Consider the following 70390-nt stretch of genomic DNA (forward strand, 5'->3'; position numbering starts at 1 on the left):
CGATCGTTGTTTCAACAAAGCTTATGAAGGGTCCCTGAAAAAATGGGACATGTCCTATTTTTTTGCACTTTACGCATCCCTCCATAGACTCTAGTCTATGCAGCACGGATGCACCTCGGACGTGAAAAACTGCAGGTTTGCTACGTTCATCTGAACGTAGCCTTAGGGTATGTTCACACACACTAATTACGGACGGAATTCGGGCGTTTTTGCCCCGAATTACGTCCGAAAAATGCGGCTTGAAAGCGTTGACAAACATCTGCCCATTGAAAGCAATGGGCTGACGTTTGTCTGTTCACACGAGGCGTATATTTACGCGCCGCTGTCAAATGACGGCGCGTAAATGGACGCCCGCGTCAAAGAAGTGACCTGTCACTTCTTGGGGCATAATTGGAGCCGTTATTCATTGACTCCAATGAAAAGCAGCGCCAATTATGGACGCGGCGTTCAAGCGCCTGCACATGCCGTTACGGCTAAAATTACGGGGATGTTTTCTCCTGAAAACATCCCCGTAATTTTGAGCCGTTGCGGACGCTGTCGTGTGAACATACCCTTAGACTATCAGAAGAGGAGAGAGATTTCTGCTGTTGATATTTAGCTCACAGAGAAAGGAAGCAAGCTTTGGGAAAGGATTTCCTGATCTAACAGGACTGGATATGATCCTGTCCCGGATTCTAAATATACAGTTCCTGAACAAAGCCCTGCTCTGAATTATATTGTTGCTATATAAATAACACAAAATAAATTCAAGATAAAGCAAATAAATTATTTTAATAAATAAAAACAGTTCAAATCTACAAATGTGTTCGCCAAAATCATGTCATAGATACAGTATATACCTTTTTGCCTACGTTTCTATTTATCTTCTTTTAATTAAAAACTGTTTGAACATTTTCGCCATATAATGATTGTCATTTAATATGTAAATGTCGCCTACTCTTAAAGAGACAAAGATCAGAGAGTTTTACTTTCCACAGTCATGCATATCAGTCCTTCTACTACAACATGTTGAGGAACAATGGAAGGAACCATTTAGTCAGCGTTGCATTGTCCAATGAATTATGACATGCGTCGTCAGGAAGCCTTATCTGTAGCCTGCTGGAACAAGTTAGATAGTCACTACTTCTACAGTCCTTAGTAGGTTTAAAAAAAACTCAACAAACAGGTAGCTGGATGGGGGTAGGGCAACATTTGGCTGGAAGATCACAAAACTCAGTTCATTAGTAACAAGGAGATTGCAGAAGTATGAGGAAGTCCTGCAGATCGGGAGAGATCATGTGGATACATAGTGAAACCAAGTGACAAGTATAAAAGCAATACAGTCATCTGATTTGTATATCAACAAGACGCAAGACCTTGCAACACACAAGTCGAAGCTTTCAACAAGGGAAGTCTACTGATATTCCTTCAGTGATGCTCAATCCTGAAGTAAGGAGAGGAGTGAGGACTGTTGGACAACTGAAAAGTAGAGTAGAAGAACTTAAAAACCCTTGGAGACAAAGTTCTCCTTTGGTGCTGAATTACAATGAGTCTGCCCGCTTGGCTACAGATACTTTGGTGGAACAAGGAGAGAAGGCTTATCTACAGTCACTCAATGAGGAAAAAGAGTTGCCCTTTTTATCCACTTTGGACATTGACTATATCTGCAGTAGTACAAATATCAACAATAAATCTGAAGACGTCTTGTTGGACAAGGATGGAGATGGAAACAGCTCTGGATTCACTGACAGCTGTCCTTCAGAGCTGACATCCGGCACCTACTTTCCTATGATGTCTGATATTGATGCACCTAATTTGGAGCTAGGATGGCCTGAGATTCCGCCTCTTACCCGCAGTAAAGGAACCGAAGTGCAAGTTATCTTCCAAAGGCACCGCAACAACAGCATCAAAGATCTGATCAGATCGCTCATCAATAAAGCAAAATCGGTAAGTGGCGCCCCCCTGATAATAATTATAATACATTTGCAGAGACAAGTATTTCCCGTATTTATTTCTTAACTTAAAAACTGAAAATTTAGATGTGACTTAACTCCGATATCTCATCCTTCGATATGTCATATTCACAGGGGTCCAGGAAACTGAGATATGGGAATTTTATACGCTGGAGAGCTGGTAGTCACTGCTGATTTTCTTTCATAAACAAAAGATATAAGTTTCATTTAGTTTATTTTTTTAACCACTATTTAATGGAAAGAATCTTGCCAGTGGCTAGTAGCTTTTTGAGATTCCAGAACCCTCTGTCAGTGTAACCTGAGAGGACGGAGGGGGAGGTTGGATACTGTCACAACTGAATTCAATTTAGTATTTTAATGGAATTGACCTTTCATGATAAGAAGGAGATAATATTGCATAACTGCCAAATGAGTGAAGTGAGTTCTATCAAAGCAAATCAAGTAATAAAATGGTTTACAAATAAAGTGTGTGACACAATGTCTGCACTTTATTTCATTTAGATGTACACTGTAAAATGACAATTAGGCTTAGTTCATACAGTGCAGATTTGATGCAGATTTTGCATGCACTTTTAAAGCCAAAATCAGAATTGGATCCAAGAGAAGAGACACTTTAAGCCCTTACTAATATATATTTTTTTTTTTAGGTTCCGTTCCTAGTTTTGGCTTAAAAAAAAATATATGCAGCATATCTGTACTGTGTGAACAAGGTTGAAGTACAACACAGACACCTGTTGGGTTGGGACCGCTTTGTTGGCTCTTTTGTTTAATATTTTTTTACACTAAATTTCTGTAAAACTACAAAGCTCCCAAATGGTAACATTAACCATCCTCTACCCCACCCTGCCCCTATCCCTAAACTGCTTCCCTGCAAAACACAGAGAACCGTTAAAACCCAATAGGGGGTGGGGTGAGTTTGTTTTGGGCACAGTCCGAATAGCACATATACAGTAAACCTTTTTTCCTGTCCCTTTCTGTGCCTCCATGGCAGTGTATGGGTTGGATACTGTCATGAATATACATACGGCATATCCGACAACACTGATAATGAATGCATTGTGTTTAGAATCAAGCGTTGCTTAGATCCAACAGTCCTTAAACAAACACAGATTCAGATTAAAATGCAGGTGGGGCTAATGACAGGATTTGTAAAGACGTTGGATCAGAATATCAATATTCTGACCCCATGCTAAGTGTAACTAGACTCAATTCTGTTAAAGGGATTGTCTAAGAATGTGGTAATAACCCTCAGCATGGACAGTACACAAACTTTCTAATGCACTTTCTGTGCCATTGTCTCCAAGCCACATGGTACCACACTTGTATGCACTGAATCACGGTATGAATATGTATGTGAAACAATCACATACAGAACAATACAGAGCAACAATTTAAAATACATTTCAGTTTAGAAAACTTCCAAAAACATATTTTAGTTCATTGATTTTCTATGAAATTAAGGTTTATGATGAAGAAATTAAATTGTCACCTCCATTGGGGACAAAGACTGACATGAGGGATTACATTCTATAAAGCGCTGCAGAATATTCTCATCCTATATAGGTAATGGATAATAAATATTAAATGAGTGGGCAGTATTTTTGGGTATTTGAATGCAGAAATGGTTTATTTGTTAGAAATGCATCATAGATATCCACCTTTACATACAGTTGCCCACAATAACGTAGGATAAAAAAAAACAGGTGCTCAAACAAGTTGTACTTAAAGAAAATCTTTCACCTGCACATATATTATTTAAATATCGGGTGCCAAATATAAGGGCACCGATATCTAAATAACGGAGGAGGGTACAAAAAAAGTGTAACGTTCCCCAGGCTTTGTGCAGTCCTGCCTATTACATGCTGCACTCAGCTGCACATGTATGGGGAGGTGAAGGGTTCTCTTTAATGCAGATTGAGTAGTTTGCAGTTGTACATGTTAAATATGTTTTTACTATTCTCTTGTTTGACCCAATGAAATCCCCTTCCGCTAGCCGCTCACTTGCAGTGTTGTTGTTCCTCCTTCTAACGTCATTCAACCTTCTTCTCCTTCTGTCTACAAGGACAACAAAGAAAGGTTATACTGAATGGAAATGGGTTAACAATACCGGTGTTCTGGCCATAGACAGATTTGTCTGCGATCTGACCAGCATTCTGATTCTTGTATGGACATATAGTATAACATATCTTACCAGATTGGTCATACTTTGGCCGAAATTGGTTGAACCAGAGAAATGTCTTCTTAAGGCCACATTGTGCATGAAAAAGAGTTTATATATAAAGTAAACATATTTTTTTCAGCTTATATAGTTTTACCTATTAAGAGGCAATTGTCCCTGTATGGCATAACCAAATCCAATGACTTTTTAAACATAAACAGACATACAAAAATGTGAATAGTCAAAATTGTATACACCACTGTATCCAAAATGATGCTGACAGGAAGGGCATGGGTTGTGCCACGGGTAATTTGGTTGTGGGCACAAGCTATTAACAAGTATGTCACTTGAGTTATCGTTAATCATACATGCTGCCACCCTTTATACCTGGGTGAGGCTACATCCAATTAGCACATAAATTATAGTTATTTAAATCAATAGTTCTTCCAGTAATTTCTAAAAGTAATAACTGATACAAACACTCCAATATTAACAACAGAGATTGCGCACAATATATAAAATATAGTGCAAGTGCTACAAAAAAGTGCACAATAAGTGTACTCGACAAGTATTGGGCCACATTCAAAACTAATGGAGAACCGATAACAATAATGAGTGTCAAGGCAGCCTTAAATTATGAGAGTATAATCTATATTAATTGAAACCATTAAAAACCAACAATGAGTCCCACAAGAAAAGTGTCCAAGATCATAGGGCTAGTCAAATACAAAATATTATTTTCAGTTCATTAAGAGTTAAGGATAATATTCCGCATACATGAGCATAATTAAATGATCCTTAGATATAAATAACAATTAGTGCTGAGGTCTGAAAATTTTGTTTGAATTTTAGCAACAATATGTGTATGTTACATGGCTCAAAGAGGGCCCTAATTCCAGCTCTGTTTTTACTTTTTTTTTCTGGACCCACCCGTTCCAGAGATATGGCCCACTGTTGTGTTGGCTCCCTGTATGCTAATTTACTGTACTTAACCAATGGGATGGCACTAGCTTGCCTGCCTCTGATGCTGACAAATCAGTGCGAGGCAACTTGAGGGTAGTTCACGCCCTGTTGGCTAACTACAGCAAATTAGCATAGAGGGAGCCAACACAACAGTGGCCCATATCTGTGGAATGGGGGGGTCCAGAAAAAGAAAAACAGTGCTGGAATCAGGGAGACAGCGCTATTCTGGTCAGTAAACATTTCGACTTCTATAACCTAGTGACAGGTCATCTTTAAGCTGACCATGCACATAGAACAATTGTTGGTTCTTTTAGATGACAAAATAAATGGAAGAATCCTTATTAGGCCTCATGCACACGACCGTAGCCATGTGCACGGCCGTGATTTTCGGGTTGGCCGGCCACAGAGTGGAAACCACGGTCGTGTGCATGGCCCCATAGGAATGAATGGGGCCGCAATTCTCCCATGGATTTTCGGGGGAATTGCGGCCGCAAAAGCACGTTCGTGTGCATGGGGCCTAAATATTTAACATTTTAACATCTGTATTATGGCTGCAAGACCTGGACCCGGTTGTATACAGAAGATAAAAGGCAGCCATATTATGGCATTCTGAAAGTTTAGACCAATCCCAAATTCCAAAACTTTAAATTTGGAGTTGACCGGTTCCCTTGTCCTGGATAAATGACAGGAAATGATTACATGAAGCAGTTGCACTTACTATCTCTCCGTCTGATGTCATATAAAGAAACATGACTCAGACACCTACTGGGAAATTCACTAGTTTCAGCATAAATAATAAAACACAAATGAGTCACAGAAGCACCATGTCATTATAATAAGTTCACGTGATATTATTTTGCCTTTTCTCCAAACAACGGTTATGTTTGTTTCTCAATGTAGTTTTATACTGCATAACAGACACTTATTTATATTCTGTTTGGATCATTTTCAAGACATTTCTGGGATGATCAGTGAGGTCCTGAAAAACAAGTTGTCAGCCGGCAGCGCTATCTAATGTCTGTGGTCGGTTTAAGACGTTATTCTGTAGCTGCATTTTATGAAAAGGACAGTAAAGAATCTTGACTAAACAAGATTGTAGCCATATAACTCCTATTTACGGCTCAGTTCACACAATTTATAACGGAGCCGTGACATGGATCCAACAAGACACTGACAGATCCCACTGACATGAACAGGTATTTTTCCGGTATTTGTGACAGCAGAACTTTTACTGTAGACTGTGATATTCTTGCTTTCATAAATACCGGAAATCCTGATGGAACCCTTGAACGGTAGTGTGAACAGAGCCTAACTCATACAAACTGTAATATTAGATCAATTGCTAAAAGCTAGTTCCAATACCACAATATGTAAGGGTACACTTTTCATGTGTTACATTGTACCCTTTATATCAATGTTTTAGTAAAGGCAAAATAAGGTTACATTTATCTCTGAGTTGTTCAAGTTGCATCCTGCTCGATGAGTTCTGGGTGAGCGGACATAATAACGCTGCCCATACACATCAGACAACAGTCGGCCGAACCTGCCAATTTTAATGTTTATTGGGGTATCCTGACCGTCCTCCAACAGGAAAAGAAGGTTCGGGTATGTTGGATTTCAACATGCTCCATACTTTGCTCCTACAGGAGATAAGCCACTGCCAGAGTCTCTAGCGGCAGCTTGTACCATTCCCACCGAGCGTGCATGTGGGTCAGGAAGAGTAGCTCTTAGCCGAACTAACTTTCAGACAACACCTATCTTTAGTGTATGAGCAGCTCAATTAAAGCCTCGTTCACATCTGCATCGGAGGCTCCATTAGGGGTCTCCGTCGCAGATCCAGACAAAATTACCGGAAACAATATCGCAGAAATGGAAACCCAACCCAACCAAGTCAATGGATTCCATCAGCCGCCGGTGGTGTCCATGGTGCAACGGAACCGGTATTTTCGTTGCTCTACGACGGAGCACAGCAACGGAAATACTGACCGCAGATGTGAACATAGCCTAAGTGTGTAACATTTTTAACCATTGCAAAATGTAGTATTGGTATTGGCAGCGTAATTAGCCTCTTATTCTCCATATAGAGACACCTGACCAGTATGGGTGGTGAATCACATATGATTGCACATGACCTAGTATATCATATGTTGATGCTATAAATTCCACATTATCTACTAGGTGCTTTTTTTCTTTCCTTTTTTAAAAAATAAATACAAATATAATCAATATTTCAGTAGCGCAGAAGGAGATCAGCGGTTTTGTTTTTTACCATCCTGTTTCCCCTAACAGCATCTTGTTCCTGGTGTAAGTGATTTGAGAAAAGAACAGAAGTCATGGGACTTCTGAATTCCCTAATAACTCATCAATGACGTGTACTGTATGTGCTATCTGGAAATACATGGCTATCGTGGTGGCCAGTTCATATTAGTCCACCTTCTAAAAATGTGGGTTTTCCATGCTATAATTTTGAAAAGATCTGACTTGCAATTGAATTATTATTATTATTATTATGAATGTAAATATCATTGTATAAAGTGTTCCCAAAGTAGTTGATCTATAGAATGTGAAGTATTTCTTTGGAATTCTAAACGGAATCTGTCAGCTGACAGTGCTATATAGGGGAGGGCATTGGAAACATACCTTTTGTCTCGGTCGTGCAAGTTGCATGTCCGAGATATCTATATGTCATTCCCCCGGCACCATGGTCGCTTCTTGGTTCTCCCACTGCACGCTTCCAACCACTACTCTCTTCTCTGAGTGATGGCCTGATTGGCTGCTAGAGCCGTCATTAAGCGCAGAGAGTGGCACTTGCGACCCATGGTGCCAGAGAAATTAAACGTCAGAAAACAAAAGTTATGATTATAAAGCCCTCCCTCTGCCATATATCGCGCCTCAAAACTGCTGACAGATTCCCTTCAAGGTTATGTTCACAAAGTGCAATTTTGGATGGCATTGATGGCATATCCTAGTGATACCAGAGCATATTAAAGATACTTTTAGATATTCTTAGCATAACAAATTGTGTGGAAATTTTGAACATTGCTCACCTGTCAGAGGAAAATATATATTTGTTTTTCAGAAAAACATTCTCAGTATGTTAAACTGTGAACATACAACATTTACTTGCTTTCAATTCGAATAATCTATCAGAATTACCTTGGCAGCAACATCTTACTTTAGGTATTTCCTTTAGGCACAATCTAGAATGCCCTGGGGGACAAACCAAAACCAAAATTGCTGAAAAACAACTAACGTCTCTGCAACATAAACTAAAATATGACTAAACTGTAAATAGAAGGAATTTGTCATCTGTCACTGCTCTCCGCTCCTACATATTACCCTTTTACCCCTGGTTTTGACTGGTTTTATATGACTGTATCTGAAATGAATCTGCAAGCTGTAGGTAAATTTGCCTATCCATAAAAACAATGTTGAAATATTGGTTGTTCTTTGATAGAAAGATTTAAAAAGGACGTTAAAGGGAAATTTCACAATCATAACCATATTCTAGTAAGAATAATAAGACGCAGCATATTACATCATTTGGATAGACTTTGAACACTGTTTTGTCTACACCTATTAGGCCTCATGCCCACTTCAGTTATTTTGGTCAGGGTGCTATCCGTTTTTTTTAACTGAGCGCACCCTCACACATTCATTTCAATGGGGCCATGCACACTTCCGTTGTTTTAACGGAACCGTGCGACCGTTCTCTCAAAAATCTGACAGGTCCTACTCCTGTCCGTTTTTGACGGAACAGTCTCGGCCTTTTCATTCATTTGGTCCGTGAAACAACGGACTGCACACAGAACCCCGGACGGTTTTACGGATCCGTCATTAGCGGCCGTACGACGGCCAACGGAAGTGTGCATGAGGCCTTAGGCTGAATATTTGGATGTATTTGTCATATTTCTTATGATTGTTGTTATTTATTTAGGTCATTGCATTGGTCATGGATCTTTTCACAGATGTGGACCTGTTATGTGATATGATTGAATCCGCAAGTAAAAGAAGAGTTCCTGTTTACCTGTTACTTGATGAGAAGAACCTCATATACTTCATAGAGATGTTTGAGAAGCTGGGATTTAATAAGATTCAGATACCAGTAAGTTCTATTATAATTAATGTATTTTGCACTGTATACGTACAAAAAAGGACAACTAGACCAACTAGAACTTCACAACAATGATCTCCTCAATTGAAGCCCCGGACAATTAGAGCACCCCATTGTCCACCCATGGTAGCGGTGTCATGAGCCCGGACCTTCCATTCCTGGCTGCAGCTACCAAGGTGTGTTATAACAAGGTTTAAGCCATCAATAAGAAAGCATAATGAAATGGGTATTTATGGACACCTGTCCATGGGCTGTGCCTGGCATTGCAGCTCTGCCCCATTTACTTGAATGGGGTTGAGCTCCATTACCAGACACAACCCATGGACAGGAGTGGCGCTGTTTTTGGAAGAAACAACAGACCCTTTTCCTAATCATAGATAATTTCTTTAAAGGGGAATTCCCAGAATTGACAATTATCACCTATCCACAGAATAGATGATAATTGTCTGATTACTGGGGGCCCCACAAATCGTGAGATTGGGGGTCCGTCCTGAACTTCCTGTTTCTCCTCACTGCTTGACCCCAGGGAGGCAGACATTGAATGGAGCAGCATTCAAGAATGAATGCTGCCGCTCCTTTCAAAGATTATGGGAATGATAGAAACAGCCGAGTACAGCTCTCGGCTGTTTCCGTCAGTCCCATAGAGCTTGAGCGATCTGTCTGCTATTGCTACCTCACATTTTGGCTACTGTATATATGAGTAATCATTATGACAACGTTTGGTCAGATGTGTATTTGAGCAGGGCATAATGAGAATAACGATACTACTTGGCCTATGGGTGGTATATAAGTGTTTAGATATAGTATCACCTATATCATATTTAACAAAATGTGTCCAAAAGAAGCTATATCTGCATCAGAGTAGGACCCCGAGATTGTAAAAACCTAATTACAGATATGTGTACAAAATAATTTTTTTATGACCCATGTTTCTGCATGTATTTCCATAATTTCAGACGGACGTATGTACTTTCATGTTGGAATCTTGTTGTTTTTTTGTTTTTTTTACCTTACTGTACGTGAGGTTCATGCTAAAGAAAATGTCATTATTTCACACGTCAGTTTTCTTGAAGACATGCTGACTTGTAGGTTACTGTATTACTCAGAACAATAACTGGCTGTACACGTTCAGACAGAGGGTGGAACGCTGCAAGATATACTTTCATTGACAGAAAATTAAATAGTAAACAAATTATAAGTCACTCTCAAATAGGAGTGCTCACCCATATACAGTATATGTATGTAAAATTCAAATGGAGAATATAAGAACAAAGCGGATTGTTAAGAGTGGCACTGTTTGACCTAAATGGCTTTTTCATATTTATTTTAAAAGTAATTTATGCTAGACAATACTAGGGCATGACATTTTATTGCTTTTGGGCTGCATGAATAGGGACCGTAACTTGAAGCTCCTATGCCCAATGCAGAACCAATACCAAGGGTCCCAACATCGGCTGCTATATCTTATGTCTTCCTATATGGCAAATGGGCTGTTAGATCCCCTCAGAAAAAATTGGGCCCGATGCAATGTACCCTCCTCTGCACCGTCTATATTTACACCCCTGATAGGGACAAATTGAACAGGTTAACGGTGGTATTACACGGCCCGAAATGGGCCATGTAAACGAGCGCCGATCAAGGAGACCGCTCATTGATCGGCGCTCGTTTGCTCCTTTCACAAGGAGCTATGGGGACGAGCGCTCGTTACTCCGATCAATCGTCCTCATACATTTCTATTTTCTCGGCAGCGTGTCTCCCTGTCTACACAGGGAGATGCGCTGCCAACAACGATAATAGTTTCGGCATTTAAAACTATACAATCAGCCGATGAATGAGCGTTTGCTCGTTCATCGACTGATCATTGCCCTTATTACACAGGGCAATTATCGGGAACAAGTGTTCTGCGAACGCTCGTTTGCCCAATAGTTGGCCGGTGTAAAAGGGCCTTTATTTGGGAATCACCCATGAGGGGGTCCAAGCACACACATGTAAAAGTGTACTTTCCACAGTATAAAACAGAGAACACAAGCTGGTATTTATATGGGCAAAAAAATACCATAGAATGACTATGTATATAACAAACATATATTTTTATTCAAAGTATATACACTACATGATTGATTAAAAGCATTTAAAATAGCATAGAAATGCTAAACAACATCTCTAGGGGGGGGGGAGCCACCCTGATAAGTGGCAAGCAATGAAAACCCCCACTCTCCCACCTAAACCCCTCAATATGCGTTCCTAGTATGTAGGCATCAAAAAAGCATCTAAAACAAATTTTGCATCAAACCAGCATGTCAACGTCCTGAACCAAGAGGGGAAGAGGGGACTGAAAGCCCCATGTGTATCGCCATAATGTGGCTTCCTCAGGGGTTATCCTTCGCCAGGCGGCTGGTATACATCGGTACACTTTTTTTAGGCATTTAATAACATAGTAGACTACCCTATTCCATTCAACGGTTCCCACAAAACAAAATATACCTGCACAGTATACTGCTTTAACATTGGAGCCTATGGGTGTTGTATATCCATCAAGCTTTACAATAGCTTTTCATTACGTATCCGTTAAATAGATCCCATAATGGATGACAGATGCCTAATGCCTAGTGGCATCCGTCACCCAGTCTCCAATAGCAACCACGGATGGCATGCAGATGGTACTTCCGAAGAAAGGTACCAGATTCAATAAACAGAAGCATGGTCAGATTCGAAGGTCAGGGCTGGCAGAGTTCAAATGAATCAGGAAACAGTCAAGATCAAATTCAAAATGGCATACAAGAAATAATTTTAGAACTGGACAGGATCTAAAAAAAGCTTGTTGCTCAAGCAAGATGTGGAAGTTCTGAGCAGTTTAAATAATCAGGGGTGATCAGCCCAAGGCTGAACACCGACCTTGTGACATAGGCCTGCCCCTTTAAGATGTAGCAGAGCTCTTGTGCATGCAGCTATGGAGAGGTTGATAGAGGTGAGACAATGAGAGGGATGTTAGTCATACAGGTATATGCAGTGGTTGGCATCCCGTTATAGCTGTTATATACTGAGAGAATGTATAGCAAATGGAGTTGACCTTTAATGTAAAGCAGTCACACAAACGCTAATCCTGCCCCTCTATGTGACCAAAACAGACCTAGTTATGTATCCAAAGGCCAGGGCTACACTGAGACTTTTTGTTTTACTACTGATTGATTTTAACTGTTCAGCTACAGCTGCAGTCCAAATGAATACAAGTTGCATGTGCTCTTGTGGACTGCAGCTGTCATTCAAGAGTTAAAATCAATCAGTAGCACTACAAAAAATCTCAGTGTAGCCCTGGCCTAATTCCAGGGTATTTGGGATCTTGAAGAACACACGGAGACTTTTTTAGTCCTATTGATTGATTGATTGATTGATTGATTGATTGATTGATTGATTTTAACTCTTGAGTGACAGCTGCAGTCCACAAAACTACATGCAACTCAATGTATTTATTTGTACTGCAGCTGTATCTCAATATTTAAAATCAATCATTAGCACTACAAAAAGTTTAGGTGTAGCCCTGTAGATCATGATAGCGCGCTCACAATCTGATAGTATTCATTTTTATCTTTAGTTAGGTTTACAATCGGGTCTATTTATAAATCAAGACGTATGTTCTTGAGCTATTATTCCTCAGTCTTGCAGATGTTTCCTTTACTATACTAGGATTGTCTTTCTCCTTTAGTAAACTTTTGCAAGAGCGCTTTCTCTTGTGACATTCAAAATTGAATGACGTTCGAGAATACAACTGAAGAAGCAGGTGCATGTTCTATTCATGTAGTGTCCATTATCTTATGAAGTCTGACGCCATCATTATAAAGTGCTGGCATTAATATTTTGAGGACTTAATGCAAGCTACACTCGGTTGACTAGTCATAAGAAATGTATGGCCTCTCCTCAGGATAGGCCATCAATATCTGATCGGTGGGGGTCTGACTTCCAGCATCCCCGCCGATCGGCTGTTTTGAAGAAGCTGCAGCGTTCTTACGAGTCCTGCTACCCCTTCATTCCTTATCTGCTCGTATTGTGAATCGCCAACACACTTGTAGCATTGGTTCACAGTAATACAGCCTTCTCCCATTCACTGTAAGCCGCCACTACAAGTGTGTTGGTGATTTGCAGTATGAACAGTGACAGTAATAAAGGGGAAGCTGCACTCGTACGCGCACCGTGGCCCCTTCAAAACAGCTGATCGGTGGGCGTGCCTGGAGCCTGACCCCCACCGTTACACAACTGATCCGTTATTGATGGCCTATCCTGAGGATGGGCCATCAATTTCTTATGACTAGACAATCCCTTTTACATACTTTCTTTATTATAAGTGAATTAAAATAAAACTACTGTAATGTTTCACAATTTTCTTCATGTATCTGTTTTATTGTAGAATATGAAGATCCGCACTATAAGTGGAGACACATACTGTACAAAGTCTGGGAAGAAATTTACTGGACAGTCACTAGAAAAGTTTCTTTTTATTGACTGTGAACATGTCATTGCTGGTTCCTACAGGTAATCTTACATTACATTTATATATTGCAGTGGCAAACTCGTATACGATATTCTTACTCCAAAACGTTTACAGTGAACTATAGCAAAAATGTCCAAAAATCCGGGCCTTTTCAGCTGGTCCTTTGTATCGTTGCTCACATTTCGGACAATATTTACATAGAGTAAAGCCGTGTGCATGTAGCATGTATGGCAGCAAATGCAGTCCCTACAGATCTGTACTACAGACTTGTAGTCTCTCAGTGTACCACCATATTGTGCAACTGCCAGGCACTGTATTATCCACTAGAAGCATTGGTTCTAGGGGAGAATACCTCTTGAAAAGAGAATGGGATGGGGCAAGTCATTATTTTTTTCTCACAGACTACTTGAGAAAAAAACTTTGTGTGCCTTTGCATGAAGTCACAGCCATATTAAAGCACAATATTAGCCCACAGCATGCTACGAGCGATGTATTACAGACTCGCACAAAGTAAATCCATAATATGGTGGTGTATATAAGCCCTTAAAGGGGTTCTCCACTTTTGACAATCCCTACTTGTTAGAGGAATCCCTTGACAATAAGCTGATCACTAAATGTCCCCGTTCTCGGACCCAAAGTGATCAGCTGTAATATGTGGGGAGACCTGCCAGTAAGTGTTCAATTTCCCTGCAGCACCACCACAGGGGAAATTAAGCATTACACAGTATCCATTCATATCAATGGGTTGTTTGTGTAAGGAAAGGACAGGACAGGTCCTCCAGAGTGAGAAAAGCTCTTTGTAACCATTCTTTACTCTGACCAAGAGATGAAGATCCTGAACAGAGGACCCCCCCATTACTAGAATTCCTTAAAGGGGTAAATGAAAATGGGTTTTCTAAACTGGACAACCACTTTAAGGTATTAATGCTGATCTATAATACTTTATGTAGGTTACACTTTGGAAGGTCCATTTGTTAGACTGACTTGTTAGATCAAACCAAACTAATGGGTAATAAGAGGTCTATTAATAAGCTTGGGTGGTAAAGAACCACTTTTAAGCGTGAGATTTTTTTGCGCCATGTCTTTCTTCTTGGTGTTTTGTAAAAAAAATTATATATTTTTTTTCTTTACTTTGCTTTTCCTATGAAAATCTATTCTGACACTTATTATCTTTCAGTTTCAGCTGGCTTTCAGGTCATGTCCACAGCAATATGGCAACCTACTTCAAGGGGAATATAGTGGAAGAGTTTGACAGAGAATTCCGATGTTTGTACGCAGATTCCGTAGAAACTGACTACTTTTCTAATCTGGAAAATGAAAACAGCAAACCATTTGTGTCTAAACCCACCAGGAACCGATGGCAAGCCGTAAAAGTTACTCATCAACCTCCTCCAGTTCTTGAACGTTCGATCCAATCTGATAGTAACTCTAGTTCGGACAGCCAAAATAGTATAAAGACTCCACCCTTTGTAAGCAACCAGGCAATCACTGTGATTCGTGAAGAAAAACCAGTGGTGTCAAGGTATTACCGCAGAAACTCAAATGATAAACACGAAGAGAGAAGTAAACCAAAAGTAGAATCGCCCAAAGACCAGAGGCGACCGTCAGTTCCTCACACCGACCAAAATAACCTAATGGCCATGCAAAAACAGGCGTTATCAAAATCTACGTCTGATCTGATCGACACACCTTCTGCTATCATAGCCAAGTTGGAACATTCCCAGAACAAACTTCTACAGCCACAAAACAAGATATCCCCAAGAATGAAAAGTGATGCCGCAATAAATAAAGTTACAAATTATGACAGCACTCCCATAAATAAGAGTACTTTTATGGATATGAAAAGGGAGGACACTAGCAAAGATTTTAAAAGAATGACCCTTGGACATAGTAAATTAGAACTCATCACAAAAGTTAATAACAAATTACTGGAGAATAAAGTGTACAGTCGCTTTCAGGGTCTGCCCCAACCCCAGTGATGTAACGCACAGAACTTTTTACTAACAACGATGGCAAAATGTTACTCCAGCTTGGGAATTCCCATGTGTAGTAAAGGTGGTATTAGTCCAGATGTCCCGTTCTAAGAAGTATGAATTATTACATCCATCTCATAGTCATCTCTTTTTTTGACTCTAAATGTATTCTCTATTGTGCAATATGTTTTGTAAAGGATTAATTTAAATAATTAATGAGCTTTAGAGCCAACCTTACCTGTCTACCCTGCTAGTGATGGTTTTGAAATGCCATGCCTGGAAAACCTTTTACACCCAGTCTGTGTTTGGCATAAGTGATAATTAAAGCTATGGAAATTGTTATCCTAAAATTGGCCATAGACATGAGAAAAGTGCTGCATGCAAAAAAATGATAATCGACAATCTGTCACAATAGTCATCTGCTGTTGGATTTTTTTTGACCAGTAGTTGCCCATAATTTATGATACAATTGGCTGATCAGATCTTATAATAGGGAGATTGTTGGCGTTTCTTCTTTTTTCTTCCCCACTTCATCCGGTCATTTTAGACTATGCATGTTTGTAAATGATTGGAATGATGTAGTTGTGTCTGACAGGCGGGATTAAAAGTGAAGCCTGTGGCCAGGTGGCCATGCACATGAAATAACTGTTGGCCCAATGCTCTATTTCAATAAGAGCGGAAAAAACCTGCTATGGGAAGAAAGAATTGGGCATGTAGAAAGAGAGAGTCGGGATGCCTCATACATGTTGAGAGAGTCGGGAGGCCCCCATACACGTTAGTCAATCCAGCCAAAATGAGCAGGTTCTGTGTCATGAAGCCCAAGGAATGGGCTATAATTGTCCCCAAGGGATTTGACTTGAAGCTTCTTTGGGGAGTGGAGACTAAGGGAACCCCCGGTCTTCAACCTTTAACCCCTGTACAGGGATGTAGACTTGTCTGTGGGGGCACCCCAGGTCGCTACCACCAGAGTAGTCTCCCTTGGTGACGGCAGACATAAATAAAAGCAGAGTGGTCTGAAGAGCTAAAGGTCAGGGTAGGCTGTGGAGGTTCCTTACGGTGAAGGCAGGCGTAGAGATTTGCCATGGTAAACGTAGGTGAAGGTTAGGGCAGGTGGCAGGCATGGATCATCAAAAACAGGCAAGGGTCGGTACACAAGAATTCATAACTAGACAGAACCAAAATTGCTCTGGCAAGGAGTGAAGTGAGAGGAGGTCCCATTATACTCATACATTATAATATACATTATTTTGGTACACGCTGGCCCTTTAAGAAAATAAGGGTGCAGCGTGTCAGCGGCTAGAGTGGACGCAAACAGAGAGGAGGTGGCGAGGACGCCGGCAGGTGGTGTTGGGCGTGGAGAACACAACATGCGGCCGAGTTTTGTCTAATGTGTATGGGCGTCATAACTTAGATGTGATCGATTACAGGTGGATCCTGCGTGGATCCAGGTCCCCGGGACTGATGGAGTCCATGTAAAATTAGCGATACAGAGTACAGAACAGCTGTATCTCGAAAAGTAAAACGATTGTTTTAGTAAAGACAAATTACAATGTTGCACTAATCCCACTGACTAATCTATTTATTAAAAAAATAATAATAATAATGCCCTCAAAGGTGATCATAACCTTTAAGATTTTATAGTAGTTAATGTATTAAAGATACAATAAACACTGTAGCAAAATATATAGGACATAACACACAAGTAAAATGAAACAATCATTTACATATGAGCTCTATAATTGCAGATTGGAATTAGAAAGTTTCCAACAGTGTCATTACTATTTCCCCAATGTGTGGTTGACACCTACATGTGTGTCCTGGACTTAAACAATTATAAGTCTTATTCTTAGGGTATGTGCACACACACTAATTACGTCCGTAATTGACGGACGTATTTCGGCCGCAAGTACCGGACCGAACACAGTGCAGGGAGCCGGGCTCCTAGCATCATACTTATGTACGATGCTAGGAGTCCCTGCCTCGCTGCAGGACCACTGTCACGTACTGAAAACATGATTACAGTACGGGACAGTTGTCCTGCAGCGAGGCAGAGACTCCTAGTATCGTACATAAGTATGATGCTAGGAGCCCGGCTCCCTGCACTGTGTTCGGTCCGGGACTTGCGGCCGAAATACGTCCGTCAATTACGGACGTAATTAGTGTGTGTGCACATACCCTTACATATTAACAACCACACCACCAAGGGTGTGTAATCCAGCCGCATAATATTACTAGTCTGCTTGTCAAGTATTTGAAATACAAATTGGGTGCGTCCAATGGATGAGTCACTGTCATAAATAATATTTTAATACCAGATTTCAACACAATTGCCTGTTTTGGATTGGACTACTGATAACTAATGACTGTTTTATGTATTCTGTTATTATTCCATGTGTGTTACACTTTTTAGGTCAAGTTCACACTTGGCATTTTGCTATGTTTTTTTTTTGCATCGAGAAGCTATATAAATGTCATTGAGATTTGTAATAAAAACTGTGGTATCGTATTACTGGCCCATGTTTAGTAAGACTTTTTTTATGCCAGTCTCAAGATGGTCATATATAAGCGATTTCAGACAGCCGCTTTCCAAACGACTTGTCGTTCACGGTTGTGAAGTTGTAAGTCATGAGTTAAAAGGACAAATTCTTGATTGATCTCTGCCTTGACGGGCAGGCATAGCTTTGCACCAAAAATTGTGCCCTTTCCACGTATCTTACATTATAAATCTGACCTAAACTATGTTTCCTTTGGTAAGGGTATGTTCACACTTGGCAGATTTGTTGCAGAAATTTCTGAGACTGAAATGTAGTTCTTTCTGCAGCATGTGCATGTATTTCTGCCCCATGCAAATCTGCTGTGTGTGAATTTACCTATTGCTGTTTTTCTCGTGAGGGAAGACGAATACGACTTCTTTTCCACCCTATGTAAATAGATATTACATTTATAGGTAATATGCAGGGATGAGGACCGTTTATTCTTTATCCGTTATATAATGGTATCATGTTGCTTTTATTTCAGTCTGAGATTTGTGCAGACTTGGTTATTGAATACGTTTACTTTACTGGAAATTTCTTTGTACAGTTTGGCCCATAATAAATATATTTATACTATGTGTATTTCAGTTTTTCCCATTTTTAAGTTATTTTTTAAATTCTTACGCCCAAAAAAAAATCTAAAAATCAGAAGGCAACAGAGGAAAGGGGGCTTTTATCTAGACATATAAAAACAAATATTTTTCTAAATTCCTCATTTGAATGATGTAACATTTTGTGGTCCAAAGTTCAGCGTCCACGTGCGGTAAGAACACAAAAAGTGAGCGGTTATTAAAGATTACATCTGAATTACTAGATTTCCCTTTTCTGAGGTATGGACAGAGGCTTCATGTACACACGTATGCTTCTACGCAAGTCTGGATTAAAGTTGGCGGAGGCCCTTGGGGAAAAAAATGTGGTTCCCAATTGGTTCACCATCCCACCTCTGGGACCCTGACCATATCTTATCCTCTATTACAGCCACATTGAGGGTAGGAACACACACAGCGTAAACACTGCGGACTTTCCACAACGGATTCATTGTGGAAAATCTGCAGCGTATTACAGTAGCAGCAGTGTGGGTGACATTGCAACGAATCTCATCCCCACACAGCAGAAAAATGCAGCCGAAAAAAAACGCACATAAATTGACCCGCGGTACGGTTTCCTCAACCTCAGCATGTCAATTAATGCTGCGGCATCGCAGCTCTTGTTGCGGGTTTTCTCCATTGAATTTAATGGGGTGCTAAAACCCGCAACAAAGTGGTGTGTGTTGCGACATTTGCGGCGGAATCGCAGCGATTCCGCCGCAAAAATCGCAAGTAAGAAAAAAAAAAGTTATACTTACCCAGAGTTCCCTGCTTCTTCTCCAGTCCGGCCTCCTGGGATGACGTTTCATCCCATGTGACCGCTGCAGCCAATCACAGGCTGCAGCGGTCACATGGCCTGCAACGTCACTCCCACGAGGCCGGACTATGCGAAGAGAAGAGGGAGGGTGTAATTATAAACGGTTTGTTTGTTTTTCCGGCGGTGCTTTATGCAGCGGAAATTCCGCAGGAAAGACGCACACCAGTGTGGTGTGATTTTTAGTACGGCATTCCCTGCAGTGTACAGGGCGGATACACTGCGCAGCCTGACGCAGCGTATCCGACCTTACTGAACATGCTGTGTTCGTACCCTTAGGCTGGTTTCACACGAGCATGTTACGTCCGAAATGGACAGAACGTATTTCGGCCGCAAGTCCCGGACCGAACACACTGCAGGGAGCTGGGCTCCTAGCATCATAGTTATGTATGACGTTAGGAGTCCCTGCCTCTCCGTGGAACTACTGTCCCGTACTGAAAACATGATTACAGTACGGGACAGTTGTCCTGCAGCGAGGCAGGGACTCCTAGCGTCGTACATAACTATGATGCTAGGAGCCCAACTCCCTACACTGTGTTCGGTCCGGGATGTGCAGCCGAAATATGTTCCCTCCATTACGGACGTAATGTGCTCGTGTGAATCCAGCCTTAGAAATCAGTGGACGTGCCTGTGCGTGGTTATCTCCACTGACGTTATAAGGACAGCTGAGCCGGTGACTCCTTCAAAAGAGACAGCCACACACATGCAGGGCCACCTCTTCTAGGCTCAATAGATTACTAAACAGCCATCAGGGAGGGTGGGTGGTGGAGGCCCCTATGTCCCCAAGTTGGTGGAAGCCCCAGGGCACAATCTATATACCAGCCTTGTGGGCTCGCGTACCTCCATTGGTTCATATTGTGCCCCTCTCATTTATTATTCTGCATTAAAAAAAAAAATCTCCCCATGCTCATCAAATTGCCAATATCAGATTGTACTTTTCCCCAGAAGCAATGTTTTTAGTGCTGTATGAGGGAAGGAATACCCTGCGATATACAGCACTCGCTAAGGGACAGTATTATGGCTCCATAATGTGGTCCTTACTATGGGCATGAAGCCTTAGGATGCATCCAGATGGCCATAATACGACTCTGGTAGTCAAATATTTAAAGCCAAATACAGGATTGGATCCCCTCAAATGTAATCAGGGAAGCCTTCCCATCCCAATTTTTTCATAATTAAACATGGCTACGGCTACCAACTGCTGGTTACTGCCCGGTAATTAATACCAGGAGGCTGATGCTGGTATTCAATTTTCTTCTTGTATTAACCCAATCCCTGCTCTAGACAATTAGAGATGCTGGCATTAAAGGGATTGCCCAAGATTGAAACTTATCACCTATCCACAGGAGTGCCTGATTAGAAGGGGTTCGACTTCAGGGACCCCCAGCACCAATCATGAGAACGTGAATCCCTGTATGTGGTGGTCGAGCATGCGCACTGATAGGGGCGCTGTACTCGGCTAAGGTAATAAACCTTTCACTACAGTAGACCCCATGGATATTAGATAATCTAAATCTCATTTTATCTGGCTGGTGTTTTTTGGTTGTAAAGGTGGCAACCAATAGATTCAGCTGTGAGTTAGGATTTTGCTGCCGGTGTTTAATACTATTCACATTTATTGCCATAAAACAACACATACATAAAGTGCTGGCAGATAAAGGCTAGAAATACCGGAAATAGCCACAGTAAAAATGGCGTCATCAACCTCACGCCTCATTCTCAAGGCTGCTTTCTATTGGTTACGATCGTGACACTACCTGACAACCCTGCGTAACCCGGCAGTGCAACCATCGTGCAGCCACGTGTTTGGTAGAAGGCGGAAAGTTGGCGGAGTGATCTCTTGCGGAGCGAGGTAAGCGCGGGGCGACTGTAGCTGTGTCGGGAAGGCCTGTGGCTAGTAAGAAGGCCGTATATCTGGTCACTGTGTCTTCTGTGTGTTTTTAGTGAAAATAATCCCTGTTGAGCAGCCATGGCAGTCCGCGCCTCCTTTGAGAACAACAATGAGATCGGCTGCTTCGCGAAGCTGACTAACACGTATTGCTTAGTGGCCATTGGAGGCTCGGAGAACTTTTACAGGTGAGTGACGCATCACAGCGCATACTGTATGGAGGGGATTCATGCGAACCTGCAGATGTCACGTGTTAATGACTTGTTAATTATATTACCATTTTTAGTAATCGTGTCTTCTAAACACAGCAATGGGGTGTGCTGGGACATTTTGTGTATATATATATATATTTGCAGCCAGGTGACATGTCCTCCTAAGTGACATCACATCCAGTGGTCACGTGACATTCGCTAATAGTGATGATGATGATGATGTGCAGCAGTCTGGCAGGACTGTATATACCTAGTAAAGGAAATCTGCAAGTGATGATGATGAAACGTAGCTAAATATAGCTACTAGACGGAATATTCTAAAACAAAGCCAAGCAAGTCTGGGAGGAATCGGCGTCCCTTTATTTAGGCGCACGGTTGCGTCATCAATGAGTTGATTTTTAACCCCTTCCCGACATTTGCCGTAAGTATACGACATGGAAAGCCAGTGCTTCCTACAAAATGTCGTATACTTCCACCAAATGTTTGGCACCGGCTAAGAAGCTGAGTCGGTGCCATCATCGCCGGATCTCAGCTGTATCTTACAGCTGACATCCGGCTGTAACGGTGTGTACCGAAATTAGCTTCGATCCCCCGCCGTTAATCCCTTCAATGCAGCGTTCAAACGTGATCGCTACATTTAAGGTGTTTGCAGCTCATCGGAACCCCAGCAATGAAATTGCCGGGGTTCCGGTGGCTGCAATGGCAACCAGAGGCCTAATACTGGCCTCCCGGTCTGCCTAGCACGGAAGCAGGTCAAGATCAGCTTCCGTAGCCGTCGGCAAGATGGCTCAGGAGCTGATCCGGCGTCATCAGCGGCGTATGTTACAGCTGACATCAACCTGTAACTGCAGGAACCGGAGCTAGCTCCGATTCCTGCCATTAACCCCTTCGATGCAGCAATGGAAAGCCATTGCTGCATCGTAGCGGTTACTAGCAGATCGCCAGCCCTGACAGGCAATCAGGACTGGCGACTGCTGCTATGGCAAGAGGAGACACAATGGCCTCCTGCTCTGCCATTACGGAAGCCGATTAGGCCCTGCCGGGAGGCGAAGCCTAATCGGCTTGCTGTCAGTGAATAACTGACAGATCGAATACATTGCACTACTTAGGTAGTGCAGTGTATTAGAAAAAATTAATCTGACAGTTGGACCGTCAAGTCCCCTAGTGGGACATGACAAAATGTGTAAAAAAAGTATAGAAAAGTGTAAAAAAAAAATAAAAGTTTGAAAACAATAAAAGTAAAAAACTTTACCAGGGTTTCTGTTTTTTGGTCACTTTGATCTACAAATATTGGAATAAAAAGTGATCAAAAAGTAGCACGTATCCAAAAATGGTACCTATAAAAACTATAGCTCGTCCCGCAAAAAACAAGCCGTCACACAGCTCCGTCGACAAAAAATTAAAAAAGTTATGGTTCTCACAATTTGGCGACAGAAAAAATACATTCTTTTTACAAAAGTAATTTTATTGTGCAAAAAGTTGTAAAACATAAAAAAGTTCTATAAATTAGGTATCGCCGGAATCCGACTGACCCGCAGAATAAAGTTAACATGTCATTTATAACGCTTGGTGAACGCTGTATAAATAAACCTAAAAAAAACGATGCCAGAATTGCGTTTTTTTGATTACCTGGCCTCCCAAAAAATAGGATAAAAGGTGATCAAAAAGTTGCATGTACCCCAAAATGGTACCAATAATAACTACAGCTCGTCCCGCAAAAAACAGCCCTCATACCGCTACGTCTATGAAAATATAAAACTCGTTAATGCTCCAATAAGTCAGGAAATAAAAAATATGCCGTTGCGCAGGCCCGAGGGGAACATTTCTTCTGTTTCAAGAGGTGATTTATCAAGGCCCTAAAATTAGGGAACCGGGGGGCGTGGCCTAGCGGTGAATGTGAGAGGACGTGTGTGACCGGAGCTCCTGCTGTATTCATCCTATAAGGTCCATATATCCCGTAAAATTCGGGGAAAACAGCTTCCCCAGGGTCCTACCAGAGTCTAGAGGTGGAGGAGCACGAGTTCCCGTCCATAATGACGCGCTCAAAGAAGCAGAAGTCGCCGCCAGCGAGTCCCGGGTCCCGCGCTCAAGATGGCGCCGAGGAGAAGGAGGGCCGCAATAGAGGCCTCCGGCAGGAAGTAGTGGAGAAGCTGGAGAGGTTCGCCCGCACGCCGAGAGCAGGGGGGGGCGGCTGCACAGCAGCGAAAGTCGGCTGGAGAACAGGCAGCTGGAGGCTCATCTTATGGATCCAGGTACTCTCCTTTGGCGGGGGACATGAGAAGTGAGGAGGAGGAGGAGATGAGCGGCGCCATGCAGGATCAGCCAGGTGCTGGAGGAAAAAGTGGAGCAAGGAAAGAGGAACCCTCCTTAAAGGACATTTTGGCAGCGGTGAAGCAAAATTCTATGGTCCTTAATACCTTAGCAAGCCAGATGGGTGGATTGAAGGAGGACATTTTGCTGCTCAGGAACGATCTGCAAAAAGTAGCGGAACGCACCACTGCCGTGGAGGGGAGAGTCTCAGAAATGGAGGATGCGATTCCTCACATAAAGCAGGATGTACAAGCACACTCGCAGGCAGTGGCGACATTGTTGGCTAAGACAGACGACATGGAAAATCGGCTGAGACGGAATAACGTTCGCCTAGTGGGGGTTCCAGAAAGAGTGGAGGGAGCGAATCCGGATGATTTCTTTGAAAAGTGGCTGATAGACACATTTGGCAGAGAGGAATTGACCCCTTTATTTGCGGTGGAGAGAGCGCACAGGGTGCCGACCAGACCCGGCCCTCCGGGAAGGCCGCCGAGACCGGTGCTGATAAAGATTTTACATTACAAAGATAGAGACAAGATCCTGAGGAAAGCTAGAGAACGTCAAGACATCTCCTTTAATGGGGTGAAAGTGTCCTTCTTCCCGGATTTCTCTATGGAAGTACAGCGGAAAAGATCACAGTTTATGGATATAAAGAGACGCCTAAGGGCGTTACAAGTGCAATATTCAATGATGTATCCTGCCCGCCTGAGAGTGGTGGCGTTGGGCACAACTTCCTTTTTCGAGACACCGAGAGAAGCGGTTAGATGGTTGGATAGCCATGAAAGTCAGCTGAGACCGGCGGAGGCAGAGGGACGGCGTTGATCCGGAACAGACCGGCTGACAAAAGGAGGCTGGGGATGCGGGACTGAACCAGGTGTCGTAGAAAATTGCAAGTTATGGCATTGAGGGTTCCTGGTCATGTTTGGACTTGGAGTTGGAGGGCATGGTTGCGGTGAACGCGGAAGACCGGAAGAGGAGGAATGTGATTATGGACATTGAGGGGTACCGATATGTTGAAGGGATGGTTGTTTATTTGCAAGAAAAAAGCAGCGGGAGGGATGGTCAGTTACGCGGGAAACGGGAATAACGAGTTATGGTATTGTTGAATGTACGGTGGGCGGAGTTGACCTGCCGACGCTTGTTATGGGTAATAGCAGATACGTTCTGTCGCCCCAACCCTTGGAAAGGGGTAGGTTTACGGGGGAGGTTACAGGGGGGGAGGGGAGGGAGGGAAAGAGGACCCAGCCGGTCGGATATGTAAAATTACGAGAACAAGATAGGATGTGTTGGGATATGTTGAGGGATGATGGGATCACTTAATTGTTTGTCCTGGAATGTACGGGGCTTGCGGGAAGCCAGAAAACGGCAGGCGGTATTTGATTTTATTAGGAAGCAGGAGTCGAGGGTGATAGGACTACAGGAGACACATATGACTAGGGATTCAGTCTCCATGATGCATAGGGCCTGGGTAGGCCATAGTTTTCATTCTTACCATACTACATATTCAAGGGGGGTGAGTCTTCTCATACATAGGGCGGTGCCATTTATATGTCACGACTCCTTCCAGGATGGGGAGGGGCGGTATGTGGGGGTACACTGTACGATGTATCATTGGAATTGTGTGTTGGTGGTGTTGTATGTCCCCCCTCCATTTTCTAGCGGATGTATCAAGAAAGTGGTGGAGGAACTGGCTAGATTCCCGGAGGTGCCGTTACTAGTGATGGGGGATTTTAACGCGGTATTGAATACTAATATGGATAAATTCGGCATGACAGGGGGAGGTTTAACAGCGTTTGGCCATCTTGTTGCTGAAATGGGTTGGCGGGACATATGGAGGGATAAACATCCAAATAGCTTTCAGTATTCTTGTGTGTCTTCCACGTATCAGTCTTTATCCAGGATAGACCTAATCTTGTGCTCACCGGCAGCGGTACCCTTTATAGCCCAGATAGAATACTTGCAAAGAGCGTTATCGGATCATTCTCCTTTGTTAATGAAGATAGAGACGGAGGGGAGGACAGGGCGGGGGCAAGGGTGCTGGAAACTCAATGCCTTTTGGCTGAAGTTGATAGACCATAAACAAATTTTAGACCTCATAAAGGAATACTTTCAATTCAACTCGGGAACGGTACCGCAAGAGATACTGTGGGATGCGATGAAGGCGTGGCTGAGAGGGGTGTTCATCCAGCACATTTCGGCAGTAAAAACAAGGTCTAGACAATTAGGGGAAGCGCTGTTGGAAAGGGTAACAGACAGGCTACATATAGCAGATAACACACCAGACACACTGAAGCATTGGGTGGAGGCGCAGCGGTTGTTAAAACAGCATCAGTTGGAGAGGGCAGATAACAAAAGGATGTTTTTAAAACGCCAATATTATGAGGAGGGGGAAACCACTGGACGGCTGCTGGCAAGGATGGCGCAGGCTCAGAGGGAGAATAATTACATACACACTATTAAGGGGGAGGGGGGGAAGTTGGAGACGGATACAGGACAGATTTTGAAAGTTTTTCAGCAGTTTTACTCAGATTTGTATGCCTCTAGGGCAGAGCACACGCCTCAGCAGTTGGAAGAGTATATAGGGGAGATAGACCTTCCCAGGTTGGGAGGGGAGGAGAAAGGGACATTGGAGGAGCCCATATCTCTGGAAGAGCTACAGGCAGCCATAGGGATACTAGCCAGTGAAAAGGCGCCGGGGCCGGATGGTCTTCCGGTGGAAGTTTTTAAGGAATATGGGGAGGAGCTCGCACCGCAGTTATTGGCCACTCTTTTGGATAGTTTTGATAGGGGGCGGCTTCCGGAAACAATGTACGAAGCAACTATAGTAGTTCTGCCTAAAGAGGGGAAAGATCCCCAGCTCCCGGGCTCCTATAGACCAGTTTCTCTGACGGCGGATATTAAAATCATAGCAAAAGTATTGGCGCTTCGACTAGCTAAGGTAGTGGCTGGGGTGGTACATGGAGATCAGGCCGGCTTTATGCCATCCAAATCGACGGCGGTGAATCTGAGACGACTGTTCTTGAATTTACAAGTTCTGCCGGATAATCATGGGGGGAGAGCCATTCTGTCCTTAGACGCGGCTAAAGCATTCGATTGCGTGGAATGGAAATATTTGTGGTCAGTTCTGGAGAAAATGGGATTTGGCCCTAATTACATAAAATGGGTAAAGTTGTTATACGTAGCCCCGACAGCAAAGATAAGGGTGAATGGGGTGCTATCGGATCGGTTCGCGCTGGAGCGGGGAACGCGTCAGGGATGTCCATTATCTCCATTGTTGTTGGCGGTGGAACCCTTGGCGTGCGCAGTGAGACAACATGACCATATTCAGGGGTTGAGATATGGGGGGGTGGAGGAACGAATTGCATTATACGCAGACGATATGCTGCTATTCATGGCGGATACCGAGCGCACATTACCGTTAGTGATGGCCCTAATTAAGCGTTTTGGCAAATATTCGGGATTGCTCATTAATTGGTCAAAATCGGCTCTAATGCTTATGGACCCGGGGGTTATCCAGACTGGGGAGGAGGAGGTGGAGATACCGGTGGTCACGGAGTTTAAGTATTTGGGGGTTAGGGTGACGGCGAAAGCACAGGATTATATGTCCCTTAATGTAATGCCACTGTTAACAACGATAAAAGCCAAAGTAGAGGCGTGGAATAAGTTACCGCTATCGGCTCTGGGTAGGATGAATCTGATTAAAATGATCCTTATGCCCCAGGTGCTGTATGTCCTACATAACTCCCCGGTATGGATCCCCAAATATTGGTTCAGGAGGTTGCACAACCTTTTTAGGGACCTAGTATGGAAGAAGGGGGTACCTAGGATTAGACTGGAGAAATTACAACTGCCTAAAGAGGAGGGGGGCCTGGCTGTGCCCAATGCTTGGGTGTATTATTTAGCTGCCCAATGTCAGCATTTCTGGGGGTGGGAGCAGGAAGAGACATGGGGGTCCAGTGCGCGCATCCTATCATATCTAGGGGGGGGGGGGGGAGAACCCGTTGGTAGGACTGGAAGCGCACAGCTATGAACGGATGGCGAGTACCAGACCCACTCTGCTTCTCATACACAAGGTGTGGTGGCAGTGCAAGCAATTGCTGGGGATAGGAGAGTGCACTAAATATACACCACTCTGGAGGAATGCTTATCTGGGGGAATTGGGTAAATTGGAAGGGATGCAGGGGTGGGAGCAGCAAGGCATAATACGATTGAGTCAGTTGTACGAGGGAGGCATACTCAAATCCTTTCAGCAAATAAGGGAGGGGTTTCAGCTGGACTCCCGCATGTTCTATCAGTACCTGCAGATTCGGCACGCTGTGCAGACACAAGCGGCCAGTGTAGACATGACAATACATGCCGCGGGGGTGTTGGAACATATTGCAAAAGCAGTAACGTCAAAAGGATTAATTTCATTAGTTTATCGCAGGTTATTGGTGGAACATCTGGGGGATCCTATGGCACCAGTGAGAGCTATATGGGAGAGGGATGTGGGTCCTATTCCGACAGACCACTGGGAGGCGGTATTGGCAGCAACATGTACTTTGTCCATTAATGTAGCACAACGAAGATTGCAGTTGTTTCTGATACATAGGGTGTATAGGACCCCGTGGGTGCTGAAACAAATGGGATTAAGAGCAGATGCCAAGTGCCCTAGGTGCCCGGAGGAAAAAGCAGACATCCTCCATATGTTCTGGACATGCGGGAGGTTGGGGATTCTGTGGACGGAAATATTGGAGCTAGTGGGGAGAGTGTTTGAGGTACAGATTCCATGGGATCCTGTGGTAATGCTGCTAGGGTATGTTGGAGATTTGGAGGGGGATAGGATGTCAGGGTTGGCAATCGCTAAAATACTATATCAAGTTAGGAAAGGAATAGCAAAGCACTGGCTGGATGCGGAGCCACCCTCAAAACAAGAAATCATAGGGGCACTTAACTCACAGGTTCTGATGGAATATAGGATATACTCCAAGAGGGGGTCCAAGGTCAAGTTTGAAAAACAATGGGCTAGGTGGATTGATCAATCTGGGTATGCTTCTGTGGAGCTAATGACACTACGGTCACACGTTCAGGTATAGGGCTACTGGCGGTGGGGTACATACGGAGAGCAGGTGTAAGATGGGGAATGGAAAAGGGGAAGAGAAGGAGATAGGATTGGAAAAGTGGTATCGAGAAGACCGGCTGGGGGGATACAAGGGGGAGTTGGGGGGGAAGGGAATGTTTGGTTGGATATAAATAATTGGGTCTGTGGAAATTTGCTTATATACTGTATAAGAAAGTACAATGACCTGTAAAAATGTGAAGTTTGTTGAATAAAATTGAACTGATTAAAAAAAAAAAAAATTAGGGAACCAGGAAGGGGAGGGCCCAAACATATCCGCTGGAAGCGACGATGCCCGTATTATACCAGGACAACACTTCCTAGCAAAATTTCCCAAACTGCAAAGGTGCGGAGTGTGGACAAAAGGGGCATAAGAAAGAACGCCATTTATCAGTGCGACACCGGCCTGTGCAGAAAGGATTGCTTCACAGCGTAACACACATCTATGGATTATTTTATTGTTTTTTTTTTTACCCAATCATTATACCACCTGACTATGTCCCGGATATACTCTGCCCAGCTTCCATGTACCCCCACATTATTAATGGAAACGCCAGCAATACTCAAACAAATCTACTACCAAGCAAAATCCGCTCTCCAAATGCCAAATGGTGCTCCTGCCGCTCTGAACCCTACAGCGTGCCCAAACAGCAGTTTACTTCCACATATATGGCATCGCCATACCCGGGAGAACCCTTTTAAAATTTTTTAGGGTGTGTCTCCAGTGGCATAAGCTGGGCTTGACATATTTGCCACGGAAATGGTTGCTATGGCTGCCTGGGGGCTTAATGAACGCCCCTAGGTCCGCCATCTTTGTACACCTATTAAGCCTTGCCTCTGGCAGGGCTTAATAGTTGCCTGTCAGAATCACGATGTACTGCAATACATTAGTATTGCAGTATATCGTACAAGTGATCTAACGATCGCTGGTTGAAGTCCCCTAGGGGGGCTAATAAAAAAAAAAAAAGTAAAAATGAGTTAAATTAAAGTTTGTTTTTTTTGGTGTAAAAAAAATAAAAATTAAAAGCTCAAAAAACCCCGCTTTTCCCATTTTCCCCCTAGAGCATATTAAAAAATAAATAAATAAACCTAATTGGTCACCTCATCTCCCACAAAAAATGAAATAAAAAGTGATTAAACCGTCGCATGTACACCAAAATGGTGGTATTAAAAACTGTAGCTTATGCCGCAAATAAGCCCTCATACCACTTAATTGACGGAAAAAGAAAAGTTATGGCTCTCGGAATTTGGCGACGCAGAATAAATGTTTATTTTTTACACTTAGGTTTTTACATGTAAAAGTAGTAAAATATAGAAAAAACTAATATATATTTGGTATCGCCGTAGTCGTATTGACCCACAGAATAAAGTTAACATGTTCTATTAATTGCACAGTGAATTCCGTAAAAACAATGCGCAAAAAAACATGGCGGAATTGCTGTTTTTTTTCATTTTATACCCCATAAATAATTTATTTCCCGTGTCCTAGTACATTATACGGCAAAATAAATGGTGCTACGAAAAACTACAACTCGTCCTGCAAAAATCAAGCTCTCATAGTACTTTATCGACTGAAAAATAAAGACGTTATGGCTTCTGGAATGTGGGGAGGAAAAAACGAAAATGAAAATCTGAAAGTTGTTTACGACGGGAAGGGGTTAAATTGAGTAGAATGCTAATTTTTGAAATTTTTCGCTAAATTGTGGTGTTTTTCACAATTAAATACTGAACATACCGAGCAAATTTTGCCAGTAACTTAAAGTCCAATGTGTCACGAGAAAACAATCTCAGAATCTCTTGGATGGGTAAAAGCATTCCGAAGTTATTACCACATAAAGTGAAATGTTAAATACTTGTGTCAAAAAAGACAAAAGTATAATAAGTATGATACCTTTATTGGCTAACCATAAAAGTTCTATATGCGGCTTTCAGAGCGCAGAGGCCCCTTTTTCAGGCAGTTTACAAATGAATGACTTAGAAAAAAGCTCTGAAAGCCGCATATAGAACTTTTATGGTTAGCCAATAAAGGTATCATACCTATTATACTTGTGTCTTTTTTGACACACAAGTATTTAACATTTTCATATTGTCTCTGGCTAACACGGTACTACACAATTTTTTACTGTACTTCGTGAAAATACCACAAAGTGAAATATGTCAGATTTGAAAAATGAGGCTCTTTCAGGAAGGTCAAAAGTGGCCAAAGAGGGAAGGGGTTAAAGTGAATCTGTCAGTGGTTTTGACCACGCTATATAGAGGACGGGGAGAGCAGTGTAGTCAGACCTGGGGGGATGGTCACACCGGTTACATGACTGAGAAATCCACCCTTTAATGTCCTCGGCGTTGTGATAGCAAGTGACATGGAGGCAGCCCCTTCATGATCAGTTCTCTGGGATCTACGCACTAAACGCTCCCCAGCCCCTCCCCTCTAAGTGGCAGCTCTAGCGGTGTCCTGTTTTGGCGCTAGCGTTATTGCTCAGTGGAGAGGGGCTGTCGAGCGTTTAGTGGTGTGAATGAGCTGCCTCCGTGTCACTTGTGATTTCAGTGCCCGGGGACATTAAATCCTGAGTTTCTCCGTCATGTGCCCTGCATGACCATCACCCCGGGTAGGACTAGACTGTGCTCCTCCTCCTCTTTATAGCACTGTCAGCAGTTTTGAGGGGTCAAAACTGTTGACCGGTTCCCTTTTTATATATAGTAAATAGCTAGACATTAATACCGTCCTGTAGGTATTGAGTTGTTGAGCACAACCCTTTATTAATCTAGCTAATAAAAGGAACAATGTGCGCCGCATGTGTAGGAGCATGGTGCTATTTTTTTGGCTAATTTGTGTTAATACCTTTTTAATAAAGCAGATGGATTGTCCGCCATGTAATACTACAAGCCTGGGTAATGCCTCGCTGGCTGTGGCTTCTCTCTACAAAGTCCACCGTGGGGACTCCAAACAGGAAGGCTTTGCCTTTGATCAGTCACCACTTTAATAACCAGTTTCTATAAAGTGCTTGTCAGATGGCATGTTCCATGCAACTAGTTTCTGAGTGCTGCAGAGAAGGGGCATGGGCCGCACCTAGACCAATCCCACTCAGATTTAAGAGCCAACCTGACAAAGTTAGGAGCCATCAATAAGATTCTCTGGGGACAAAAGTACTACGTTATTATTGAAATACTGTATTCGGGTGCATGCACACTGCAGACTTTTGTCAATGTAAGCAATAGATATATAGTCCGTGTTTAATTAGCGTCCCCTAGTGGCAGCAGCAGATGGCCAAAATGTTACCCTCTAAGGCCTCAATACGGATCCGGCAGGTGCGGATACACATCCGACTTCTATGGACGGCACGGACACACCTGTAAATATACGGAATTGTGTCCGTGGCCTATAGAGATTAATGGGTCCGCAATTTCATACATAATTACGGATGAAAACTACCGTCGTGTGTGTGGCGCCTGAGGCCACTTTCACATGTCAGTATTTGGAAGCCAAAACCAGAAGTGGAACCTGCAGAGAAAGTATAATGGGAAGGTGTGTGCCTTTTTCCCTGTTATGGACTCACTCCTAGTGTTCTCTGACAAATACCGACCAAAATACTGGTGTGTAAAAACCTTCAAGGGGTTTGATGCAGCAGCGAGGGTCTCATTTTTCTGTCCAGTAAAATGTAGTTGCTGGGAATTGTGTATACGTGAGCTTCTCTGCCCATTGGACTGTTATGTATCCTATATAGCGCACCTTATCTTGGGTAGGTGTTTGATCTCATCTTACATCTTCACAGTCTAAATAGGAACACGATGTTAAATCCTGAGCATATGTCTATATCCCAAGTGTACAGTTTATTAGGTATTAAGTCTTCGTTGATTGAGTTTTTGTCTTCATTGATTGAACTCTTTTATGTAAGTTAAGAAAAGTGTTCTCCGTTTCACCCAGTCTTAATGGCTTCAGTGACTGCTGCATCATGTGCTCAAGTAAAAAAAATTAATTCCTACACCCTGTACAAATGTTCAACACCATGAAACAAGACCTTTAATTCTGAATATTTCTCTTGCAGTGTATTTGAAGGAGAACTTTCTGAGACCATCCCAGTTGTGCATGCGTCAATAGCTGGATGCAGAATTATTGGAAGAATGTGTGTAGGTGCGTACTGATTGTTACTTTGACATAACCTACAGCTGTGTATATATGTATGTGTGTGCATATCAGAAAGGGAGTCTTTAGTTTTAAAATGATCCCTCTATGCTGCTCTCTTGTTCACGCTGCCACAAAATACCATATGCTATTGTATTAGAATGGGTTGACCTCAGTTTTGCAATCCTTAGGCCGTCCTCTTTAGAGCCGTGATTTCCAACCTGTAGCTCCCCAGCTGTTACAAGACAACTCCTGGCATCTGAGAGTTGCACATCTGGAGAGCCACAGGTTGGGGATTACCACTTTAGATAGATAGATAGAGATATATATATATATATATATATATATATATATATATATATATATATATATATATATATATATATATAGCGCAGTAACGGCACCAGGACTTCAAGATAGATGAAAGCAAAAAGTGGATTTATTCACCTCAACACAGCAACGTTTCGGTTCAACAGGAACCTTTCTCAAGCCATAATAAACTGAATAAAGTGTCAAGTATTTATAGGAGGAGCATACATCAATCGACAATAAAACAATTATATGTATAAATCCATCAGAACATATGGAAAAATATATACTGGTATTACAAAAAAAAACATTCATAAAGTGCACATAGTTTCTCCACTGTGAAATATATATATATATATATAAACAATACAATATGCATATAAAGTGTAGTGATAATTGTAAAAAACACTGTAGATAAAGGCAATTTAGGATAATTTGAAGCAGGCAGAAGCTGATTATAATTAAGCACCAATGTACTCACTGTAAATCGTTCAATATGTGGAGAGATGGAAAAATGCGCCCGACACACACGTGTGTCTACTGCGCATGTCCCAAGATGGCGCCCGCACCGGATATTGAGTCCGGTGGAACGCATCAGACAGCAGGTCACCACTGCGCACGCGCCACGACGGAGCTTGCGTTCCACCGCTCATGCGTCAGCCGGGATTTAGCTATGTAGAACATGTAAATTTCTGAGAATGGCATCATATCAAAAATAGACCATAGTCCACACAGTATATTGGACTCAATTGTCCATCCACCAGGGATTAGATAGATTTTGGACCGCCTATACAAATTGGAAGGCTAGATCAAAAAAATACAAATACCATGCTGTTAGTGTACTATGAGGCCCCCTAATGGTAGAAAAATAAATCTATGTGTCGTGGTGTCTCAATATGATGTGACTATAGTCACCAATGGGACAACTACGGATATTATATTAGAGGGAACATTTACACTCCAATCAAGGATATCAGATATTCCCAATAAATATCCTGGCAGAGAAAAACACATCCGCCAAAATAAGGCAACATGAGTCAATATCAATGCTAAGCCCATATTTAAATAGAGACACACATAAACATTCATTGAAAATACCAGGGAGGAAATACAGACATCAACAGCATTAGAACTATACGGTCCAAGTGAACAATTCTTTTAGATTATAATTGAATTAGCTATCTCATTTAAGCTCTGCTAATATACATTCCAAGTGTGACGTTAGCGTTTTTTTTTTAAAAATAAGAAAGACCTCTGCCGCTTTCCAATGTCTCTCAGAATTGCTTAACATGCAGTCATGTGTCTAAAAAGTGGAAGAAAAAGAAAAAAAATGCATTAATATACAGTATATGTGAATTTAAAAACAAATATATAAAAAATGTATATTCAAAAAAGGTCGAAATAAGACCTCAGTTGAACTATACATTACAGACACAAATTATACCTTCGAGAACGTCAACCTATCATATCTCTATAGATCCACGGGAGAGAACAAGTGAACTGTCACTATCTCAAATATGTGGGCCACAAGGATATTCTATGTTCAGCCCCTTGGGAGACATGGTTTCCAATCTAAAGATCCACTCAAGCTCTTTTCTTTTAAGTATCAAACCCCTATCACCGCCACGTCTCAGCTGAGGTACAGAATCAATGACTCTGAATCTCAACTGGGATAAACTATGTTTCTTCTCAACAAAATGTCTTGACACTGGTAGATCTTGTCTCTTAGTGTTGATGTTTTGATTTGTGATTTCTCATCCTGAGACATACCTCTGTAGTGGTCTCACCAACATAGTGAAGACCACATGGGCAACTCAACAGATAAATCACATAGGATGATTGGCACGTAAAAAAAGCCTTTGATGTTTATTGACTGGCCAGTTTGTGGGTGATTAAAAGTGCCACCCTTGATCATCATGTCACAGATGTTACAACCAAGACTTGGGAAACACCCATGTTTCGGGGGGGGGGGGGGGGCCAGAAACATCTGATTTTTCCGATGCGACCCAATATCAGCCTTAACCACACTATTTTTGATTGTTTTACCCCTCCTATATGCCATCATGGGCCTCTCCTGGAATTCAGTAACCTTCGGAAAGGCTCTCTCTAACATCTTCCAATCCTTCCTCAAAATCCCACTGATCTGTGGGCTTAGTGAGGAGAAAGTGGAGATAAATGGTAACCGAACATTCTTGTTTCCAACAGTCTGACCACTGAGAAGGTCCTGTCTATCCAACAAATCCACCTTCCGTCTATTGAAATCGAACACATAATCTGGATACCCCCGATCTGAGAATTTTTTTGCACATTTGGTTGAGTCTTGAGGACACTTTATCCTCCTGGCTCACCACCCTTTTAACTCTAATCAGCTGACTATAAGGCAATGACTTCAACAGCATACTTGGATGACCGCTAGTAAAGTGTAAAAGATTGTTTCTGTCTTTTTTTGGAAAACAGATCAGAAACCAATCTATTAACAATAGAAATTTGAGTATCCAAAAATTCAATGGAACTTGTAGAGAAGGACATGGTAAATATAATTGTGGAATTCAAATCGTTAAGAAATGTGACAAACTCCTGTAGTTGACTCATTGAACCGGTCCAGATGAGGAAGACATCGTCTATGTATCTCCACCACCGAAGTACTTGACTGAAGTGGTGGGACACATAGACAAGGCCCTCCTCAATCCGCAGCATAAAAATATTGGCATATGTAGGGGCCATATTGGACCCCATTGCCGTTCCTCTCTTCTTTAGATAAAATGTATCTCCTACCAAAAAATAATTTTTCTCAAGAATAAATTCCAATAATGATCGAATAAACCCAATTTTATCCTCAGAGAAGCCAGACCTCTCTAGATAGAAAAGCGAGGCATCAATACCCTCCTGATGGGTAATTGAGGTATACAGACTACCCACATCAAGGGTAACCAGAACCGATCGGTCAGGGATCACAAGATCCTGAATCCTGACCAGGAAGTCCGAGGTGTCCCTGACTTGGGAGTCCGCACCAATGGCAAACTGCCTAAGAATTTTATCCAAAAATGTTGCCGCTGGGACAAATAGGGAATCACTCCCTGAGACAATAGGGCGTCCAGGGGGCCGAATGGAATCCTTGTAAATTTTAGGCTGTAGATAAAGAACAGGGGTCACAGGGAATTTCACCTGTAAAAAATCATGTAAATTTCTGTCAATAATTTTACTCTTGAATGCATTGCTGATCAGGGTATCCAACTCACGTAAATACGTGAACTTAGGGTATGTTACAGCTTGGCACCCTAAGGTAACGGCTAGAGCCGGAGCTAGCATGCGATCCGGCCGATTAACCTCTCAGATGCTGCATTCAATAGAGATCGCAGCATGTGGGAAATTTTTAGCCACCGGCACCCCAGCAACATGATTGCTGGGTTGCCGGTGGCTGCAATGGCAACCGGAGGCCTAATACTTATCTCCCGGTCTGCCAGCAACTGAAGCCTCCTATGTCCCACTCGCCGGCAGGGCCTATAAGGCTTCCGCTACCATCAGCAAGATGGCGCCAGCTCTACTTCCGGCTCAGAAGCTGAGCCGGCGCCTTCAGCAGTGGGTGTACGCTGTATGTTACTAGCTAGCTCCGATTCCTGCCATTAAAGGGAATGTGTCGCTAGAATTTTTATTTTTTTTTTATTTTTTTTTAGTTACACAATTATTATTTAAGTGATTACACATTGTTTTAATTTTTTTCACAAGTCAGGAAATATTATAAATTAGATCCTAATTTATAACATTTCCATGTGCTGGTCACCCAGAGGGAGCAGTTCCCAAAATTGCAGCATGGTCAATGTGGTAAAGCAACCTCATTGCTTTATGCTGCAAATTTGGGGTAGACACACTCGCTCTAGCGTCCTCACACAATCCCCCTCCCTTATTCTGGCTAGTGCCAGGAGAAGGAGGGGTTTGAATCTTCAAACCTCCTACACTGTGTGCCGCCGTTTTCTGAGCGTTTTCTGCACAGTGTAGGAGGATTAGATACAGGGCTCAGCAGACAGTAAAACACGAACATAATACACAAACATAACTTACCTGCTCCTGCCGCCTCCGCTCCTATGCCTTGCGCCTTCGCTTCCTTGAACATATGGCCAGAAGCCGCGGCCGGAAGTCGTTATCTTATGTCCGGCCGCGGCTTCCGGTCCACATGAAAATGGCGCCGGATTTCGCTCTGCTAACGAGCTTCATTTTGGTCTGTCTGGGAGCGGCGCATGCGCTGTTCCCACACAGACGGCGTACGCTGCAGAGAATGGAACGGCTCCCGTTCGCGTTCTCTATGGGGATGTATGTGCCGTATTCCACCTCTGTATGTGTCATTAATCCTGATAGGCCTTCAATTTCTTGTGACTGGAAAACCCATTTAACCCTAATGAGTATGCGGTTCAGAGATCTCACCTTGAATATGGAAAGTCTGTAAAAAGGTGGCTTATCTGTGTGGCAATTGTGCTATATTTTATTTCTAAAACTGTATTAAAAAAAATGCATGTTTTTTTGGTTTTTTTTTCTACTGGTATCGCCATGTTTTGTAAAATGCAGCAAATGCCGGAAAAGCGCACTTTGTGAAAATAAAAAAAGGAGTGAAAACAAGCCGTTGGAAAGTCTCTTACCACTGAACATCTGACTGCAGAGTTAAAGGGAACCTGTCACCAGCATTTTACCTATTAAACCAGCGATACCTGGTGGTAGTGGGTGAAAAATCATTTCTATATAACCTATAATTGTCTTTTTAGTCGACTCTGTAGCTTTAGTATTCAGTTTTTTAGCGTTCCCACACCGTACGCTAATGAGCATAAGAGTCATATCTTCATTCCTCAAGTCTTTCCAAGTTGACCCCGCCTCCTTACTTTTGATTGACAGCTCCTCTCCTTCCCCCAGCACACAAAATCCTGCACTTGTGCATTGATGTCCTCTTCTGGGGTTCGCGTACAAAGGGACACCGGATTATTACGATAAAAGGCGCAAAATGTTTGCAGGCTGTTCTTTACAGTCGGAGGAGGAGTTTGGGAGAAGGGATAACGCTAATGAACTTTTTATAGCAGCGGCTAGTGAGGGATATTTAAAGTTCAATAAGTGAAATGCTGGTGACAGGTTCCCTTTAACAAAGTAAAAAATGGGCAGGGACAGGCAAGGCAAAAAAAGTAAACGCCTTCACGTGCGCACCATGTTTGGCTTTGCTTTTCTTATTAGTTGCAACAACAAATGGGATGTTAAAACAATTGTGCTGGATCTGTAGACCCTTTTTTTTTTTTAATGTTGTATTGTAACGTTTTTGTTTTAGGAAACCGAAATGGCCTTTTAGTTCCAAACAACACAACGGACCAGGAGCTTCAGCACATCAGAAACAGTTTGCCTGACTCTGTACGAATCCAGAGGGTAGAGGAGCGTCTCTCAGCCCTAGGAAATGTGATGGCTTGCAATGACTATGTGGCCCTTGTACACCCAGATCTTGACCGGGTATGGCTTTATTTTTAATTTTCTTTGCAAAAAAAAAGGGGTTAAATGTCATACATAGTTAGTACGGCTGAAAAAAGACACATGTCCATCAAGTTCAACCAAGGGACGGGAAAAGAGAAGGAAAAATTTCTACACATAGGAGCGAATATTTTTTTTGTTCTAGGAAATTATCTAACCCTTTTTTAAAGCCATCTACTGTCCCTGCTGTGACGGCTCCTGCGGTGACTATTCCATAGATTCACAGTTCTCACTGTAAAGAAGGCTTGTCGCCTCTGCAGGTTGAACCTTTTTTTCTCCAGACGGAGGGAGTGCCCCCTTGTTTTTTGAGGGGGTTTTACAAGGAACAGGATTTCACCATATTTTTTGTATGTGCCATTAATATATTTATATAAGTTAATCATGTCCCCCCTTAGTTGTCTTTTTTCAAGGCTAAATAGGTTTAATTCTTTCAATATTTCCTCATAACTTAGATTCTCCATGCCCCTAATTCGCTTCGTTGCTCTTCTTTGTATTTTTTCCAACTCCTGGGCATCCTTTCTATGAACTGGAGCCCAGAACTGAACTGCATATTCTAGATGAGGCCTCACTAATGCTTTGTAAAGTGGTAATATTACATCCCTGTCCCGCGAGTCCATGCCTCTTTTAATACACGACAATATCCTGCTGGCCTTTGAAGCAGCTGATTGACATTGCATGCTGTTATTGAGTTTATGATTTACAAGTACACCTAGATCCTTCTCAACAAGTGAATCCGCCAGTGTAGCGCCCCCTAGGACATATGATGCCTGCAGGTTGTTGGTACCCAGATGCATAACTTTACATTTATCTACATTAAACTTCATCTGCCAAGTGGACGCCCAAACACTCAGTTTGTTTAAATCTGCCTGCAATTCATGAACATCTTCCATAGACTGAACTATATTACATAGCTTGGTGTCATCTGCAAAAATAGAAATAGTGCTATTAATCCCATCTTCTATATCATTAATAAATAAGTTGAATAATAGTGGTCCCAGCACTGAACCCTGGGGTACACCACTTATTACCGGGGACCATTCAGAGCAGGAATCATTGACCACAACCCTCTGGATACGGTCCTTGAGCCAATTCTCAATCCAATTACAAACTATATTTTCTAAACCTATAGTCCTTAATTTACCCATTAGACGTCCATGAGGGACAGTGTCAAATGCCTTTGCAAAGTCCAAAAACACTAAATCCACAGCGGCCCCTCTGTCTAGACTTCTGCTCACCTCTTCATAAAAACAGATTAGAGCACGTTTTGTTAAGCTTGATGCCTGTTTATGCAAACACCAGATTTTTTTTTTTTTGTCCCTGAACGTGTTGCATTCTGTTAATTTGGTGACATTTCGGGTTAGACCGCTTGCAAGTTTATATGTGATAGAATTACTTCACGTGGTAGAAATGTATCTTTGTTCTTCAGTTTGTTACCTACATCTTTCCCGGTTTCTGTATGGCTCTGGTCAAAGATAATGGACAGCTTCCATTTTGATCCGTTTCTTAACTTCATTGGTAAAAATACCGGAACGTCCGCTTACCTTTTCTCTGCTTCCAAAATCGTTCTTTTTGATGTAACTGAAGTTTAGTGATCGCACGTGATTGGTATAAGAACAATCCATGTAAAATGAATGACGCCATAAATTTAACGTTAAAAGGGTAGGAACACAAAGGGAGGATACGCTGCGTAAATGGATCAGTCCTGGAAACAGAAGGGAATTCCACCTGAAAAACCCTTCCAAATTGTGGTGCAGTTTTTCGGGTGGAATGTTCACTGCAGAAATGCAGGAAAAACGTTTATATTTCCCCACCCAGGTGTTTTGTTATGGCGACGCGTCCCTCTGTTCTGAGCATAGCCCGGCCTCCTGTGATAACTATGTAGTCCATGTGACCGCTGCGGCAGTCACATGGGATGTAACGTCATCCCAGCAGGCCGGGCTATGCTCAGAACAGAGGGTTGTTTTTGTTTTTTTTTATTTTTACATCAAAAAAAGTTTGTTTTTTTCTAGACACATGGCTTTTTATTGCAGGTTTTATCTCCCCACTGAATTAAATGGGGGAAACGCTGCAACAGAAGAGCAGCGATTCCACGGCATAAATTGACATGCTGTGGATTAAGAAACGCACCTTAGGTCAATTTATGAAAGGTTTCTATGCAAATTTTTTCCGCTGTGTGGATGAGGTCTGTTTCAATCTCATCCACTGCTACTACTGTATTACGCTGCAGAACTTCCGCAATGAGATCCATTGCGGAATGTCCACAGTGCATACGTGGTGTGTTCCAAGTAATGGATGATAATGTTGAGCAAGAAGTTTGTGTGAACAGATGCTTAGCAGCGTACGTCACTGACTGTAATAACACATGGCAGGGTTTTCCAGTGACTGACATTCACTGCATGTTGACTACAAATGCCATAGTAGTCTGGGGAGGGGGCTAGACGATATGTCAGTGCTGCGCCGCAGCAAGTAAAGACTGGTGGGGGGGCCGGGAGTATTCAGTGGCATCTGCAGGGGATGTAGAGGTAAGTACATCTCAATGCGTTATACCCGTAAAAATTTATGCCATGGTGTCCGTGTAAATAAATCCTCAGAACTTTATTCTGCGCATTATTTTATAGATGCTCTAAATGTTTGACTATTATTTTTTTTTGTGTTGCAGGAGACAGAGGAAATTCTAGCCGATGTTCTGAAAGTCGAAGTTTTCCGGCAGACTGTTGCTGAACAAGTTCTTGTCGGCAGTTATTGTGCATTTAGTAATCAAGGGGGTTTGGTGCATCCCAAAACATCCATAGAAGACCAGGATGAGTTGTCCTCATTACTCCAAGTCCCTTTAGTGGTAAAACAGCAAAATGTTAAAAAAAAAATCCTTGTTTTTTAGTTGTCTTCTGGTTTGCTTTTCTAATGTGTACTTGTCTTATTGGTAAATGAAGATTTCTTATTCATATCATTGGGTGACCCAGCACCATGAGTATGGGCCCTTGCCCCTAGCAGGCTGACATTAGGTAGGATGAAGTCTGACCATAGCCTTCCCACAGACCCTGGCTAAGTCTGTTTTAGCCTCTTGTCCCTAGGAGGTGAAATTGGAATTTTGTACTCGCTGTATTCATTGGGGGAACACAGATCTCACCCTCTTTTTGGTTTATTCCAGACTTTGGACCTATATTGGTTGTTTTTCTCTCCGGGATAGTGGACATATTGTTTTTTGCCTTCTCCTACTGCTTTTTGTAGAAATGGATTTAGCCTCTGTCTGTGGGTAGAGTACGGCCTGGAATTGGCAGAGCCAAGAATTCTTCCTACCTAGTGTCAACCTCCTAGAGGCAAGGGCCTATACCAAGGGTGCTCTGTACCTCAATGAATACATCAGACAAAGATTTTATGGTGACTACAAATATCCCAATTTTTTATTCTACAGTGTTGCAGAGTACGAAGTTTTAGGTCAAGTTCAGACTTGCCAAAATTTTTGCTTACATACAATTGGAACTTTTGCGCTGAAAGTCTGTATGTTTCAGTACAAGTAGAAGGGAGGACCCGGATTGCATCACACATACTACTTTGTATTAGTGAACTGTAAATTGACACCTTCCTGCCGCAGCCATTTTTTAGACAAATTTTTTTTCTCCACCTTCCAAAAGCAATCACTTTATTTATTTCCCCCCCCCCCCTATCGACACAGTCCTACGAGGGCCTGATTTTTGCGGGCCGACTTGTCGTTTTTCATGGCGCAATTTTTTGTTTACCATATAATGTACTAGGAAACGGTAGAAAGAAAAAAAAACAGATTTCTCCATTTGTTTTTTCTGCGCATCGATTTTATAGCATTCACTGTAATTAAAATGACATGTTATCTTTTATTCTGTGGGTCGATGTGATTATGGTGATGGCTATTTTATATATATATATATATATATATATATATATATATATATATATACATACACACACACGTGTATGTTTTACTACTTTTACAAGGAAAAAATAAGGCCTCACCTGACGGTAGCAATGTGCAAGGCCCGTGATTAATTTGTAACTGTTAATATTCATGTGGGACTACTATGGATCATGTACATGTAATCACGTGTTGACCCTAACTTTTCTTTTAACAGGCTGGTACAGTAAATCGCGGTAGTGAAGTGATTGCAGCAGGAATGGTTGTCAATGATTGGTGCGCTTTCTGTGGCCTAGACACCACAAGTACAGAACTGTCTGTCATAGAAAGTGTGTTCAAGCTCAGTGATGCTCAGCCAAGCACTATTGCCACAAGCATGAGAGACTCCCTTATTGACAGGTATGTTACTTTTTCTTTCACCTCGGCTAGGCTAGTTTTCATATAGCAAAAGCTAACCATAATCTTTTTGATGGTTTGTCACACTGAAACAATCGTTGCCACATAGCCCGGACTGCACTGGTCCCGCTGCCAACTGAATCTGTGGGTTTCATGCTGGAGCCTTGCTCCAGCATTCACTGTGACCCGAGCGGCTCTGCGCAGGCCAGTGCGATGTAGTGACTTATTCGCGCCTGTCTGCGCCGAGTCGCTCACGTCTGTGTGGAGGAGGAAAAGGATCTCCTCCACCCTTTGTGGGAACCGGGATAGGTAAGTAATTAATTATGTTATTATTTTTCTATTCGGTACATATATGTGGGGGGCGTTCATGGGGTCTATCAGGCAAGGCAGCTGGGCATAGGCGTGTTCAGGGGTATGTTGGGGAGGGGGTGGGGGCCCCAAGCTGAATTTTTGCACAAGGGCCCATGGGCCTTTAGCTACACCCCTGGCTCCAGGCGGAGTGCTAGTAGTTCTCTGGCTCGGTCTATGGCTCTGGGGTTGCCCCTGACAACACTGTCCTTATATGGAAAGTGACCGCACTGGCTTCTCTGGAAGAGGAAACCGCAGCCAGACCGTCAGCAATGCTCTGGCTGGGGCTAGAAGGAACTGCAAAGGCACTACCTACAGGGACAGGCATGGCTGTGTGGCACTATATAGAGGGCACTTAATTTATGGGGGTACAAGCTGGGGGCCTAACATCTATACGGGGCACAAAGCGGTGTTTTCTGCCATTTTACTCCTGCCGTGAGTTCCCCCGCAAAGGGGCCTACTAAGTCTGTGTCGCCCAAGGGCCCATATAAATCTGGAGCTGGCCCTGCTAAGCAGAGCCCTAGTTGCACAACACCTAAAAAGAAAAGTTCTAGATTTGCAGTGTTCATACATGCCACTTCTACCTATGTCTATGCACATGCGCACATGCACACATCTTCAAAACGGAAGTGACCAAAAATCGACACAATTGAGATGTCAATAAACATTTGTGTTAGAGTTGAAAATGGCCTGATAAGGGCCTGTTCACATCACCGTTCACTTTCCGTTCCGGGGCTCCATCTGAGGTTTCCGTCGGGTGAACCCCGCAACGGAAAGTGAAACTGAAACCACAGCTTCCGTTTCAGTCACCATTGATATCAATGGTGACGGAAACATCGGTAATGGTTTCCGTTCGTCACCATTCCAGCAGGTTTCCGTTTTTCCAACGGAATCAATAGCGCAGTCGACTCGGCTATTGATTCCGTCAATAAAACTGAAACCTGCCGGAATGGTGACGAACGGAAACCATTAGCGATGTTTCCGTCACCATTGATATCAAAGGTGACTGAAACGGAAGCTGTGGTTTCAGTTTCACTTTCCGTTGCGGGGTTCACCCGATGGAAACCTCAGACGGATCCCCGGAACAGAAAGCCAACGCTGATGTGAACAGGCCCTAAGATGTAGGGGTGATAAGATGAGCTATTTTCTGTCTTACCCCCTTTGGTAGGAAAAATAAAACAAAAAAACAGTCGTATATGTGACATTTAGAAAGGATATATTCTTGTTGTTCATGTGGGGTGATATGTATTACAGTGATTCCAGAGGTGCAATATATGTTAAGGCTGTATGGGGGAGAGATGACAGAATCTTACTTACTCTTCTCCCCATTCACAGAGCCAGGAAGTAAACCCTTTGCTCCTGCTCTCCGAATATTGCCAAGTGATACCGCTCTAGCCCTTCTATTCTAATTACGTCAATCGTTTTAAATAATATCGTATTACATCAGGGGTCTCAAGCACGCGGCCCCTGAGTCTGTCATCTGCGGCCCGTGGGACACAGAGCCGCTAGTTCAGGCTCTGCTCCGGGACTTTGTGGAATTCCCTGACATCGCTGTCCATATATTGATAGTGTTGTCAGGGTCTTCCCCAGAGCGGAGTCCCAGGCAGAGTGCTAGAAGCGGCTCTGCTCCTGGACTCCATCTCTGGGAAGCCCCTGACATCACTGTCCATATATGGCCCTGTGGCAGCATCTACGGAGAACACGGTGTTCGTGCGGTGTTGATCCGACGACCCCCCCCCTCCCCACTCTTTAGCAGAACATTGGTACCACATACATGTCACCAGATTATAAGTGCCGTATCTCCTACAGAATGTGATCGGCGCTGTAATGTAGAGACCAGTGGGTTTTATTTTGAAAAATTATATTTGACCACGTTATGAACAATTTTAGATTAATGCGAATTAGTTTCTTAATAGACAACTGGGCGTTTTTTTTAACTTTTTGCCAACTAGGCGTTGTGAAGAGAAGTGTATGAATCTGCCCAATTGGCGTCATACACTTCTCATCGTTCCAGCCCAGCTTCTTCCACTGCACAGACAGCGTGATATCGCGAGATCATGTTGTGCTGTCACTTACTCCCACATTAACTTCACCGAAGTGTCTTGAGAGTGAATAGACATCGCCTCCAGCCAGGACGCGATGTCTATTCACACTCCCGACACTTCGGTAAAGTTTCTGTGGGACTTACTCACAGCACAGCGTGATCTCGCTGTGAATGACAACACAGAATGATCTCTAATCGCTAGGACCACAACGAATCAATAAGAACAGTGGCTTGAACCCCCCCCCCCCCCTGCTACTTCTCACTGCATCCCCTGCAGTGAGGAGAAGCTTGGATGCATGTTAAGGCCCCATGCCCACTTCAGTTTTTTCCTTCAGGGTGCTATCCGTTTTTGTCACTGATAGCACCCTGAACCCATTTATTTCAATGGGGCCATGCACACTTCAGTTTTTTTTGACGGTCCGTTGCTCCGTTCCGATCCAAAGTAGAGCATGTCCTACTTTGGTCCGAGAATCCGTGACCGTGAGGCCCATGCAAGTCAATGGGGCCGTCAAAAAAACTGAATGCACAAAGAAGGCGTCCGTGTGTGTCGGAGCCGTTGCCTAGCAACTGCTGGCCGGGCAGAAAAACATTAAAAAAATATTACACTAATCGGCAGCCACTTATCTCTATCAATCACTGATAGAGAAAAGAGGCTGCTGATTAAAAAATAAAATAAAAAGCAGTTCATACGTACCCGGTCGTTGTTTTGGTGACGAGTCCCTCTTCTTCCTCCAGTCCGACCTTCTTTTGTGACGCGGCAGCCTGTGACCGGCTGCAGACGCCGCGGCAGCCTGTGACCGGCTGCAGACGCCGCGGCAGCCTGTGACCGGCTGCAGACGCCGCGGCAGCCTGTGACCGGCTGCAGACGCCGCGGCAGCCTGTGACCGGCTGCAGACGCCGCGGCAGCCTGTGACCGGCTGCAGACGCCGCGGCAGCCTGTGAATGGGAGTGCACACGGCCGCTAAAACGGGTTCACGGACCCGTCAAAAGCGGCTGTGAAAACAGTGATGTAAGTGTGCACGAGGCTTAAGTAGGGATAAGGAATGGGGTTCGGGACATCCGTTCTCGCCTGGGGGACCCCAGTGATCGGGCAATCATCACCTATCCTGTGCATAGATGATGCTGGAAATACCCCTTTTAAGTAGTTTTAATATTGCAGGCAACAACTAGACCTTAGTGCATATATAGTGTGTGTATGTATTGATCTTGTTTTCTCCTCCATTTTAGTTTGACATAAGCCGTTCAACGCAGAACATCTTGAGAATCTACTGCTTTTGAGAAAATTGTACTTGGCCATTAAAAGACTTACTTAATGGCTTGCATAATAGCTTGTGTGTTTGTGTGTACAATATACTGGTTAAATAAAATAAAGTTGTATAATGCACTTAATCTTTTTCACTTATTGCAATAAAAACGTTTTTCTAACTCTAAGACGTATAACAAGTGTAATATTTATGTGGTAGGTAAGAATCACTTGCCTATACCCTGCTGTTATAATTATTGTAGGATATCTAAACTAATATTCGTCTTAAAGAGGCTCTGTCACCACATTATGAGTGTCTTGTCTCCTACATAAGGAGATGGGCGCTGTAATGTAGGTGACAGTAATGCTTTTTATTTAAAAAAAACGATCTTTTTTCACAAAGTTAGGAGCGATTTTGGTTTATGCTAATGAGCTTTCTTAATGCCCAAGTGGGTGTACTTTTACTTTCGACCAAGTGGGCGTTGTACAGAGGAGTGCATGACGCTGACCAATCGGCATCATGCACTCCTCTCCATTGATTTACACTGCACTAGCGATATAGATATATCACTATGTGCAGCCTCATACACAAGCCCTAACATTACTACAGTGTCCTGATAATGAATACACATGACCATCCAGCCAGGACGTCATGTGTACTCAGAATCCTGACACTTCTGACTCTTTTCTGTGAGATTCCGGCAAGGGAAACCAAATCTCGTTTAGCTCCGTGATCTCGCGAGATTTGTTTTCACTTACACACACACACACACACACACACACACACACACACACACACACACACCGACGGCCCACACACACACACACACACACCCACCCCGACGGCACACACACACACACACACCGACGGCCCACACACACACACACACACACCCACCCCGACGGCCCACACACACACACACACACCCACCCCGACGGCACACACACACACACACACCCACCCCGACGGCACACACACACACACACACACACACACACCCACCCCGACGGCCCACACACACACACCCCCTGCACGCACCGCCAGCCCGCGCACGCACCCACCCACCACCAGCCCCCTACACACACCCCCCTACACACACCCCCCTACACACACACCCCCCTACACACACACCCCCCTACACACACACCCCCCTACACACACACCCCCCTACACACACACCCCCCTACACACACACCCCCCTACACACACACCCCCCTACACACACACCCCCCTACACACACACCCCCCTACACACACACCCCCCTACACACACACCCCCCTACACACACACCCCCCTACACACACACCCCCCTACACACACACCCCCCTACACACACACCCCCCTACACACACACCCCCCTACACACACACCCCTCTACACACACACCCCTCTACACACACACCCAGCCCCCCTACACACACACACCCCTCTACACACACCCAGCCCCCCTACACACACCCAGCCCCCCTACACACACCCAGCCCCCTACACACACCCAGCCCCCTACACACACCCAGCCCCCTACACACACCCAGCCCCCTACACACACCCAGCCCCCTACACACACCCAGCCCCCTACACACACCCAGCCCCCTACACACACCCAGCCCCCTACACACACCCAGCCCCCTACACACACCCAGCCCCCTACACACACCCAGCCCCCTACACACACCCAGCCCCCTACACACACCCAGCCCCCTACACACACCCAGCCCCCTACACACACCCAGCCCCCTACACACACCCAGCCCCCTACACACACCCAGCCCCCTACACACACCCAGCCCCCTACACACAGCCAGCCCCCTACACACGCCAGCCCCCTACACACGCCAGCCCCTTACACGCCAGCCCCTTACACGCCAGCCCCCTTACACGCCAGCCCCCTTACACGCCAGCCCCCTTACACGCCAGCCCCCTTACACGCCAGCCCCCTTACACGCCAGCCCCCTTACACGCCAGCCCCCTTACACGCCAGCCCCCTTACACGCCAGCCCCCTTACACAGCCAGCCCCCTTACACAGCCAGCCCCCTTACACAGCCAGCCCCCTTACACAGCCAGCCCCCTTACACAGCCAGCCCCCTTACACAGCCAGCCCCCTTACACAGCCAGCCCCCTTACACAGCCAGCCCCCTTACACAGCCAGCCCCCTTACACAGCCAGCCCCCTTACACAGCCAGCCCCCTTACACAGCCAGCCCCCTTACACAGCCAGCCCCCTTACACGCCAGCCCCCTTACACGCCAGCCCCCTTACACACACACTCCTCCAGGCCCCCCCCACACAGACCCCTTAGATACACACCCAGCCCTCCCTACACACATGCACGCCACCCTCCTACACGCACCCACCCTCCTACACGCACCCACCCTCCTACACGCACCCACCCTCCTACACGCACCCACCCTCCTACACGCACCCACCCTCCTACACGCACCCAGCCCTCCCTACACACATGCACGCCACCCTCCTACACGCACCCACCCTCCTACACGCACCCACCCTCCTACACGCACCCACCCTCCTACACGCACCCACCCTCCTACACGCACCCACCCTCCTACACGCACCCACCCTCCTACACGCACCCACCCTCCTACACGCACCCACCCTCCTACACGCACCCACCCTCCTACACGCACCCACCCTCCTACACGCACCCACCCTCCTACACGCACCCAGCCCCCTACACGCACCAAGCCCCCTACACGCACCCAGCCCCCTACACGCACCCAGCCCCCTACACGCACCCAGCCCCCTACACGCACCCAGCCCCCTACACGCACCCAGCCCCCTACACGCACCCAGCCCCCTACACGCACCCAGCCCCCTACACGCACCCAGCTACACAACCAGCCCCCCCCTACAGCCTCCTACACACACAGCCCCCTACACACCCAGCCTCCCCTACAACCTCCTACACACACCCCTCCAGGCCCCCACACACCGATACACACAGCCACCTACACACACCCCTCCAGGCCCCCCACACCCCTCCAGGCACCCCCACACTCAGCCCCCTTACACACACCCAGCCCCCCTACACACACCCAGCCCCACCTACACACTCTCCCCTACACACACCCCTCCAGGCCCTCCCCAGACAGCCCCCTTACACACACACACACACACACCCCTCCAGCCCCCCTACACACCCAGCCCCCTACACGCACCCCCTTCCAAGCCCCCTACACGCACCCCCTTCCAAGCCCCCTACACGCACCCCCTTCCAAGCCCCCTACACGCACCCCCTTCCAAGCCCCCTACACGCACAGCCGCACACACACAGCTAGCCCCCTACACACAGCCCCCTACACACACACACACACACACACACACACTCTCCCCTACACACAGCCCCCCCTTACACACACCCCTCTACACACACACACCCCTCTACACACACACACACCCCCCCCTACACACACCCAGCACCCCCTACACACACACACCGTTCCCTACACACCCAGCCCCCTACACACACACACACACACACACACACACACACACAGCCCCCTACACACGCACACACACACCCCTCTACACACACACCCAGCCCCCTACGCACAGACACACACAGCCCCCTTACACACAGCCCCCCTACCACACACCTTCCCCTATACACACCCCTCCAGGCCCCCCCACACACAGCCCCTCTACACACACAGCCCTCTCTACACACACACAGCCCCCTCTACACACACACAGCTCCCTCTACACACACACAGCTCCCTCTACACACACAGCTCCCTCTACACACACAGCTCCCTCTACACACACACAGCTCCCTCTACACACACACAGCTCCCTCTACACACACACAGCTCCCTCTACACACACACAGCTCCCTCTACACACACACAGCTCCCTCTACACACACAGCTCCCTCTACACACACAGCTCCCTCTACACACACACAGCTCCCTCTACACACACACAGCTCCCTCTACACACACACAGCTCCCTCTACACACACACAGCTCCCTCTACACACACACACACACAGCTCCCTCTACACACACACACACAGCTCCCTCTACACACACACACACAGCTCCCTCTACACACACACACACAGCTCCCTCTACACACACACACAGCTCCCTCTACACACACACACACAGCTCCCTCTACACACACACACACACAGCTCCCTCTACACACACACACACAGCTCCCTCTACACACACACACACAGCTCCCTCTACACACACACACACAGCTCCCTCTACACACACACACACAGCTCCCTCTACACACACACACAGCTCCCTCTACACACACACAGCTCCCTCTACACACACACAGCTCCCTCTACACACACACAGCTCCCTCTACACACACACAGCTCCCTCTACACACACACACACAGCTCCCTCTACACACACACACACAGCTCCCTCTACACACACACACACACACACAGCTCCCTCTACACACACACACACACACACAGCTCCCTCTACACACACACACACACACACAGCTCCCTCTACACACACACACACACACACAGCTCCCTCTACACACACACACACAGCTCCCTCTACACACACACACACAGCTCCCTCTACACACACACACACAGCTCCCTCTACACACACACACACAGCTCCCTCTACACACACACACAGCTCCCTCTACACACACACACAGCTCCCTCTACACACACACACAGCTCCCTCTACACACACACACACACACACACACACACACAGCTCCCTCTACACACACACACACACACACACAGCTCCCTCTACACACACACACACAGCTCCCTCTACACACACCCCTCCAGGCACCCCCACACTCAGCCCCCTTACACATCCAGCCCCCCTACACACACACCCCTCCAGGCCCTGCCCAGACAGCCCCCTTACACACACACACCCAGCCCCCTACACACCCAGCCCCCTACACACCCAGCCCCCTACACACCCAGCCCCCCTACACACCCAGCCCCCCTACACACCCAGCCCCCCTACACACCCAGCCCCCCTACACACCCAGCCGCCCCCTACACACCCAGCGCCCCCTACACACCCAGCGCCCCCTACACACCCAGCGCCCCCTACACACCCAGCGCCCCCTACACACCCAGCGCCCCCTACACACCCAGCCCCCTACACACCCACACAGCTAGCCCCCTACACACCCAGCCCCCTACACACCCACACACCCAGCCCCCTACACACCCACACAGCTAGCCCCCTACACACCCACACAGCTAGCCCCCTACACACCCACTACACACAGCTTCCTTACACCCAGCCCCCTACACACACACCCTCCCCTACACACACCCGCCTGTGCACACACCCCTCCAGGCCCCCCCACACACAGCCCCCTTACACACAGCCCCCTCTACACACACACACACCCAGCCCCCTTACACCCAGCCCCCTTACACACAGCCCCCTTACACACAGCCCATACACACACACACAGCCCCTTACACACAGCCCTCTACCACACACACACCCCTCCAGGCCCCTACACACACAGCCCCCCCTACACACACCCTCCACTACACACACACACACACCGCTCTAGGCCCCCCCACACACAGCCCCCTACACACACCCAGCCCCACCTACACACTCTCCCCTACTCACACCCCTCCAGGCCCCCCCAAACAGCCCCCTTACACACACACCCAGCCCTCCCTACACACCCCTCCAGGCCCCCCCACACAAAGCCCCCTCTACACACACACACACACACGCACAGCCCCCTACACGCACAGCCCCCTACACGCACAGCCCCCTACACGCACAGCCCCCTACACGCACAGCCCCCTACACGCACAGCCCCCTACACACGCACAGCCCTCCCTACACACGCACAGCCCTCCCTACACACGCACAGCCCTCCCTACACACGCACAGCCCTCCCTACACACGCACAGCCCTCCCTACACACGCACAGCCCTCCCTACACACGCACAGCCCTCCCTACACACGCACAGCCCTCCCTACACACGCACAGCCCTCCCTACACACACACAGCACTCACTACACACGCACAGCCCTCCCTCCAGGCCCCCTTACACACCCACAGCCCTCCCTCCAGGCCCCCTTACACACCCAGCCCCCCTACACACACACACTGTTCCCTACACACCCAGCCCCCCCCCACACAAAACCCCCTTACACACAGCCCCCTACACACACCCAGACACACACGCACAGCCTCCTACACACACCCCTCCAGGCCCCCCCACACAGACCCCTTAGACACACACCCAGCCCTCCCTACACACCCCTCCAGGCCCCACCACACAAAGCCCCCTCTATACACACACAGCGCCCCCTTTACACACACACAGCCCCACACCCAGTTCCTACACACCCAGCCCCCTACACACACCCCTCCAGGCCCCTACACACAGCTTCCTTACACCCAGCCCCCTTACACAAACACCCCCAGCCCCCTACACACACACCCAGCCCCCCCCACACACCCCGCCCCCCCCCACACACACCCCGCCCCCCCCACACACACCCCTACGCTTGCCCGCCCCTACACACATGCACGCCGCCCTCCTACACACAGCCCCCTTACACCCAGCCCCCTCTACACACACCCTCCCCTACACACACCCTCCCCTACACACACCCTCCCCTACACACACCCTCCCCTACACACACCCTCCCCTACACACAACCCCCTTACACACAGCCCCCTTACACACACACACCCTCCCCTACACACAGCCCCCTCAACACACACACACCCAGCCCCTCTACACACACCCAGCCCCCTTACACACCCAGCCCCCTATACCTACACACACAGCCCCTACACACACACACAGCCCCTACACACACACACAGCCCCTACACACACACACAGCCCCTACACACACAACCAGCCCCTACACACACAACCAGCCCCCTACACACACCCCTCCAGACCCCCCCACACAGCCCCCTTACACCCAGCCCCACTACACACAGCTTCCTTACACCCAGCCCCCTACACACACACAAACACTCCCAGCCCCCTACACACACACCCTCCCCTACACACACCCGCCTGTGCACACACCCCTCCAGGCCCCCCCACACCCAGCCCCCTTACACACAGCCCATACACACACACACACACACACAGCCCCCTACACACCCACACACAGCCCCTTACACACCCTCCACTACACACACACCGCTCTAGGCCCCCCCACACACAGCCCCCCTACACACACCCAGCCCCACCTACACACTCTCCCCTACTCACACGCCTCCAGGCCCCCCCACACAGCCCCCTTACACACACACCCAGCCCTCCCTACACACCCACTCAGCCCCCTTACACACTGAGCCCCCCTACACACCCAGCCCCTTTACACACACACACAGCCCCCTACACAGACCCAGCCCCCCTACACAGACCCAGCCCCCCTAAGCACACACAGCCCCCTACGCACACACAGCCCCCTACGCACACACAGCCCCCTACGCACACACAGCCCCCTACGCACACACAGCCCCCTACGCACACAGCCTCCTACACACACGCACAGCCCCCTCTACACACACCCCTCCTGGCCCCCTTACACACAGCCCCCTATGCACACACACAGCCAGCCCCCTACACACACAGCCCCCTACACACACACACACACACACGCATAGCCTCCTACACACACACACACACACACCCCTCCTGGCCCCCTACACACACACACGCACAGCCTCCTACACACGCACAGCTCCCTTTACACACACACACACACACACACACACCCCTCCTGGCCCCCTTACACACAGCCCCCTACACACACACACACAGCCTCCTGCACACACATGCACGCACAGCCTCCTGCACACGCACAGCCTCCTACACACACGCACAGCCCCCTTTACACACACACACCCCTCCTGGCCCCCTTACACACACACACACACACACACAGCCCCTTCTACACACACAGCCCCCTCTACACACACAGCCCCCTCTACACACACCCCTCCAGGCTCCCCCGCACACAGCCCCCTTAGACACACACCCAGCCCTCCCTACACACACCCAGCCCCCTCTACACACGCACCCAGCCCCCTACACACGCACCCAGCCCCCTACACACACACACACACACCCAGCCAGCCACTTACACACACACACACCCAGCCAGCCACTTACACACACCCAGCCCCCCTATACACACCCCTCCAGGCCCCCCCCACACAGCCACCTTACACACACACACACACACACACACACCCCCACCCACAGCTCCCTACACACACCGTTCCCTACACACCCAGCCCCTTACACACACACACACACACACACACATAGCCCCCTACACACACACACAGCCTCTTGCACACAGCCAGCCCCCTGCACAAACACACACACACACACCCCCTCTACGCACACAGCCCCCTACACACAGCCTCCTGCGCGCACACACAGCTAGCCCCCTACACACACACAGCCTCCTACACACACCCAGACACGCACGCACAGCCTCCTACACACGCACAGCCTCCTACACACGCACAGCCTCCTACACACGCACAGCCTCCTACACACACAGCCCCCTCTACACACACCCCTCCAGGCCCCCTTACACACCCAGCCCCTCTACACACACCCCTCTACACACACACACACCCCTCTACACACACACACACACCCCCCTACACACATACACCCCCCCTACACACACCCCCGTTCCCTATACACACACAGCCCCCTATACACACAGCCCCCTACACACACAGCCTCCTGCACACACACGGCCAACCCCCCCCCCCCCTCCTACACACACACACACAGCCAACCCCCCCCCCCCTACACACACACACACACGGCCAACCCCCCCCCCTACACACACACACACACACGCGCGCACACACACGGCCAACCCCCCCCCCTACACACACACACACGCGCGCGCACACACACACACACACGGCCAACCCCCCCCTACACGCGCGCACACACACGGCCAACCCCCCTACACGCACGCACACGGCCAACCCAACCCCCCCCCCTCTCCATACGCGCGCGCGCACACACACACACACACACACACACACACACACACACACACACACACACACACACACGGCCAACACTCCCCCTACACACGCACACAGCCAACCCCCCCCCTACACACGCACAAAGCCAACCCCTCCCCTACACACGCACACAGCCAGCCCCCCCCTGCGCACACCGCCAGCCCACACACGCGCACTCAGCCAACCCCCCCCTTACACGCGCACACCGCCGGCCCCCCACTCACACGCACACCGCCGGCCTCACACGCACACCGCCGGCCCCCTACGCACACCGCCGCCCCCCCCCCCCCCCCCCACACACACACACACACACACACACTGCCAGCACACACACCGACGGCCCCCACACACACACACACACCGACGGCCCCCACACACACACACCGACGGCCCACACACACACCGACGGCCCCCCCTACACACACGAACACGGCCAACCCCCCCCCCCCCCCCCCTACACACGCACACCGCCGACCCTGCCAGCCCGCACACACCGCCAGCCCCCACACACCGCCAGCCGACACGCGCACACACCGCCAGCCGACACGCGCACACACCGCCAGCCGACACGCACACCGCCAGCCCGCACACACACACACACACACACACACACCCCGCCGGCCCACACGCACACCTCCGGCACACACGCACACCGCTCTAGGCCCCCCCACACACAGCACCCCTACACACACCCAGCCCCACCTACACACTCTCCCCTACTCACACCCCTCCAGGCCCCCCCACACAGCCCCCTTACACACACACCCAGCCCTCCCTACACACCCCTCCAGGCCCCCCCACACAAAGCCCCCTCTATACACACAAACACACACACACACCTAGCCCCCTACACACACAGCCCCCTACACACACCCAGACACGCACGCATGCACAGCCTCCTACACACGCACAGCCCTCCCTACACACGCACAGCCCTCCCTACACACGCACAGCCCTCCCTACACACGCACAGCCCTCCCTACACACGCACAGCCCTCCCTACACACGCACAGCCCTCCCTACACACGCACAGCCCTCCCTACACACGCACAGCCCTCCCTACACACGCACAGCCCTCCCTACACACGCACAGCCCTCCCTACACACACCCCTCCAGGCCCCCTTACACACACCCCCCTACACACACACACACACACACACCCAGCCCCCCTACACACACACACTGTTCCCTACACACCCAGCCCCCCCCACACAAAACCCCCTTACACACAGCCCCCTACACACACCCAGACACACACGCACAGCCTCCTACACACACCCCTCCAGGCCCCCCCACACAGACCCCTTAGACACACACCCAGCCCTCCCTACACACCCCTCCAGGCCCCACCACACAAAGCCCCCTCTATACACACACAGCGCCCCCTTTACACACACACACACAGCCCCACACACCCAGTTCCTACACACCCAGCCCCCTACACACACCCCTCCAGGCCCCCCCACACAACCCCTTTACACCCAGCCCCCCTACACACAGCTTCCTTACACCCAGCCCCCTTACACAAACACCCCCAGCCCCCTACACACACACCCAGCCCCCCCCACACACGCACGCCGCCCTCCTACACACAGCCCCCTTACACCCAGCCCCCTCTACACACACCCTCCCCTACACACACAACCCCCTTACACACAGCCCCCTTACACACACACACACCCTCCCCTACACACAGCCCCCTCAACACACACACACCCAGCCCCCTTACACACCCAGCCCCCTACACACCCCTCCAGGCCCCCCCACACAAAGCCCCCTCTACCTACACACACACACAGCCCCTACACACACAACCAGCCCCTACACACACAACCAGCCCCCTACACACACCCCTCCAGACCCCCCCACACAGCCCCCTTACACCCAGCCCCACTACACACAGCTTCCTTACACCCAGCCCCCTACACACACAAACACTCCCAGCCCCCTACACACACACCCTCCCCTACACACACCCGCCTGTGCACACACCCCTCCAGGCCCCCCCACACACAGCCCCCTTACACACACACACACACACACACAGCCCCCTTACACACAGCCCATACACACACACACACACACACACAGCCCCCTACACACCCACACACAGCCCCTTACACACAGCCCTCTACCACACACCCTCCTCTACCACACACACCCCTCCAGGCCCCTACACACACAGCCCCCCCTACACACACCCTCCACTACACACACACCGCTCTAGGCCCCCCCACACACAGCCCCCCTACACACACCCAGCCCCACCTACACACTCTCCCCTACTCACACCCCTCCAGGCCCCCCCACACAGCCCCCTTACACACACACCCAGCCCTCCCTACACACCCACTCAGCCCCCTTACACACTGAGCCCCCCTACACACCCAGCCCCTTTACACACACACACAGCCCCCTACACAGACCCAGCCCCCCTACACACACAGCCCCCTACGCACACACAGCCCCCTACGCACACACGCACACACAGCCTCCTACACACGCACAGTCTCCTACACACGCACAGCCTCCTACACACACACACACACACACTCTCGCACAGCCCCCTCTACACTCACCCCTCCTGGCCCCCTTACACACAGCCCCCTATGCACACACACAGCCAGCCCCCTACACACACACACACACGCATAGCCTCCTACACACGCATAGCCTCCTACACACACACACACACACACACCCCTCCTGGCCCCCTACACACACACACACACACACGCACAGCCTCCTACACACGCACAGCTCCCTTTACACACACACACACACACACACACACACACACCCACCCACCCCTCCTGGCCCCCTTACACACAGCCCCCTACACACACACACACACACACACACACATGCACGCACAGCCTCCTACACACGCACAGCCTCCTACACACACGCACAGCCCCCTTTACACACACACCCCTCCAGGCCCCCCCCACACAGCCACCTTACACACACACACACACACACACACACCCCCCCCCCACAGCTCCCTACACACACCCTCCCAGCCCCCTTTCACGCAGCCCCCTTTCACGCACCGTTCCCTACACACCCAGCCCCTTACACACACACACACACACACACACACACAGCCCCCTACACACACAGCCCCCTACACACACACACACAGCCTCTTGCACACAGCCAGCCCCCTGCACAAACACACACACACCCTCTACGCACACAGCCCCCTACACACAGCCTCCTGCGCGCACACACAGCTAGCCCCCTACACACACACACAGCCTCCTACACACACCCAGACACGCACGCACAGCCTCCTACATACGCACAGCCTCTTACACACACAGCCCCCTCTACACACACAGCCCTCCCTACACACACCCCTCCAGGCCCCCTTACACACCCAGCCCCTCTACACACACACTCACACCCCTCTACACACACACACACCCCTCTACACACACACCCCCCTACACACATACCTCCCTACACACATACCTCCCTACACACATACCCCCCTACACACATACACACACACACACACACACACACACACACACACATCCCGTTCCCTATACACACAGCCCCCTACACACACAGCCTCCTGCACACACACGGCCAACCCCCCCCCCTCCAACCCCCCCCCTCCTACACACACACACGGCCAACCCCCCCCCCCAACGCACACACACGGCCAACCCCCCCCCCCCATACGCGCACACACACATACACGCACACAGCCAACCCCCCCCTACACACGCACACAGCCAGCCCCCCCCTGCGCACACCGCCAGCCCACACACGCGCACTCAGCCAACCCCCCCCCCTTACACGCGCACACCCCCAATCCCCAGACGCACACCGCCGGCCCCCCACTCACACGCACACCGCCGGCCTCACGCACACCGCCGGCCCCCCCCCCCCCCACACACACACACTGCCAGCACACACACCGACGGTCCACACACACACACACACCGACGGCCCCCACACACACACACACCGACGGCCCCCCCCCCCCACACACACACACACACCGACGGCCCGCACACACACCGACGGCCCACACACACACCGACGGCGCACGCACATGCACACACACACCCCCCCCCCCCGACGGCCCACACACACACCCACCGACGGCCCCCACACACACCGACGGCCCCCCCCTACACACACGAACACGGCCAACCCCCCCCCCCTCCCCCCCCCCTACACACGCACACCGCCGACCCCCCCCCCCCCCCCCTACACGCACACCGCCGACCCTGCCAGCCCCCACACACCGCCAGCCCCCACACACCGCCAGCCGACACGCGCACACACCGCCAGCCGACACGCGCACACACCGCCAGCCGACACGCGCACACACCGCCAGCCGACACGCGCACACACCGCCAGCCGACACGCGCACACACCGCCAGCCGACACGCGCACACACCGCCAGCCGGCACGCACACCGCCAGCCGGCACGCACACCGCCAGCCCGCACGTACACCGCCAGCCCGCGCGCACACACACACACACACACCCCGCCGGCCCGCACGCACACGCACGCACCGCCAGCCCACACACACACGCACCGCCAGCACGCACGCACCGCCAGCCCACGCACGCACCGCCAGCCCACGCACGCACCGCCAGCCCACGCACGCACCGCCAGCCCACGCACGCACCCTCCCCTACCACGCACCCTCCCCTACCACGCACCCTCCCCTACCACGCACCCTCCCCTACCACGCACCCTCCCCTACCACGCACCCTCCCCTACCACACACCCTCCCCCACACACACCCTCCCCCACACACACCCTCCCCCACACACACCCTCCCCCACACACACCCTCCCCTACACACACCCTCCCCTACACACACCCCTTTAGGGGCCCCCAACACTCAGCCCCCTTACACACCCAGCCCACCTACACACACCCCTCCAGGCTCCCAGACAGCCCCCTTACACACACAGCCCCCTTACACACACACACACACACACACCCCCTACACACACACACCCTCCCCTACACACACCCTCCACTACACACACCCTCCACTACACACACCCCTTTAGGGGCCCCCCACACTCAGCCCCCTCACACACCCAGCCCACCTACACAGACCCCTCCAGGCTCCCAGACAGCCCCCTTACACACAAATACACACCCAGCCCCCTACACACACCCTCCCCTACAGACACCCCTCCAAGCCCCCTACACACACACACAGCCCCCTACACACACCCAGACACGCACAGCCTCCTACGCACGCACAGCCTCCTACACACACACACACACACACACACACACACACACACACACACACACACAGCCCCCTACCACACACCCTTCCCTACACACAGCCCCCTCTACACACACAGCCTCCCTACACACACCCCTCCAGCCCCCTTACACACCCAGCCCCCTACACACACCCCTCTACACACACACACACCCTACACACGTTCCCAACCCCCTTACACACAGCCCCCTACACAGCCCCCTACACACACAGCCCCCTACACACACCCAGACACACGCACAGCCTCCTACACACGCACAGCCTCCTACACACGCACACACACCGCCACACACAGCCCCCTACCACACACCCTCCCCTACACACACCCCTCCAGGCCCCCCCACACACAGCCCCCTCTACACACCCAGCCCCCCTACACACACTCCTCCAGGCCCCCCCCACACAGACCCCTTAGATACACACCCAGCCCTCCCTACACACACCCTCCCCTACACACCCAGCCACCTCTACACACACACCCAGCCCCCTACACACACACACACACACACTCACCGCACACCCAGCCCCCCCACACGCACACCCAGCCCCCCCACACGCACACCCAGCCCCCCCACACGCACACCCAGCCCCCCCACACGCACACCCAGCCCCCCCACACGCACACCCAGCCCCCCCACACGCACACCCAGCCCCCCCCACACGCACACCCAGCCCCCCCACACGCACACCCAGCCCCCCCACACACACCCAGCCCCCTACACACACCCAGCCCCCTACACACACCCAGCCCCCTACACACACCCAGCCCCCTACACACACCCAGCCCCCTACACACACCCAGCCCGCTACACACACCCAGCCCCCTACAAACACAGCCCCCTACACAACCAGCCCCCTACACAACCAGCCCCCCCTACAGCCTCCTACACACACAGCCTCCTACACAGCCCCCTACACACCCAGCCTCCCCTACACACACCCCTCCAGGCCCCCCCACACAAGCGCCCCCTCTACACACACACACACACACACACACACACAGCCCCCTTACACACAGCCCCCTACCACACACCCTCCCCTACCACACACCTTCCCCTATACACACCCCTCCAGGCCCCCCCACACACAGCGCCCCCTCTACACACACACACACACACACACCCAGCCCCCCCACACACAGCCCCCTCTACACACACACAGCCCCCTCTACACACACAGCCACCTATACACACCCCTCCAGGCCCCCTTACACACCCAGCCCCCCTACACACACCCAGCCCCACCTACACACTCTCCCCTACACACACCCCTCCAGGCCCTCCCCAGACAGCCCCCTTACACACACACACACACCCCTCCAGCCCCCCTACACACCCAGCCCCCTACACACACACACCCCCTACACACACACCCTCCGCTACACACACCCTTCCAAGCCCCCTACACACACCCTTCCAAGCCCCCTACACACACACCCTTCCAAGCCCCCTACACACACACCCTTCCAAGCCCCCTACACACACCCTTCCAAGCCCCCTACACACACCCTTCCAAGCCCCCTACACACACACCGTTCCCTACACACACAGCCGCACACACACAGCTAGCCCCCTACACACAGCCCCCTACACACACCCAGACACGCACGCATGCACAGCCTCCTACACACACACACACACACACACACACACTCTCCCCCCTACACACAGCCCCCTCTACACACACCCCTCTACACACACACACCCCTCTACACACACACACCCCCCCTACACACACACACACCCCCCCTACACACACACACCCCCCTACACACACCCAGCCCCCCCTACACACACACACCCAGCCCCCCCTACACACACACCGTTCCCTACACACCCAGCCCCCTACACACACACAGCCCCCTACACACACCCAGACACGCACGTACAGCCTCCTACACACGCACAGCCTCCTACACACACACGCACACCCCTCTACACACACACCCAGCCCCCTACGCACAGACACACACAGCCCCCTTACACACAGCCCCCTACCACACACCTTCCCCTATACACACCCCTCCAGGCCCCCCCACACACAGCCCCCTCTACACACACAGCTCCCTCTACACACAGCTCCCTCTACACACACAGCTCCCTCTACACACACAGCTCCCTCTACACACACAGCCCCCTACACACACCCCTCCAGGCACCCCCACACTCAGCCCCCTTACACATCCAGCCCCCCTACACACACCCAGCCCCACCTACACACTCTCCCCTACACACACCCCTCCAGGCCCTCCCCAGACAGCCCCCTTACACACACACACACACACACCCAGCCCCCTACACACACCCCTCCAGCCCTCCCTACACACACCCTCCAGCCCCCCTACACACACCCCTCCAGCCCCCCTACACACCCAGTCCCCCTACACACCCAGGCCCCTACACACCCCCCCCCCTACACACACACCCTCCCCTACACACACCCCTCCAAGCCCCCTACACACACCCAACCCCCCCTACACACACACAGCCACCTACACACAGCCTCCTGCACACACACAGCTAGCCCCCTACACACACAGCCCCTACACACACCCAGACACGCACGCATGCACAGCCTCCTACACACGCACAGCCTCCTACACACACACAGCCTCCTACACACACACAGCCTCCTACACACGCACAGCCTCCTACACACGCACAGCCTCCTACACACACAGCCCTCCCTACACACACCCCTCCAGGCCCCCTTACACACACCCCTCTACACACACACCCCCCTACACACACACACACACACACACACCCAGCCCCCCTACACACACACTGTTCCCTACACACCCAGCCCCCCCACACACAACCCCCTTACACACAGCCCCCTACACACACCCAGACACGCACGTACAGCCTCCTACACACGCACAGCCTCCTACACACACACACACCCCTCTACACACACACCCAGCCCCCCTACACACACCCCTCCAGGCCCCCCCCCCACACAGACCCCTTAGACACACACCCAGCCCTCCCTACACACCCCTCCAGGCCCCACAACACAAAGCCCCCTCTATACACACACACACACACACACACACAGCGCCCCCTTTACACACACACACAGCCCCCCTACACACAGCTTCCTTACACCCAGCCCCCTTACACAAACACCCCCAGCCCCCTACACACACAAACACCCCCAGCCCCCTACACACACAAACACCCCCAGCCCCCCCCCCACACACACACGCGCCCTACGCTTGCCCGCCCCTACACACATGCACGCCGCCCTCCTACACACACACCCACACACAGCCCTCTTACACCCAGCCCCCTCTACACACACACCCAGCCTCCTACACACACCCTCCCCTACACACCCAGCCCCCTTACACACACACACACACACAACACACACACACAGCCCCTACACACACAACCAGCCCCCTACACACACCCCTCCAGACCCCCCCACACAGCCCCCTTACACACAGCCCCACTACACACAGCTTCCTTACACCCAGCCCCCTACACACACACCCAGCCCCACACACACATGCCCCTACGCTTGCCCGCCCCTACACACACCCTCCCCTACACACACCCGCCTCTGCACACACCCCTCCAGGCCCCCCCACACACAGCCCCCTTACACACAGCCCCCTTACACACAGCCCCCTCTACACACACACACACACAGCCCCCCCCACACCCAGCCCCCTTACACACAGCCCATACACACACACACACACACACACACACACACCCACACACAGCCCCTTACACACAGCCCCCTTACACACACCCTCCTCTACCACACACACCCCTCCAGGCCCCTACACACACAGCCCCCCCTACACACACCCTCCACTACACACACACCGCTCTAGGCCCCCCCACACACAGCCCCACCTACACACTCTCCCCTACTCACACCCCTCCAGGCCCCCCCACACAGCCCCCTTACACACACACCCAGCCCTCCCTACACACCCACTCAGCCCCCTTACACACTCAGCCCCCTTACACACTGAGCCCCCCTACACACCCAGCCCCTTTACACACCCAGCCCCTTTACACACCCAGCCCCCCTACACACACAGCCCCCTTTACTCACACACACACAGCCCCCTACACACACACACAGCCCCCTACACACACACACACACAGCCCCCTACACAGACCCAGCCCCCCTACACACACACCGTTCCCTACACACACAGCCCCCTACACACACACTCACACACAGCCTCCTACACACGCACAGCCTCCTACACACGCACAGCCTCCTACACACACACCCCTCCTGGCCCCCTTACACACAGCCCCCTACACACACACACACACACACACGCATAGCCTCCTACACACGCATAGCCTCCTACACACACACACACACACACACGCACAGCCCCCTCTACACACACACACACACACACACACACACACACGCACAGCCTCCTACACACGCACAGCTCCCTCTACACACACACACCCCTCCTGGCCCCCTTACACACAGCCCCCTACACACACACACAGCCTCCTGCACACACATGCACGCACAGCCTCCTACACACGCACAGCCTCCTGCACACGCACAGCCTCCTACACACACACACACGCACAGCCCCCTTTACACACACACGCACAGCCCCCTTTACACACACACCCCCTCCTGGCCACCTTACACACACACACACACACACACACACACACACACACCCAGCCCCCTACCACACACACAGCCCCCTCTACACACACAGCCCCCTCTACACACCCAGCCCCCCTACACACACCCCTCCAGGCTCCCCCGCACACAGCCCCCTTAGATACACACCCAGCCCCCTCTACACAGGCACCCAGCCCCCTACACACGCACCCAGCCCCCCACACACACACCCAGCCCCCCCACACACACCCAGCCCCACACACACACACACACAACTCCCGTCCCTACACTTGCCCGCCCCTACACACACGCACACCGCACCCTACACACACACACAGCCCCCTACACACACAGCCCCCTACACAACCAGCCCCCTACAGACCCCCACACACACAGCCTCCTACACACAGCCCCCTCTACACAGCCTCCCCTGCACACACCCCTCCAGGCCCCCCCCACCCAGCCCACTTACACACCCAGCCCCCACCTACACACACACCCCTCCAGGCCCCCCCCCACCCAGCCCCCTACACACACCCAGCCCCTACACACCCAGCCCCCTACACACCCACACACACAGCCCCCTTACACACAGCCCCCTACCACACAGCCCCCTACCACACAGCCCCCTACCACACACCCTCCCCTACCACACACCTTCCCCTATACACACCCCTCCAGGCCCCCTCTACACACACAGCCCCCTCTACACACACAGCCACCTACACACACCCCTCCAGGCCACCCAGCCCCCCTACACACACCCAGCCCCACCTACACACTCTCCCCTACACACACCCCTCCAGGCCCTCCCCAGACAGCCCCCTTACACACACACACACACACCCAGCCCTCCCTACACACACCCCTCCAGCCCCCTAACACACCCAGCCCCCTAACACACCCAGCCCCCTAACACACCCAGCCCCTACACACACACACACACACACCCTCCCCTACACACACCTCCAAGCCCCCTACACACACACCGTTCCCTACACACACAGCCCCCTACACACAGCCTCCTGCACACACACAGCTAGCCCCCTACACACACAGCCCCCTACACACACCCAGACACGCACGCATGCACAGCCTCCTACACACGCACAGCCTCCTACACACGCACACAGCACTCTACACACAAACAGCCCCCTACACATACACAGCCCCCTACACACAGCCCCGTCTACACAGCCTCCCCTGCACACACCCCTCCAGGCCCCCCCACACACAGCCCCCTTACACACAGCCCCCTTACACACAGCCCCCTCCACACACACACACCCACACCCACACACACCCACACACACACACACCGACGGCCCACACACACACACACACACCCACACTGACGGCGCACACACACACACACCCCGACGGCCCCCACACACACCCCGACGGCCCCCACACACACACCGACGGCCCCCACACACACACACCGACGGCCCCCACACACACACACACCGACGGCCCCCACACACACACACACCGACGGCCCCCACACACGCACACCGACGGCCCGCACACGCACGCGCACACACACACACACACACACACACACGGCCCCACACACACACACCGACGGTCCACACACATGCACACACACACACACACACACACACACCCCCCCCGACGGCCCCCACACATGCACACACACCCCCCCGACGGCCCCCACACATGCACACACACCCCCCCCCCCCGACGGCCCACACACACACACACACCGACGGCCCCCCCCCTACACACACGAACACGGCCAACCCCCCCCCCCCCCCCCCCACACACACACGCACACCGCCGACCCCCCCCTACACACACACGCACACCGCCGACCCCGCCAGCCCGCACACACCGCCAGCCCACACGCGCACACACCGCCAGCCCACACGCGCACACACCGCCAGCCCACACGCGCACACACCGCCAGCCGACACGCGCACACACCGCCAGCCGACACGCGCACACACCGCCAGCCGACACGCGCACACACCGCCAGCCGACACGCACACCGCCAGCCGGCACGCACACCGCCAGCCCGCACACGCACGCACGCACGCACACCGCCAGCCCGCGCACGCACGCACACACACACACACACCCCGCCGGCACACCTCCGGCACACACACACACACACTGCCAGCCCACAGACACACGCACGCACCGCCAGCCCGCACACACACACACGCACCGCCAGCCCACGCACGCACGCACGCACCCTCCCCTACCACACACCTTCCCCTACACACACCCCTCCAGGCCCCCCCCCACACACCCTCCCCTACACACACCCCTTTAGGGGCCCCCCACACTCAGCCCCCTTACACACCCAGCCCACCTACACACACCCCTCCAGGCTCCCAGACAGCCCCCTTACACACAAATACACACCCAGCCCCCTACACACACACACCTACACACACCCTCCCCTACAGACACCCCTCCAAGCCCCCTCCACACACACAGCCTCCTACGCACGCACAGCCTCCTACACACACACACACACACAGCCCCCTACCACACACCCTTCCCTACACACAGCCCCCTCTACACACACAGCCTCCCTACACACACCCCTCCAGGCCCCCTTACACACCCAGCCCCCTACACACACACACCCTACACACGTTCCCAGCCCCCCCACACCCAGCCCCCCCACACACCCAGCCCCCCCACACAACCCCCTTACACACAACCCCCTTACACACAATCCCCTTACACACAGCCCCCTACACAGCCAGTCCCCTACACACACAGCCCCCTACACACACCCGGACACACACGCACAGCCTCCTACACACGCACACACACCGCCACACACAGCCCCCTCTACACACCCAGCCCCCCTACACACACTCCTCCAGGCCCCCCCACACAGACCCCTTAGATACACACCCAGCCCTCCCTACACACACCCTCCCCTACACACCCAGCCACCTCTACACACACACCCAGCCCCCTTACACACACACACACACACAGCCCCTACACACACACACCCAGCCCCCTACACACACACACACACACACACACACACTCACCTTACACCCAGCCCCCCCACACGCACACCCAGCCCCCCCACACGCACACCCAGCCCCCCCACACACACACCCAGCCCCCCCACACACACCCAGCCCCACACACACACACACGCACACACACACTCCCGTCCCTACACTTGCCCGCCCCTACACACATGCACGCCACCCTCCTACACACACCCAGCCCCTACACGCACCCAGCCCCTACACGCACCCAGCCCCTACACGCACCCAGCCCCGACACGCACCCAGCCCCCTACACGCACCCAGCCCCCTACACGCACCCAGCCCCCTACACGCACCCAGCCCCCTACACGCACCCAGCCCCCTACACGCACCCAGCCCCCTACACGCACCCAGCCCCCTACACGCACCCAGCCCCCTACACACACCCAGCCCCCTACACACACCCAGCCCGCTACACACACCCAGCCCGCTACACACACCCAGCCCGCTACACACACCCAGCCCGCTACACATACAGCCCCCTACAAACACAGCCCCCTACAAACACAGCCCCCTACACAACCAGCCCCCTACACAACCAGCCCCCCCTACAGCCTCCTACACACACAGCCTCCTACACAGCCCCCTACACACCCAGCCTCCCCTACACACACCCCTCCAGGCCCCCCCACACACAGCGCCCCCTCTACACACACACACACACACACACACACACACACACACACACACACACACCCAGCCCCCTACACACCGACACACACAGCCCCCTTATACACAGCCCCCTACCACACACCCTCCCCTACCACACACCTTCCCCTATACACACCCCTCCAGGCCCCCCCACACACAGCCCCCTCTACACACACAGCCCCCTCTACACACACAGCCCCCTCTACACACACAGCCACCTACACACACCCCTCCAGGCACCCCCACACTCAGCCCCCTTACACACCCAGCCCCCCTACACACACCCAGCCCCACCTACACACTCTCCCCTACACACACCCCTCCAGCCCCCCTACACACCCAGCCCCCTACACACACACCCCCCTACACACACACCCTCCGCTACACACACCCTTCCAAGCCCCCTACACACACACCCTTCCAAGCCCCCTACACACACACCCTTCCAAGCCCCCTACACACACCCTTCCAAGCCCCCTACACACACACCGTTCCCTACACACACAGCCGCACACACACAGCTAGCCCCCTACACACAGCCCCCTACACACACCCAGACACGCACGCATGCACAGCCTCCTACACACGCACAGCCTCCTACACACACACACACACACCCTCCGCTACACACACCCTTCCAAGCCCCCTACACACACCCTTCCAAGCCCCCTACACACACACCCTTCCAAGCCCCCTACACACACACCCTTCCAAGCCCCCTACACACACACCCTTCCAAGCCCCCTACACACACACCCCTCCAGCCCCCCTACACACACCCCTACAGCCCCCCTACACACCCAGTCCCCCTACACACCCA

General features: G+C 49.6%; 2 protein-coding genes across 2 annotated transcripts; both read left to right on the forward strand.

The window, feature by feature from the left end:
- Positions 1 to 1170: 1170 nt before the first annotated feature.
- FAM83C (family with sequence similarity 83 member C) lies at positions 1171 to 16464 on the forward strand. Its single transcript, XM_075845284.1, has 4 exons — positions 1171 to 1926; positions 9011 to 9178; positions 13590 to 13714; positions 14851 to 16464. The coding sequence occupies exons 1-4, from the start codon at positions 1414 to 1416 to the stop codon at positions 15650 to 15652; spliced, it is 1608 nt and encodes a 535-aa protein (XP_075701399.1). The 5' UTR covers positions 1171 to 1413; the 3' UTR covers positions 15653 to 16464.
- A 4861-nt stretch (positions 16465 to 21325) lies between these two features.
- EIF6 (eukaryotic translation initiation factor 6) lies at positions 21326 to 47116 on the forward strand. The gene is made up of 7 exons (XM_075846797.1): positions 21326 to 21433; positions 21526 to 21657; positions 33130 to 33215; positions 38818 to 38993; positions 41671 to 41847; positions 43115 to 43296; positions 46913 to 47116. The coding sequence occupies exons 2-7, from the start codon at positions 21551 to 21553 to the stop codon at positions 46920 to 46922; spliced, it is 738 nt and encodes a 245-aa protein (XP_075702912.1). The 5' UTR covers positions 21326 to 21433; positions 21526 to 21550; the 3' UTR covers positions 46923 to 47116.
- The last annotated feature ends 23274 nt before the right edge of the window (positions 47117 to 70390 follow it).

The sequence above is a fragment of the Rhinoderma darwinii genome, chromosome 13 (genome assembly GCF_050947455.1).
Source record: "Rhinoderma darwinii isolate aRhiDar2 chromosome 13, aRhiDar2.hap1, whole genome shotgun sequence".
Lineage (NCBI taxonomy): Eukaryota > Metazoa > Chordata > Amphibia > Anura > Rhinodermatidae > Rhinoderma > Rhinoderma darwinii.

Bases quoted from the DNA above. Each gene is read 5' to 3' on its own strand.
- FAM83C (XM_075845284.1), top strand. From the start codon at position 1,414: ATGCTCAATCCTGAAGTAAGGAGAGGAGTGAGGACTGTTGGACAACTG. The intron at 9,179-13,589 runs GTAAGTTCTATT...GTTTTATTGTAG, and splicing joins TTAATAAGATTCAGATACCA to AATATGAAGATCCGCACTAT. The intron at 13,715-14,850 runs GTAATCTTACAT...ATTATCTTTCAG, and splicing joins GTCATTGCTGGTTCCTACAG to TTTCAGCTGGCTTTCAGGTC.
- EIF6 (XM_075846797.1), top strand. From the start codon at position 21,551: ATGGCAGTCCGCGCCTCCTTTGAGAACAACAATGAGATCGGCTGCTTC. The intron at 33,216-38,817 runs GTGCGTACTGAT...TTTTTGTTTTAG, and splicing joins TATTGGAAGAATGTGTGTAG to GAAACCGAAATGGCCTTTTA. The intron at 38,994-41,670 runs GTATGGCTTTAT...TTTGTGTTGCAG, and splicing joins TACACCCAGATCTTGACCGG to GAGACAGAGGAAATTCTAGC.